The following is a 53,929-nucleotide window of genomic DNA, read 5'->3' on the forward strand; positions in this document are numbered from 1 at the left end:
TGAGTGGAAATTAATACAGTTTTTCCACTTTTAACCATTAATATTGATAAGTCACATGAGGATCAACCCACCTTAAATCCACATATGAGACTCCCTGTTTATGTATGGGCTTTGTTCCCCAGGTGACCGTTAAGGTCTGTGGGTCTGTTGTTAACTGACGATATTGGAGAAAAGGGTGAATAGAAAAATTGCAAAAATATGTATAGTACATTTGAAATTCAATAAACATCCAGATTTTGAGTAGGTCAATATTATCATACCTCTGTTTTTCTTAAAACAATGGACCTCTGCCTGCATTACTGTTATGGAATGGATATGTACTCGGACATTAACCTATACAGTCATCTATTATTTCATGAAGAACACATTCCAATTTTTAGGGTTTCAGGAAGTGTCTCGTCAAAACTTTCAATTTGATTTAAATAGACATTGTGTTCAAAAACAATTCTATAAAGTACATCATAAGTTTTAAATATGGTGTCATTTTGGTTTATCCAGAGTGGGACCTTGCATCTTTGGTTAATTTTTTTAATATGTAGTTTTGTCTTCTCATAGTTACTATGTTAACCTCAGTTTTTGTATTATTTTATGACCTTTTTGATGTACAGTGGAGCCTCGTTAATCCGGACACTTTGGTTCCCAGCAAAATCGTCCGGATAAATGAAGTGTCCGGATAATTGAATCGCATATTTTCTATCTTTACATAAGTAACCAATATGTCTACTTTATTGATGCATAGTCAATTAAACACATTCTATCATTGGATTTGACCATTTGCATTAGTCAATAAATTATGATAATGTTAACATTTACATGTATTTCAAAGCACTAAAATCTAATGTACGTGTTCAGTGTATTTGCCCGTGCTTACATTGTGCATATGAGCCCTACAAATAAATATACAAAACTGTGTACCGTATGCACTAAAACAAATAATGAAGCACTTTATGTAACTATAAGTAAATAAATCATTACATTAGTAACTAACATAATCATTCACACTTCAAACATTTCATCACACTTTTACTTCTTAAAGAGGCCGGTAATTTCCATATGTCACGATTCACGGGTTCGGCGGTCTGTTAAAACAATCTTCATCGTCCAAAGTTGATATAAGAATTTCGTGATTATCATGTCAGTTAACAACATTCTTTAACCAAAATTCAATCTGCCAGAGTTTATATTTCTTACTCTATAATTATCCAAGCCAATATCGGGAGAACAAAATCATTTAAGCTCGTAATATCAAGGCCTACTACTGCTTTGATCTAACCACGCGCACCTATTATTTTCATGATGCGATAATAACGGAACAAAACTCGGGTGAAACTAACATTACGGGTACATACAAAATTTAATTGTCATTTTCCTTAAAATGGTAATTTTCTCACTTCTACCCATAGTTTAAAAATTCGAAAGCAATAAAGCTCTACAACATCGTAACAAGAATTAATCGTACACAGGTACATTCTACATGCGTGACATTCTAAACGTTTAAAACTTACTACGTATACATGTGCATTAACATACATGTATATTTCACGCCAATCAACAGTATAAAATCCAGAATCTAGAAGTATAATCTACACTTTTTAGATTTGAATAAGCCGATAATCAATTTACGAATCAATACAACTGATATGTGTAGCAGTTAAAAAGATTATCATTACAGCATGATGTTTAATTTATTAATACTATTAGGCTATTGATCAAGACTATAAAATAATATGCTACAGATTTATTTACAAAATTCAACCCTACACACAATAAAAATCTTATGTGCGAAAATTGGCAATACCATGTCTCGATCGGCACGTGCTATCTAATTGACATATCACCACACACCACCTAATTATAGGTAGGTGTTGACAGGGTACAGGTAATCGCTTCAATTAGACAGTTTGGCTTGTTTTCTTTATAATTTGCGCCTTGCTGAAATTGTCCAACACAGACCTTCCCTAAACAAAAATTACCATCCGGATTAACGGTACAATTTTAAATGCATTATAACGTTTTGTAGTAAAAAGTGACCATCCGGATCCGGAACGCGAATTTCCGGATTAATGATGCAAAATAATGTATAAAAATTCCGTTCCCTAGAAAAATCGTCCGGAAGGTGAAGCGTCCGGATTAATGGCGTCCGGATTACCGAGGCTCCACTGTATTTATGTTCTTTGTTTTAGTTTCTTTTTATTCTTTTACATGTAGAGTGCTTTAGGGTCATTGTCTTGTTTAGAAAAAGCGCAATATAAATGTACAATAATTCATAATATTGATAATAATTTTGGATGACATATTCATGTTTTTGGTCAATGCGATTTGCCTGTGACGGTGCCATAACATTGTAGGTCACCTGAGTAAACTCAGATGACCTATTGCAATCGGTATTCGTCCGTCGTGTGTTGTCCGTCGTGCGTTAACAATTGAACATTTTTAACTTCTTCTTGATAACTACCAGTCCAATTCTTTTCAAGTTCGGTATGAAGCATCATTGGGACAAGGGAGACATAACTTGTAAATTTCAGGACTCTAGCACCCCTGGGGCCCTAGGGGCGGGGCAAAAACTGTCTAAAATTGACCAATTTTCAAATATCTTCTTCTCAAGAATCGCACACGTGTAAGAAAAACTAAATGCATGGTGATGTAGAGCAGGAAGGCCTCTACCAAATTGTAAATTTCATGATCCCCGGGGTAGGGGTTCTGACCCCAGGGCGGGGTCAAACTTTTTATATATTGTTTATGTGTAAAACACTTGAATAACAACTTCTTTAGTGCTATTTATACTAAATTGAAACTAAATGGATAGAACAGGTAGTCTTTTACCAAAATTGTTAATTTGATGATCCCCAGAGTAAGGGTTCTGACTCCAGGGTAGGGCCAAACTTAGTATGTGTAAGTTTGTTGATACTGTATAAAATCTAAATACATGCTTGCAGATGGTTTAGTGTTAATACACCTATTCTTTAAACCCTTTCATCAGTGTATGCACTTTTGAGGGCAGTGAAGTTTTAAGAACACATCTTGTTTTATACTGTTGCTGAACATTAGAATTTAGCTTAGATATTCAGAACAGGAATTTTTTTTCTAGATTTCATAGCCCATGGAAGTAGTGATACTTTTTCACTAGTATTCAGGTGACCGATAAGGCCTGTGGGCCTCTTGTTGAGTATATGGTGTCATATATTGGTACGTCTTTGGACATTGATGATTGGAACATTCGTATGTTTGCTTGGAACATCCGTCTTTTCTCTTTGAGTTGCTGGAAGCTGGACCATACTTCTTCTCAAGAGCTGTGATATATTTGTAATATATTTCATTTTTCCAAAATTTTCGGCAGTTAAGAAGCTGCCCATTATGTTTATTAATCATCGTACACAGGTCAAAGGTTATCTGCTGTCATTGTTTTCTTGGGGGGGGGGGTCAGAAGTTGTGTGTTGTCATTTTTGTTTCTTTGGTTATAAGTCTGATATTATAGACAGGCCAGAAGTCGTCTACTGTTATTGGTTATTCCGACAATTTCATTATTAAGACATCTTTGACTTCCCAGCTTACTTTTAGCTCACCTGAGCCAAGGGCTCAATTGAGCTTTTCTGATCGAAATTTTTCTGTTGTCCGTCGTCGTTGTCGTCATCGTAAACTTTTCTTCTTATCCAGAACCATTGAGCCAATTTCGACCAAACTTGGCACAAAGCATTCTTGGATAAAGGGAATTCATGTTTATTTAAATGAAGGGTCACACCCTTCTCCAAGGGGAGATAATAGCGAAATAGGGAAAATACATTGACGACTTTTAAAATTCTCCTTTTCCAGATCCACTGGACCATTTTCAACCAAACTTGGCACAACACATTCTTAGGTAACGGGAATTTAATTTTGTTCAAATGAAAGGGGAAATATTAAATCACAAAAATGCAAGAATAGTGTTGGGTCATTTAAACATTTTCTTCTCAAGAACCACTGGACCAGAAAAGTTTACATTTATGTAAGCTTCTTAACATAATGCAGATTCACGATTCCTAAAAATCATAGCCCCCAGAGGTAAGGTGGGTCCACAATGGGAGATCCAAATTTTACATACAAATATATCGAGAAATTCCTTTAAAATCTTCTCGGAAGTCACTGGACCAGAAAGGTTTACATTTACATGAAAGCTTCCTGACACAGTGCAGATTCGGGTTTGCTAATATTATGCCCCCAGGGAAACGGTGGGACCATGATAAGGGATCGAAGTTTTACATTCAAATGTATTGGGGAAATCTTTTAAAATCTTCTTATGAACCATTGGGCCAAAGAATTTTACATTTACATAAAATCTTGACATAGTGCAGATTCAGGTTTGTAAAAATCATGGCACAATGGGGTAGGTTTGGACCAGAATAGGGATAAAAATTTTGCATGTGATTATATAAGGAAAATCTTAAAATATGGTCCAAGGTGAGCGATGTGGTCCGTGGGCCTCTTGTTGGTTAAGAAGTCGTCTGTTGTCTTCATATATTCTATGAACTATATATCTTATAGGTAAACAGATCAGAATTGGGTCTGTTACCCGCTTTGTTCTGTGTAATTTGTTTGCTTGTTGTCTTATTATGTTTGAAAGTCTTGGTGTGGGTAGTGACTTTGCGGGACACAATGATACACCAGATTCATGTTATATATTGTGTTAAAAAAAGTTTGTTTAGTTATTTCCAGTTCGTGTTGAGTTTTGCCAGCCTCAAACAAAAACGCAGCAAATTCTATATTCGATCAATGTTATAAATAGTTAAGTTTTAAGACAGTCAATTCATATTCCATCAACTTTATTCAATCAATACAAGATTTAGATGTGTCTTTAGTGCCGAAGACGGCGTCTACGTATCGAGTTCATTGTGACATGTCCGTGAACACTTCATTCTGTCCCATGTTACGTATCCAGTTCACTCTGTCCCATGTTACGTATCCAGTTCACTCTGTCCCATGTTACGTATCCAGTTCACTCTGTCCCATGTTACGTATCCAGTTCACTCTGTCCCATGTTACGTATCCAGTTCACTGTGACATATCCGTGAACACCTCATTCTGTCCCATGTTACGTATCCAGTTCACTCTGTCCCATGTTACGTATCCAGTTCACTGTGACATGTCCATGAACACTTCACTTTGTCCCATGTTACGTATCCAGGCAAAAGTCATTTTATTGAAAAAATAGCAAACACAAAACAACTAGACAAAATTTTGCACACACAATGTAAACTCATGTTTCATAGGTTTTACAACAGCTTAACAAGTACGTGTAGTAGTTATTGTCCTCTTATATGAGTACCTGTAAAGTGCGAAGCGAAATCTAACGAAACGAAACCCACCGAAACGAAACGAAACCTACCGAAACAAAACGAAACAGATTGTATGACCGAACTCTTTTAAATACAATAATTAAAAATGGTATCTTAGGCCCCAGTGAAAGTTACCACATATAAATAAAATTCGCCTCCCCTTTGATGTAGGATTTCGGCTTGACTGATACAAAGTTTTAAAAGTTGGAAAGGGGGAGGGGGGAGTCAGCACAAAGTACATATCGGAAGTTGATTAAATACCATGTGCAAGTAGTTTCGGAACCATAAATTTCAGAACGGAGGGTTACAATTTCAGAGGTCTGCGGAAACACACTAAACGAGGGGTGGGGTCGCCGGCGTTGGATCCGCCTTTGGGTATAGATACATTATTTGAAGAAGCTGGTGTCTGAGAAAGTTGAAAGCAGGAAGAACTCTTAACCCCTTATTTTATCTCTAACTTCTTTCAATAATGGAAAAACATTAAATAGTATACCATATTATATGAATGCAATTTGTTAAGATATATATACATGTATTATTAAAAATTATTATTAATATGTAGTGAGTCTAAAGACTCTATACATTTTAGGATGTTGCTAAGACGGGGAATTGAAAATGGGACGGAAAACGGAAATGTGTTATGCAGTCAAGCCGAAATCCTACATCAAAGGGGAGGCGAATTTTATTTATATGTGGTAACTTTCACTGGGCCTAAGATACCGTTTTTAATTATTAAAATCAAAAGAGTTTGGTTATATAATCTGTTTCGTTTCGTTTCGGTAGGTTTCGTTTCGTTTCGGTGGGTTTCGTTTGATTTGGTTTGGTTTCGTTTCGGTAGATTTCGTTTCGTTTCGATTTCGTTTCGCACTTTCCAGGTACCCCTCTTATATGGAGAATGGAGATCTCTATTCCATCAATTTCATTCAATTAAAACAAGACATGTTTTTATTACTTTAGCGCTACAGGCTGCAGCCTAAATGTTCACATCACTATCGCATCACCCATCATGAAATGCTAAATGTGGCCCACAATTCAAGAAAAACAGTCGTTTGGTTACAAATTTAACAAAGACAATAAGACTAAATAAAATATCACAAGCACAATAGTTCACTCGTATTTAAAACAATGTTTTACAACAATGTAACAAAATTTTCGTTTTTTTCCCCCATTAAATTTTCCAAATACAACCAGCAATACACGACAACTACACACCATAGTGACAATAATTCAGCTAGAACTTGGACAACTTCCATCTGAATATTACAACGACTGAAATGTGAAGCGGTACATGCCATCTTTGAGCACTGCAAAATCTCTTGACAGTGCATACAAACAAATACATGTACAAACGTGGGCGTGTCCACAAAGGCAGACCCAAAAGGGAATGGAGTTGTAAACCCCTCCCCGTTTCGTTCGGACTTGTAAATTTGATTATCTATTACAGAATTACAGAATCGGAATGTTTTCTTTCTACTTTCAAATCATCAAAATATAACTGGCATTTGAAGTAACTCACAGTGACTCCTTCTCCATCTTTAAAAAAAAAATCCTTGGATCCACCCTTCGAAACTATCTGCTGCAATTTTGTAGCGAGATAATCTTTTAGCTTGACAATAAAGTTACCCAACAATATAATATAAAAGTATAGTTCATCCTTTGTATATATGTTGATAATCTCTGTAATAGAGGAAATAAAAAGATGAATGAATGGATGAATGATACTCTGCAACAACATGCTTGTTATCATAACACAAAGAATGAATTCTATACATTACCTCATCATCACACAAAGAATGAATTCTATACATTACGTCATCCTCATACATAGGATGAATTCTATACATTACGTCATCATCACACAAAGAATGAATTCTATACATTACGTCATCATCACACAAAGAATGAATTCTATACATTACGTCATCCTCACACAAAGAATGAATTCTATACATTACGTCATCCTCATACATAGGATGAATTCTATACATTACGTCATCCTCACACAAAGAATGAATTCTATACATTACGTCATCCTCACACAAAGAATGAATTCTATACATTACGTCATCCTCACACAAAGGATGAATTCTATACATTACGTCATCCTCACACAAAGAATGAATTCTATACATTACGTCATCCTCACACAAAGGATGAATTCTATACATTACGTCATTCTCACACAAAGGATGAATTCTATACATTACGTCATCATAACACAATGAAATCTATACATTGCGTCATCCTCACACAAAGAATGAATTCTATACATTACGTCATCATCACACAAAGAATGAATCAATATAGATTATCGCACAAAAAATTAATTATATACATTAGCTGATCATTCTATTCATTAGGTGATCATCGCAAAAAATGAACATCTATACATGTACACACTCTAATGAAGGATTATGAAATATCCCTAAAAACAGTTTGACGCCACCTTATCAATTAGACAATGTCATGCTTAATATATAAAGGATGATGATCAAAGGAAATTACAAAGCATTGGGATAAATAATATTCCACCTGCAATTACAATTGGATTTAGAGAATTGGTCGTTTCTTCCTTTCAAATAATGAAACTTATTATCTAAACAAAGAGTCTATCCATATCAATTGACTGTGTTCGCTTTAACACTTGAAAGCAATGTTATCATTCTCTTCACACAGTACCTGATTTAATCTGACACAGTACCTGATTTAATCTGAATCATCACGGCGAAATATAGTGTGGAATCATTGAGTCAACATTAATGTAACTAATTTAATTTAACTGTTCACCCAATCGCTGTAAGTTATCCTAACTGAATGAAAGTAACGCTTTTTATCTACATAGCAATCAAATATTGTTTACCTATTTTCATACATAACGTGTAATTAATCATACCAAACAGAACGGAAGGTGTCCAGCACTTCCCCGAGGTGTGTGCAATATGGCTCGCTAATATAACTAAATAATTTAGGAATGAAACAAACATTGGATTTGATTATACTAAAATGGTTTCGTAACCAAAACAATCAAGATCGAAGGTGTGCAATTAATTCTCTCAATTGATATCAAATATGAACATACATGACAATGCATATTTTTAATATATAAACGAGATTAATGCATATGAGGTGTAAACAAGGTGTAAATAGCTTACAGGAATTACACCCCTCTACATGATTAATGTGTGATTTACTTTGGAATACTTCTAACAACAAACAGTTAAAGTTGAAAGTAACCCACGTGCTACCTTGAGTCAAACCAAACGGATGCTGATCATCAAGATTTCAAAGCAGAACATTTTATATAATTATGATGTCTGTGTACTTCGCTTACGAATTTACCTTCAGTTGCAAATTTTACATAAAATCCATTAGCGTTTCTTGCGGTGTTTAACAAAGAATTCTAAGTGTATTTAATTTTATTTATTTACTGTATTATTTCTGTGGTCAGTTAAAATGTATTATCTAATCCCCCTCGATTACATAATTATCCATTAAATTTTATATGAATAATTAAATGATTAATTCGGATTTGTTTATTTGGAATTAACAGAATACGATATAGATTGACACTGCGTTCACAAGGCAAACAAGTACGACGTAGACTAACTCGAAATTTTAAAAAAAAAATCGTCTTTCTCATTAGGTTGGTTGGTTGTTTTTACGTACCGTCGAAATTTTCTGTCATATTGAAAGGTTACCAATTCACACCACGATTGAATGTAAATATGATTTGCAACGTTTTAAATTTAAATAGCATCAGTTCTTCTCCTTCTCCACATTCTGAATAGGTTTTAATTCGCATCATAATCTGATTGAATGTAAATATGATTTGCAAAGTTTTAAATTTAAATAGCATCAGTCTTCTCCTTCTCCACATTCTGAATAGGTTTTAATTCGCATCATAATCTGATTGAATGTAAATATGATTTGCAAAGTTTTAAATTTAAATAGCATCAGTCTTCTCCTTCTCCACATTCTGAATAGGTTTTAATTCGCATCATAATCTGATTGAATGTAAATATGATTTGCAAAGTTTTAAATTTAAATAGCATCAGTCTTCTCCTTCTCCACATTCTGAATAGGTTTTAATTCGCATCATAATCTGACTGTGATCGACGCATTAGTGATTTCTGTCGAGGACTTGGGAGTTTTACGTCGGCATCTGATTCTAAGGGGGGTAATCCAATATATAAAAGGGTTGCTGGCATAGTTAATCAGAAACACAATGATGCTGACATGGAGAAGGATGTCGAGGTATTCATAGGGCCAAGTGATTAATTCGAAGTGCTCAAAAATAGAAATTACGTCAAACATGAGGTAGGGGATCTGAGACACGATGAAGATGATGACTATGACGTAGACGATCGTCGTCATGTGTGGAAACTGCTGTTCGTTTCGGGTATGTCGTCCTTTAAAGCGTGTAGAATTTCTGAGCTTCGACACCTTGGAACAGTGAAAGAAAATCAGCGAAAACAAAGAGGCAGAGATCATAGGGAGAGTTACAAACCCATAATGCAAAGGCATCAGAACGAAATCTGGACATTTTGATATACCGGTCATAACGACTGTTATGAGCGCATAGGCAACGTTAACAACAATGACGAGAATAAAGGCCACAAGCGCTCTTATGACCACGACTTTCGGAGTATGGTTGTTGATATAAACCAACGGGTTGGTGACTAAAACATACCTCTCATATGCCAGAAAAACGACATTCCAGCACGAACTCAAATATGGCGTGTTGTTGAAAACGAAGAATGTGATACAAAAGGTGTTAGAAAAGCCAAATTTTTCCACGAAGTAAAATTCGTTTGGAAAGTATATACACTCTCTAGTAATAATCACAAACAGACACAGGACGTCGATGACGGCTAAAACCAGGATGGACATGTGTGACGTCTTCCTGTAAAGCTTCTCTTTGACCATTGACGCTATGACTGCTATGTTTCCGATGATTCCAAGAGTTGATATGACTATGGCGATGATGGCCACTGGACAAAGGTATGGAAAGTCTGGGGAACATGGAAACACAAAAGAGGAGGGGAAATTTCCTTCGTCCGTCCAGTAGTTATCCAAGGAGGCACCATATTCACTTCCATTGTCAGAGGAATTTGCCATGATTAGCCAGAAGCTTTTGACTGGTCTAGATGAGAACGGCAACTGAAGTAAAGTAATGACACTTATCCTTTATATATTGAGTGTTGGTCAAAACATGGGCGTGTCTCCATTATTCTAAATGGCTAACCACGCAAACATGTTTATACAAACAAGATAGGTACCAATAATTACTCTGTTTCAGACTAATAATGACTATCATAATGATAATAATATTACTTTATTCCAAGTAGGTGACCTCGTTATTCTTCCCCAGTGCCTTCCATTTCATACATGACAATATATATACAAACAACCATTTAAAAGAAATTCTTAAAAGCATTAACGCAAGATCATGTAACATAATTCAGTTTATATCACTTATAATCATTAAACATCAATACCAAGCAATCAAACAATCCATTATACCTCAAATTATTTATTTCAAAACATCCTAAATTCTGATAATCCCGGTCTTTCAATTGTCAATCTTCATACATTATCAAAATGGATAAAAAGTAAAAGAGGATTATTAAAATCATGTATTAGACACATCAAAACAAAAGTGTGTACCATCTATCTTTCGCATATTTTTGTATACATTTCTTATTGTATTTCATGTCATACCATGACATTATATACCCTTGTGTCTTTGACTTTCTATAAAAATAAAAGCCATGCGATGATGCGAGTCATATTTATTTGAGGCATCCTCATGTCGCGTGAATGCCTGTTCGGTTGTGTTTTAATCCTTCTAGGCTAGTTTGGAGCAACAATATGGGAACAACATTTTTCACAGGAATGAAGGTTGAAAAACAAACATTCTAAAAATAACAGGTGAACAACAACAACGTTAAGGCGACTCGGGTGAGCGGTGTGGCCCATGGGCCTCTTACGAATCATTGTACTCCTATGACATCATCAACTCCAAATGATAATCTTTTGAAAGTTTCATAAAAAAGTCACCTGACTTCAATTGGAAGAGAATGTCACAGTTCTTTCAAAAAGAGACAAACTCACAATACATATAACGAATAGAAGAAATTGTCGTTTCTAAAATGGCAGTGTGCCACGCATCGCTGGGTGGAAATAGTAAATGAGGAATAAAGATGGGGGATCGAGAGGGAGAAAACGGACGAAGGTCACAAAAAAGTGGATTTAGGGTGGATTTATCTAGACGGGTAAATTTCAGACCACCTTCCATAGCACTATATGTTTGTGGCATCTCACCTAGAGAGGATAATATCAGTTTATACATGAGTGAACTGTTTTAGAGTAACGTAAAACCCATGTCATCAATAAATCAATATTGTATTGCTGTTACTACCGCCGATTTTATAAATAGTTGGGTGGGGTTTTTTTGGGTTTTTTTTTTTTTTTTTTTTTGTTGTTGTTTTTTTTTTTACATGTAGGCTACTGAAAAACAAATTGATGTAATAGGGGTTTCAACAGACTCATTTAAAGTCAGCATTGTAATGCTGCTACTCCGCTGATTCCATAAATAGTCATTGTTTACAGGTAACAACTGCAAGACCCCATATGGACATGTGATCAATGTCGGGAAAGCGTGTCATATGAATTCCCACATGACCAGTCATTCTGACAAACACGAGCGGGGTCTGTTTCCTCATGGCCATACATTTATTTCCTGTTGTAGATACTGTCACGCAAATTATCAAGTATAGGGCTGGTTTTCATTTATTATTTTGATACAGAAATAAAGATTGATGAAACTGTATGATATACGAATCCCTGCCATGTAAAAGGAGAAGGTTTTAAAATGGTAATGTTTTTCTACTAGGATTAAACTATATATGGGCTCTTATATTTTCAAATGAAAGAGCACGTCCAACTAGAACGGGAGATAATTAAGAGATACTGATAAAATACAGAACTAATAAGAGCACGAGGGATGTACCACCTTAAAAAGCTTCCCTACATAAAGGATATATACACATTATGATAATTATATACCTGTCTTTTCACGGACCGTACTGGTGTAAAAGTAATTATTTGTGCGTGTTGGGAAATTTACACTAATTACGTAGTCACGTAATAAGCGTGTATTTCCATGCATATAATTATATTTGATATAATCGTTTTAACGATTTAGTTTGCAAAAACAACCTCTCATTGGGTCAAATGCTGTCTGACGTGTTTCATACCGATTGTTAAGCTGTTCTTGGCACACTGATTTTGACTGCGGATAACTCCATTGACCTCAAGATATGGAGCACATGGCAGGTGTGACCGGTCGACATGGGAATCTTACTCCTTCTAAACACCTTTTCCCATCTCTGGTGTTTGTCCAACTCTCTAGTCCCATGGGGATCCGGAATAGAATAGGTCTTCAGGACCCCCTTGCTTGTATTAAGATGCGACTAGATGGGATGGTCTTCCGGATGAAACCGCAAAAAACCCCAAAAAGAGCTACCTTGTCACAGCAAGTGTGGCACAATAAACATCCCTCCCCTGCTTAAAGGCTGTATGGGCTTTTCATTCCGTCCATCCGTTTGCCATATGTGCGCCTAGCTATTTTCTGTCCGGATCATATCTTTCACACCAGGATTATCACACCTGGTAAGCTGAGATATCTTTTAAAAAAGGTGCCTCGCGAACAATAATGGATCACTGTGGCTTCCATCTATAATTGTATGGCTATACATTTTCAAATCTTGCCCGGAACATCTTGTAATCCGCAAGGCTTAAGACCATCAAACTTGTTAAATTGATACATTTTGGATGCGTGGGTGAACTGACTTAGGTCACTATGGCTTCATAGTTTGAATATTAGGGTTATATATCATCAACTCTGTTCTCTGTTATGTCATGGTCACTACTAGATCTACGACCATCTAACTTGGTCAGTTGATGCAATCCATGGGGTTATCGTGACCCAAACATCGGTTACTGGTCTGATTTTTGTATTATTATGGATATACATAGTTAAATCGTATCTGAATCATATCGTGCGCATTGTAAGACGACTTCCATCAAAATTCGAATGCAAATGAATCATGCATGTTCTTTACCTCCTCCTTGACGCTTTCAATAGAAAACAAAAAATCACTTCTGTTTTTCTGTCTGTTATAGACAACTTCAGGTAAGTTGCCTTCATTTCATTCCAATGTACCTGTAGTTGCAAAAGTTCGTGTCACGGCTTGTGACTTTGAATATGCAAAACATAATTACAATGATGTACATGTCTTACCACCTAACTAAACATATAATTACAATGATGTACATGTCTTACCACCTAACTAAACATATAATTACAATGATGTACATATCTTATCACCTAACTAAACATATAATTACAATGATGTACATATCTTATCACCTAATTAAACATATAATTACAATGATGTACATATCTTATCACCTAACTAAACTTATAATTACAATGATGTACATATCTTATCACCTAACTAAACATATAATTACAATGATGTACATGTCTTATCACCTAACTAAACATATAATTACAATGATGTACATGTCTTATCACCTAACTAAACATATAATTACAATGATGTACATATCTTATCACCTAACTAAACATATAATTACAATGATGTACATATCTTATCACCTAACTAAACATATGATTATAATGATGTACATGTCTTATCACCTAACAAAATATATAATTACAATGATGTACATGTCTGATCACCTAACAAAACATATAATTATAATGATGTACATGTCTTATCACCTAACTAAACTTATAATTACAATGATGTACATATCTTATCACCTAACTAAACATATAATTACAATGATGTACATGTCTTACCACCTAACTAATGCTGCATTTTATTGATATTTATTTCTACTCATTCAAATATTCCTTTAGAGGACTGGTTTTGTTAGAATCCCGAACGCTTCTGAGTCGTTGAAACAGGTAGCGATTGTTCCTTTCCTACGTGCTTGATATTGGAAATGAAGGTCACAGGTCGTGGAGAAGAGACGTTCGAAAACTTGAGGCGCCTCGTTACTGTTGATGTTTTCACGATAAGGAACAGCCACAGCTTTACTCTGAGCATCTACTACTGACCTGAACATGTAGCACTTCATATGACGTAACTACTCTGAACATCTACTACTGACCTGAACATGTAGCACTTCATATGACGTAACTACTCTGAACATCTACTACTGACCTGAACATGTAGCACTTCATATAACGTAACTACTCTGAACATCTACTACTGACCTGAACATGTAGCACTTCTTATGACGTAACTACTCTGAGCATCTACTACAGGCCTGAACATGTAGCACTTCATATGACGTAACTACTCTGAGCATCTACTACAAGTCTGAACATGTAGCACTTCATATGACGTATCTACTCTGAACATCTACTACAGGCCTGAACATGTAGCACTTCATATGACGTAACTACTCTGAACATCTACTACAGGCCTGAACATGCAGCACTTCATATGACGTAACTACTCTGAACATCTGCTACAAGTCTGAACATGTAGCACTTCATATGACGTAACTACTCTGAGTATCTACTACAAGTCTGAACATGTAGCACTTCATATGACGTAACTACTCTGAGCATCTACTACAGGCCTGAACATGTAGCACTTCATATGCCGTAACTACTCTGAGCATCTACTACAGGCCTGAACATGTAGCACTTCATATGACGTATCTACTCTGAACATCTACTACAGGCCTGAACATGTAGCACTTCATATGACGTAACTACTCTGAGTATCTACTACAAGTCTGACCATGTAGCACTTCATATGACGTAACTACTCTGAACATCTACTACAGGCCTGAACATGTAGCACTTCATATGACGTAACTACTCTGAGTATCTACTACAAGTCTGACCATGTAGCACTTCATATGACGTAACTACTCTGAACATCTACTACAGGCCTGACCATGTAGCACTTCATATGACGTAACTACTCTGAACATCTACTACAGGCCTGAACATGTAGCACTTCATATGCCGTAACTACTCTGAGCATCTACTACAGGCCTGAACATGTAGCACTTCATATGACATAACTACTCTGAACATCTACTACTGGCCTGAACATGCAGCACTTCATATGACGTATCACTCCATATGACGTATCTACACGAGTGTCAAGTTCCTAGAGATATATAGAACTCCAAATAAAGGACAAGCTATTGTTCTGTCCGAAGAAGATAGTCCTTAGACTACAAACAACTGATAAATTAAACGTGACTAAACGAATATTAATCGAGAGTCCGTGATATAATGATAATGTATACATACATGTATGTATAACTATCCTACCAATACGATAAGAAATTGACCACTACAATCTGTTGTCTTGCAAGTCGGAATGATTTGGTTTGCATTGTTGGCTTTTGTTGTTAGCTGTGTTCAAGCTGATCTGCTTCCATTGGAACTGACAACATCGGTCGGATGCTACTACCAAGGATCTTATTATCCCGTGGGTTCCTTTGACCCGTCACCATGCGAATATTGCCAGTGTTCCACCAGTGGGAAGGCGATGTGCGCCATTGCGGACTGCTTTATCACTCCGTGTGTTGACGCCGTCCACGAGAAGGACAAATGTTGTCCCACTTGTCCAAACGGTATATAAATTCATAAAACTTTATTCTACTTGTTTTAAAATATTAGATAACATTTATTCCAATAACTTTGAAATTTCATAAGGTAATGTACATTGATGTTTATGATTAATCTCTATATATCTAAACATATAAATATATAAAATGTTATGACATACCTATTTACACATGCAGTATGCTAGGTGCTCAGGGACATTTAGCTGTATGAGTTCTAGGGCGCATTTTACAAAATTACTTACGACCGACATTACAGACTGGAGATCCCCGTATATTTTAAGATCATTCCCTTCAATGGAAATAGTGAAATGTAATGTTAATAATTAAGCCTTAGAAAAGTTGTAATTAACAACTGTGTAATGCAATTTAAGATTTGTGTCGTTGTCATAAGTTGTTTTGTACAATGGGACCATGTATCGTAGCAACAGATTCTGTGACACGTGACATATGCTGTTATATTTTCTCGTAATGCGGAGAAGGAACAGTTTCCCACTCTATCCCGCTGTGGATGCAGGCACTGTACCGACTGAGGTATACCACAAAGCTGTCTAAAAGTTTGAAACAAGCAATTACAAATGCATTTGGGTCAACCAAAACAATATAATTTATCCTTTAACTTAGATGGTTAACCGTAATTTCACCAACAATTAATTAGAGAGGCATGAAGATGGTTTTTGATTGATTGGGATTGACAGTTTTTTGTTATAGAAATAAGGACCTTTTTATAAATAAATGAATTGAAAATACTTTTACACAGGACACAATTTGTTTTTAATTAAAAACCGCTTACTTAATCACGGTGTTAATCTATATGTAATGTAATGCGTGCGCATTTCATAGAACTGTAAACATGAATCACGTGCGGAAGTGAGAACACTATGATTTCTAAAACGTAATCAATAGCATGCAGCATTTCGACATAGATCATTATTAAATTGATTTATGGAGCAAGCATGTAAACACTTTTTTTTTAGTCAAGCCGTCAACTTCGGCGCCATGTTGATAGCCGAGTCACGTAACAAGTATACATAAATAGAGTTCCTGTTTTGTTTTGAAAAGGAAATTGTTTTAGATATCTTAAATATAGAGTTGTGTCAGTTTTTGAAATTTAGGTTTGTTGCTATGTTTACACATCAAACATTGCCATATTGCTAATTATAGTTCAAATATTTTTTATCAAAGTCACGTTCATACCCCGTTCAGTTTCGAAAAGTGTGTAATGTTTTATGGTATTTTGAGAAATGAACATACAAAAATTTACGTTTCTCGCAAACGACAGTAAATTAGCAAGGTCTGCGATTGGTTTTGGTCATCAACACGATACTGCGATAGCAACACTTGAGTTCTGTGGGCTTTTTCACTTAACATTTTCAGATTATACAATAGTATTCTGATCCCATTAATGTATGCTTTTTTATTTCTTTTCTAGGTCATAATTGCAAGGCCCCGGATGGACATATAATTAAGGTCGGGGAGACGTATCACATGGATTCCTACACGATCTGTCATTGCGATGGACACCAGTGGGGCTCTAACCTCGCGTCTTGCGCTATCAGACACGTTGATCCAGTTATTCATCATTTGCATGGATAAATGTATAATTTTTGATAGGCAATTATAAAGAATATATTAGCTTTCCTGGTTGTGATTTTTAAGTATAAAGATCCTCCACTTTGACCTCAAAGGGTGGTGTGTTGCTTTATCCAAAGGTATATGTATGTGATTTCCCTATATTTAATGTATTTTGTTATTCGTACTGTTCAATTTAGTCAGTGATCGATCGCATAACTCCTATCAGGAATACAAAATTTTGAGATGGGCAAACAATGATCTCTGATCCATATGCTAGAGGCAGGATCAGGTGCCTAGGAGGAGGAAGCATCCCCTGTTAACCCGCCGTGAACCCTCTATCTTGATCAGGTATTCGGAGTAATCGTAGTCAAAATCGTCGTGTATATAACGGTCTAACAAGTGGTATGAAACAGATTAGACAGCATTTGAACTAAATGACAGGTTGTATTGGCAAACTAGATCGTTATATAACCATAGAATTTGCGGAACGTTGACTTTACATCAACTTGTTTGTCAGTAGCCTGTCTCGATTTAAAGACCGCAGTACAAGCTCTTGCGTATCGATTCAGTTAAGAGACATAAACACCATATGCAGGTGATAATGGAATAATACTACATCACTATGGGAAGGTGATGGTGAAACTGAAATCATTGCGTTTGTCGAGGCATCTTGTCACTTATCTTGTCACTTTAGATGTTAGCACGATAAAGAACATTCACGGTCAATTCACTCTGAGAATCTAAAATTGACCTGAACATGTAGCACCTCATATGAGGTATCTACATGATGGGCAAGTTCATGAAGATTTGTAGAAATCCAAACAAAGACAAGCAATAGCTATGTCAATGGAAGCCATCAATTTTTATATACACGGTTAGTAGACTAGTCACTTCCCCTGTTACGCTTACTTTGGTTTCAAGATAATCCCAAGTCTGTAAACAGCTGATGAGTTGAACGTGACTAAATAAATGACAATGAGAGTGATATAATGACAATGTATTATATGAATATGCATTATGTATTATAACTATCCTACCAATAAGATAAGAAATTCGCTACTACCATCTGTTCTCTTGCAAGTCGGAATGATTTGGTTTGCATTGTTGGCTTTTGTTGTTAGTTGTGTTCATGGCGATCTACGGCCTTTGGAACTGACAACAACGGCAGGATGTTACTACCAAGGATCTTATCATCCCGTGGGTCCCTTTAGCCCGTCACCGTGCGAAGACTGTCATTGTCCCACGAGTGGGAAAGTGATCTGCGCCATCACGGACTGCTTTATCACTCCGTGTGTTGACGCAGTCCACGAGAAGGACAAATGTTGTCCCACTTGTCCAAACGGTATATAACTTCATAAAACTTTATTCTACTAGTTGTGAAATAATATCAGTTAACATTTATTCCAATAACGTTGAAAAAGTAGATTAAATATGTATCTACATTGATTGACTGTTATGATAGATGCCTAGATATTTAAACATATATAGGAAGAGTTGTGACATACATATTTACACCTACAGTATGTTAGGCGCTCAGGGAGATAACGTTATCCTTTAAAGTTAACGGTCAAGCATAATTGAACCCAAAGTTTTGATGGATTGAAATTGACAATTTTATATATTTAGTTTGGGTTTTTTGTTATGGTATCTCAATAGCATGCAGCATTTTGACGTAGATCATTGCTAAATCAATTTATCGACTAAGTACAAAGAAGTAAGAACTGACGATTTTTGTTTTAAACGCTATAATTTGTTTACAAAGTTGTCAGCTCTGGCCTGGCGCGTTGTTTAGCTGAGTCACGTAACAGGTAACCATAAAGATAAGCAGGGATCCTGTCTGTTGAAAATGATAAGTTTTAGATGTCTCCTTCGGATGAGACCGCAAAAACCGAGGTCCCGTGTCGCAGCAGGTGTGGCACGATAAAGATCCCTCCCTGCTCAATGACCATAAGCGTGGAGCATAGGCCTAAATCTTACAGCCCGTGAAGGCAGTGGTGACGGCTCCATATGAGTGAAATATTCTCGAGAGGGACGTAAAACAATATTCAATTCAATTATACATGTATCTTTGCGTCAGTTTTTGTGGGTTTCTTGTTCTGATTTACACATCTCAAACACTACTACATTGCTAATTATTATTCCTGTAAGTCAGTTTTTGTGGGTTTCTTGTTCTGATTTACACAAACACTACTACATTGCTAATTATTATTCCTACATAATCATGTTCATGTCCCATTGAGTTTTGAAAATTTTATGAAATTTTATATTCCCAAGTATTGTGTGCAAGGAATACACCAAAATTTACACTTCATCTTGTGAATGACTGTTACTTTTAATTGAAAGCAATAACATTTTACTTTCGTTACATACGATCTACTAATTGCAGTAAAGTAGCAATGAATAAAACAGCGCTTAAGTTCCGTTTTTCACTGCACAGCATTTTCAGATTACACAGTATTGTTTTGATTTTGACCCCTTTTAGATAAATGTTTTGATTTCTTTTACAGGTCCTAACTGCAAGGCCCCGGATGGACATATAATCAAAATTGGGGAGACATATCACATGAATTCCTACACGATCTGTCATTGTGATGGACACCATTTGGGCTCTAACCTCGCAGCCTGCGCTATCAGACACGTTGATCCCGTTGTTGACCCAATTCATTTACATAGTTAAATATATACCCCTTGATAATCAATTATAAAGCATATGTTAGCTTTCGTGGGTTGTGATTTTTAAACATGATTCGAGTGTGTGCAAATGAAGGACTACACCCTTTTTGAAGTGGATACAAGTAAAAATGACGAAATATATGCATTTTGTGGCATCTTTCAAAACTCTTCTCAGAAACCACTAGGCCAATTTCATTCAAACTTGGCACAAATTATTCGTTTGGTAAAGGGGATTCAAGAGCATTCAAGTGAAGAACTGTAATCCCTCCAAATGTGGATATAACCAAGAAAGGTAAAAATGGGGTAGAGTCCTTTAAACATCTTCTAAAAGATCACTAGGCCAGAAGTTGAAAGTTACATCAAAGCTTCCTGACATAGTGTAGATTAAAGTTTGTGCAAATCATGATCCCCAGGGCTATGGAGCAAGATATCGTATAAAATGTTTATATGGGATATATTGGAAAAATCTCCCCAATGAGAGGGTTTTGTTTACTCATATCAATATACAAGCATCCCTAGGTTATGCATATTCAGATTCGGGGATAGGGTTGGGCCACAATAAGGGATCAAAGTCGTACATGGGAATAAAATGTCAAACCCTTTAAAAATCTTCTCAACAGTAGCAGGGCTATGAATATTCATATCAGTATGCAAGCATCTGTAGCGCAGATTGAAGTTTATTCAAATCATGACCACAGGGATTAGTTTGGGGCCATAGTTGGGAATCAAAGATTTATAAACATTTTGTGATGAACAGCTGGATCATGATTAGTCATATCAATATGTAAGCATCTCCAAGTAGTGCAAAGTCACGTCTGTTCAATCCAGGGACCCGAGGGTAGGGTAGGGCTATAATAGGAGATCAAAGTTTTACATGAAAATTTACAGGAAATTAGATATGGAACGAATTCTTTTTCAAGATTACTAGGGCCATACTAAATCATATCCAAACGCAAATGTTCCCAAGCTGTGTGAATTCAAGTTGTTTTATGGCCACGTCACTATAGTTGGATGTAGTAGTTTTGTTTTTGTCCTGTCTGTATGAAACTTTAGCCTTGATCCTAACTTTTGAATGGTGCTGTATTTCAAATGTGTATTCCTTGTGAGTGGTAGGGTTCTCATTGGACATCTGTACTTTCCTTGTGACAAGCCCTTTTGCTCCATTTTAACCTTGCTAATTTGTCCTGAACTGTGTCAGGGAGTGCTTTCATATTTTGTATAAGGATTCGTTATAGCAAGACATTACACTTCATATCATAATTGTTCACCTTGGGACCTTGTATCATGCTCAAGTCATGACCCTTTGGGATTAGGTTGGACCCAAAGTCGCATTTTTCATGAGGGTAAAGATTGCAAAAAAATCTTTTAGATTATAACAGCCGGCCCAAGGTGAGCAATGTGGCTAATGTTGACTATTTTTCTTTGATAAGCCAGTGTAGTCATCTCTGACTAATTTATTAATTGCCGATTTACAGTATGCATTCACGAACTTTAGTTATTCCTAGGTATCCTATTGGCATTTCTCACTAACGATATACAATGGAGATTATTTGATTTCTATATCTAAATAATCCTGTTACTTCGATAGGCCAGTGTAGTCATCTCTGACTAATTTATTAATTGCCGATTTACAGTATGCATTCACGAACTGTAGTTATTCCTAGGTATCCTATTGGCATTTCTCACTAACGATATACAATGGAGATTATTTGATTTCTATATCTAAATAATCCTGTTTAATTGACAAGGATTTACCTAGTCTTAACCCATAGCTTAGCAGGTCTGTAAACCTATCTGCATGTCAACCGGCGGTAGCCCAATCACCTCGGGTTCAACCTTCAATATATGCGCAACTTCCGCTTCCTTTTGGAGACCGACCTGAACTATACAGACAGAATTCTTGGAGCTACTCAGGACGTCTCTTCAGTCCTGGTATCCCTCTCTCCCTCTTGGCAATGGAGGGGATACCTCATCTGGAGTACCAGGGGGAGGACTGGTACGCCTCACCAGGGAGGCAATCTTATGAAACAGGGTAAGCAGATCGGGCGGGCACTTTCGGTCCCAGAGAAAGTTTGCAGGCTGGGATGCCCTTATACCCCTCTCTCCGGATACCCCTCTGGACCTGCAAATATTTGTATCTTTCGTAACAATGTGGCCATAACGCCAATTCACCTCTAAGTTCAATTCTATGTTAATCCGTATCTTGTATATACTTGTGGAATTTCTTGCAATAAATGGTAAACTCAGACTTGACTTTTCCTTGAGATTTCAGGCAGGCAGGAGGCATCATGCCATGTGTATGTTTTTGGCACCACCACATGGTGGTGCCACCCAATACTTCCTATTGTTCAATTAATGTACATATATTTAAAACTTACTAATTCTTAGTTATTTTCTTAAGGTTGTCCAAGAGTGACGTATTTCCTACGAAGAAAGAGCAGAATGTTAAAAAGGATAGACATACTTCAAAGAACAATCCAGAAACAGAATTGAACAGTTTATTTCGTCTATTTTAGTTCTGATCCGAACTCTAAATCTAACTCTCTCTCAAGTTTAGATCGGAAACCCTCACCTTTCCAAAATGGAGTAATAAGGGGAATGTTAGTTTGTAAGATTTCTCGCGTTCTATCAAAAATCCCTATTGTTACATTATATGTAGAATTTAGATATGATCACATCACTCAATCATTAAATTAATTATTGTATCTAAACGTCCAACAGATCTATGAATAAAAATACATACGTGTACACAAAAGGCATCATAGGTTTTCTCTATACAATTTTGAAGTCTTTATGATAGCAATTTGCTAAAAATGTTCATAAATTATAACATCACAATCTGCAAATTATAACGATACTCTCTATAAATATTTTTACACAAAAGTGAAATCATCCCCATTGAGACTTAAAGGTCCCATTTGAATCTAGTCCTTTTGACGGAAGTTTCGGACTCTAGGTCATTATTCTATAAAGGTTCTTTATCCTGCCTATTCCTATCATGGCGCGGTGACGGCCACTTACTGATTATGAAAATTTAATATAGCTACCAGGGGATTACGTCATATAGCCTGTCTGTCGGTATAGATGAATTACGTCATCTAGCCTGTCTGTCGGTATAGATGAATTACGTCATCTAGCCTGTCTGTCGGTATAGATGTGAAGCGGAAAGCTGTATTTCTTATGTTATTGCGAGAGTTATCACCTTTGTCATTTTTAATTGCTTATTAGACATACTCAAATAAATATTTCATGATGGTTAGTTTTGAATTAAAGTACATACAATTATAACCATTGTGTGTTTCTATAGTAGATTCTATAAAGATTAGCCAGTTTGGGTATGATTAGTATTTTGTTTTAATTTATAAGTAATTATACACTACGGATCATTATGGTACTGCGGATATATAGGATTCTTCTATACGATGGGTAAAGAAACGGTTCTAGAGGTTAAACTCGACAAACCCTGTAAGGTACGTATAAGTGTGCGGACTTCCATACTTATATTGTACGTCTTAATAGTAAGTGTGCGGTCATCCCTGCCTATTACTGCCAGAGTGTGTGGTCAAACCCTGCTCTGGATTTGGCATCTCTTAGCTACAAGTGTGCGGACATCCCTGCTTGTTGCTGCGCAAGATCAGGTGTGAGGACATCCCTGCCTGTCTTGTGGTAGAGCTCTGGTGTGCGGAAATCCCTGCCAGTGTCTCTGATTAGAACCGGTATTTACATAGTGATAGGTGTGCGGTCATCCCTACCTATCACTGCGCAAGGGCAGGTGTGCGGACATCCCTGCTTGTCCTTGTGGAAGTGCGCTGGTGTGTGGAATTCCATGCCAATGCACTTGTTCGCTACCAGTCAATAGATCCTATATAGGCGCAGTACAACTGATTAAGTCTGCGCATTGTACATATTTGCAGCATCTCAGGGCTATCCGTTTCTATCACGGGTACGAGCCCGCGGAGGTTCACAGGCAGTGACCTCCCTTGCACGTTACATAAAATTTGGTGGCAGCGGTGGGATCGCTTGAGATAGCTGCATGATGGACGACATAGACAAGGAGCTTTCCATGATAGAAGAGAAGCTCGCGGAGCTGAAAGAGGAGAGCATAAGGAATAAGAGTTTCCAGTCGTCAACGCCTGTCACAACGCGCATGAAAGACAAAGTGAGAGACTCTGGCGTTGGTGCGTCCCGTTTCTCAGGAGTAATTCAACAGACAGAAGAAAAGTCACCAACCCTTGACAGTGCGCCAGCCAAGCATGCGCACACCCTTACAGAAAAGTCTGCTGAGCAAACTCTCATGGACATGTATAGAGACGCTGGAGCACGATCCCGCGTTTACAGTGGTCGAGAATCTACTCCCAAAGTTGATCTGTACCAGGAAAAAGGAGAGGCTGCGCGTAACGATAAACCTAGACTTAGATTTCCTCCCGTAGAACCTTACAGAGACGACCAAGACGATTCTCTTCTCCCTGGGATAACTAGAAGGAGATCCAGAGTAAGATTCACCAGTCCCCATAGTGATGACCATGCGTTGGCAGATTTTCCAGTATCGAAGCAAACGATCAAGCCAGCAACGTATGATGGCAGTGGTCCTTGGTTAGATTACCATGCGCATTTTGAAGCCTGTGCAGAGATAAGTGGATGGAAATACAACCAGAAGGGATTGTATTTAGCAATTTCCCTTCGAGGAAGTGCACAGGGTGTATTGGGTAACATGCCAAAGGGGGCAAAGCCCGATTATCAGACACTTGTAAAAACCCTGGAAGACCGATTTGCACCTCCAAGTCAAACAGAGCTATACAGGGTGCAGATGCGTGAACGTCGCCAGAGGGCAGGGGAGTCTCTTCCGGAGTTGGGACAAGCCATTCGTCGACTTGCCAATTTAGCCTACCCTACTGCGTCAGCTGAGATCAGGGAGACAGTGTCCAAAGACCAATTTGTCGACGCACTAGTTGACTCGGAAATGCGCATCCGCATTAAACAGGCACGTCCTATAAACCTTAATGACGCTATTCAGTTGGCTGTCGAATTAGAAGCTTACAACAGAACTGAGAAAAAGAACTATGCGCGTCCCACCACCGGTGAACCCGTGGATGGGAAAACAGCCTCGATGTTTGAAGAATTATGTGCAAAGTTTGAGACATTACAGAGAGAGCTGAGGGAACTAAAAGCACAACGAAATGAAGGTTCTCCCCAATCAAAGCAAATGGAATCAAATCCAACATTTGGAACACAGAAAATATGCTACTTTTGTCGAAAGCCAGGACATATGCGCAAAGATTGTAGAGCGTATCAGGCGCAAAGGAAAGCTAAGAATCCATTTAAGTCCCCTACTACGGAACGCCAACAAAATCATGGTGGGAGAACTAAGGACTTCGACACCAAGGCTTCTAGCAGAAGTATCAAGACCGGAGAGAACGCTTCCATAGGAACGAGTCCAGTCGGATTAGAAGCTAGTCTGTTCATTGAAATGGACATCTGTGGTGTGAAGGCGAAGCTATTAGTGGATACGGGTGCAACAGTGAATCTAATCTCCACTGAACTGCTGCGTAGAATTCCAGAGGAAGACCGACCTAGATTGAGCTCGTTCAGTCAAGATATACTGGATGCTGGTGGCAATTGTCTCCAGATAAGTGGCACGGGAACCTTTCCAGCACAGATAGGTGCCTTCTCATTGGCCTTGATTTCATGGAAGAAAATGGATGTACGATTGATGTGACAAAGAAGAAAATGTGCATCAGTGGAAAACAATATAACCTTATAAAAGAAGGGAGCTATGGGTGCTACCGAATTGTAGCGCTAAACACTGTGACAATACTAACAAATCAAGAGGTAGTCATAAAGGGGAGAGTGTGTGCACCAGAGGGTGAAAGCATCCCGCTGATTCATGGTCTGGTGGAGCCGAATGAAAAGTTTGTGTCCACAGGTACACTGGTAGGAAGGACCTTAGTCAAAGCAGATAGTGTGGTACCAATTCGAGTATTAAATATGGGGCCAGAAAGTCGAACCATTTACAGTGGCACTCATATTGCCGAAATGTCGTCTGTCTGCGCAGTCCAGGCAGAGAGAAAGACAAAGAATAGTTCTTTGTTGCATGAAAAACTTGAAGATCTCTTAAGGCGCAGTAGCACTGACCTCACATAGGATCAGAAATCCAAAGTGCGGGAGAAACAATATTCTCATGCGTTTGCACTAATTAACTCTGATCTGGATGCGACGAACGTGGTTGAGCATGAGATAGATGTTGGCAACGCACACCCCATTAAGGAACCCTTGCGGCGAGGAAATAGATAAACATGTAAATGATATGCTGAAGGATGGAGTCATAGAGCGTTCTTCTAGCCCATGGGCAGCAGGGGTGGTCTTGGTACGAAAAAAAGATGGCAGTACTCGTTTCTGTGTTGATTACCGGAAATTGAATGGATTGACCATTACCCATTGCCGCGTATCGATGATTCACTGGACAGTCTTTCCGGTAATGCATGGTTTTCAACACTGGACTTATGTTCGGGATACTGGCAAGTGTCCGTGAAGGAAAAAGACCGACCCAAGACAGCATTTGTTACGCGCAAAGGCCTTTTTCAGTTCCGTAAGATGCCATTTGGACTGAGCTGCGCACCGGCTACTTTCCAAAGGTTAATGGAGATCGTCATGGCTGGTCTTCAATGGTAGATTTGTCTAATCTATCTAGACGATGTAATTGTTGTAGGGAAAACATTTGAAGGCATGATTGAAAACCTATCGAAGGTGTTTGACCGCATTGTTGATGCCGGACTAAAATTGCAACCAAAGAAATGTGTCCTCTTTTCACGCAGAGTACTTTACTTGGGCCATGTTATCACTGAAGACGGAATCTCAACCGATCCTGAGAAGGTAGAAGCTGTCAGGAATTGGCCAGAGCCCTGTCATGTATCTGAGGTCCGCTCGTTCCTTGGTATCTGCGGGTACTACAGGAGGTTTATAGAAAAATTTGCCGAAAAAGCAAAACCCTTAAGTAAACTGACGGAAAAGGGCAACGCACTAGTCTGGACGCAAGAGTGTCAAGATGCTTTCACCAGCCTCAAAACGCATTTGTGTAATGCGCCGATTTTAACCATGCCAGATTTCAAACAGCCTTTTATTCTGGACACAGACGCCAGCAATTTCGCAACAGGAGCTGTCTTGTCACAGTGCATAGATGGAAAAGAACGCCCTATTGCATATGCCAGTCGAACTTTAACTAAAGCTGAGAGACAGTATTGTGTTACCAGAAAGGAACTTCTCGCAGTTGTGCACTTTTGTAAATACTTCAAACACTACCTATACGGTAAACGTTTTACAGTGCGCACTGACCATGGATCCTTAAGCTGTCTATTAAACTTCAAAAGCCCAGAGGGTCAAGTTGCACGCTGGATAGAGACTCTAAGTATGTTTGACATGATGATTGAACATCGCCCGGGTACCCAACATCGTAACGCAGATGCTCTGAGTCGCATTCCATGCAAGCAATGTGGGTTTACGACGGACTGGGACAAACAAAGCCCTGGTGAGGTTGTTGCGCAGGTTACCAAGGATGACTTGGGATCTTTACGCAGTCTTCAGGATGCTGATGCACAGATCAAGCGGGTGAAAGACTGGGTATTGGCGAACAAGCGACCGGAGTTCTCCGAAATAAGTAGCGAGGACAGAGTAATGAAATCCTTGTGGTCACAATTCAATTCTTTGGAAATGATGGAAGGCATACTATACCGAAGATGGGAAAGTCCAGAAAAGTTAAAGAAATGCAGGCCATACTTCCAATGTCGGAAAGGCGAACAGTACTTATGATGAGCCACTACAACAAGTCATCAGGACACCTCGGTGTGCGCAAGACCCTTGCAAAGATTCGACAGAGGTACTACTGGCCTGGGCTTCAAGATGATGTGAGGACGTACATTGCTGGTTGTGATAAGTGCAGTCGAAGTAAAGCTCCACTGAGAAACAAGAGAGCCCCAATGAAGATTACTATATCTGGCGCTCCGATGGAGCGCATTGCCACAGACATTCTTGGAGAATTACCTGTAACAGCAAGAGGCAACAAATATATTTTAGTTGTCGCAGATTACTTTTCTAAATGGACGGAGTGCTTCCCAATGCGGAACTTGGAGGCAGCAACTGTGGCGCGCATTATCGTGGAACAAGTCATCACACGCTTTGGCGTCCCATATACTATCCATTCAGACCAGGGGACTCAATATGAGAGCCAGTTGTTCGCCGATATGTGCAAGTTACTTGGTATAAAGAAAACTCGGACCACACCATACCATCCCAAGTCAGATGGTATGGTTGAAAGATTTAACAAGACACTCGCCAGTATGCTGCGCGCATACGTTGATGATCATCATCGGGACTGGGATACACATTTACCGTACCTGATGATGGCGTACCGCTCTGCTGAACATGAAATCACGGGCTGTACTCCTAATGCATTAATGTTGGGTCGAGAGGTGGCTACTCCTTTAGACATCATGTATCAAATGCCCAGCGACCTCGACCAAGTTCTTCAAAACCAATGGGCCTGGGAATTGAATTAGAAACTTCAAGATGCACACAACGCTGTTCGGGAGCATATTCATGGCGAAATGCATAGACAGAAACGTTACCATGATGCCAAGCTAAATTGGGAAAAGTTTGGCAACGGTGATAAAGTGTATGTATTTTTCCCAACGAGAAAAATTGGTAACTCGTCGAAGCTGACTAGCTACTGGAGGGGCCCGTTTGAAATACTGCGTCAGATCTCTGACCTTCTGTACGAAATAAACTGTGGTAGCCGTGGTAAGCCGCAGGTAGTTCACGTTGATAGACTTCGTCTGCAAAAACCACAAGTTCTGTTCGGGGAGACTGAGAAAGAAGATGACGCAGTTTGTACAGAGGAGGCGGATGATACCAAATCAGAGTGCCCAAAGAATGAAAACTCAGGTCATACTGTCGATGAATATGAAGGTGGTCGTCGACGCAATCCTCCCCGCTGGCATGAAGATTATGTCTTATGATACACGTTTAACATGTTTGGCTCCATTTACCATTGTGTTAAATAAAATATAGCATTTTGTTTTGCGCAATGGTAAAGACAGACTTGTTAAAAGAAAATGCGGCATTTGCGCTCGTAATGACACACACAAGCATATGCAGACGCGTGCGCAATTCTTTATTTAGGAAGCAAAATAGCTTGTTTAAAAGATCTTTAATTTTTTTGTACATGTGAATTGTGTTTGCCATATACTGTTGTATGTTCTTTTATGCGAGGACGCATAAAGCTGGGGTGGGGGTGATGAAGCGGAAAGCTGTATTTCTTATGTTATCTTTATTGCGAGAGTTATCGCCCTTGTCATTTTTAATTACTTATTAGACATACTCAAATAAATATTTCATGATGGTTAGTTTTGAATTAAAGTACATACAATTATAACCATTGTGTGTTTCTATAGTAGATTCTATAAAGATTAGCCAGTTTGGGTATGATTAGTATTTTGTTTTAATTTATAACTACGGATCATTATGGTACTGCGGATATATAGGATTCTTCTATACGATGGGTAAAGAAACGGTTCTAGAGGTTAAACTCGACAAACCCTGTAAGGTACGTATAAGTGTGCGGACTTCCATACTTATATTGTACGTCTTAGTAGTAAGTGTGCGGTCATCCCTGCTTATTACTGCCAGAGTGTGTGGTCAAACCCTGCTCTGGATTTGGCATCTCTTAGCTACAAGTGTGCGGACATCCCTGCTTGTTGCTGCGCAAGATCAGGTGTGAGGACATCCCTGCCTGTCTTGTGGTAGAGCTCTGGTGTGCGGAAATCCCTGCCAGTGTCTCTGATTAGAACCGGTATTTACATAGTGATAGGTGTGCGGTCATCCCTACCTATCACTGCGCAAGGGCAGGTGTGCGGACATCCCTGCTTGTCCTTGTGGAAGTGCGCTGGTGTGTGGAATTCCATGCCAATGCACTTGTTCGCTACCAGTCAATAGATCCTATATAGGCGCAGTACAACTGATTAAGTCTGCTCATTGTACATATTTGCAGCATCTCAGGGCTATCCGTTTCTATCACGGGTACGAGCCCGCGGGGGTTCACAGGCAGTGACCTCCCTTGCACGTTACAGATGAATTACGTCATCTAGCCTGTCTGTCGGTATAGATGAATGGATTGAGATACTCTGATGTAAAACATTGAACTAGTGCTGAAACATGCCAAACTTTTTTATAATGATATCTGTTAATGCTTCATGGAGGGATTAGTGTATTAAATCACAAACTGGATGACATAAACTACAGGGCAATGTTTGTACACGGACCCTCATTTCCCAGGTGGTGATATTGCCTTAGTAAGGCCAATTGAATCGTTTTATAAACACATGAATTACACTACGTTTTCTATTTCTTATATTTTTGAGTGATGGCTGTATATCGAGTCAAAATCATTCAAATGCGCATGTTTGTCGTAATGTCGACCATGTCGATACGTCAAAACTATAACTATCAATGTATAGTAGGATTTCCAAAGCAATTCATGAAAATCTAAAGGAAGTTATGGATGTAGAAGTACCATCCAAACAAAATAAAGCGTACGTGAATGAACGTCAATATCAGCGAATTTACCTATGCCAATCAATTGTACTTAGGGACCTTTAGCGCTCCATAAATATCTAAGTCTGATCTTATTTGTATTTCATCAAAACCTGATAACTTTCTGATAACAATGTACTGAAAATGTCCGTGCAAATAAACATTGAAAAGAGTTGTATACTTTTGATAGCATAAAAGCTATAGCGTCTTTCTTAACTTTCCACTAAGTCTTGAACAATAGATATAAACAAATAGGCCTGCCATTGAATGGTGTCGGGTAAGGTCTAGTAGAAGCTTTTCATTTTGTAAATGTTTCAATCATAAACTACACAGAAAGCTAGAGAATATATTCTATCCCGGATCCGAGGATGGGGGGGGTTACTGAGGACCTATTCTATCGCGGATCCCAAACGGGATCAGAAAAGGATGAGCAAGGTTACATTAGGTGTTTTCGCACTTGTTTAATTTATCATAGCATTTTCTTTAAAATAGGTGAATACCTAGGCCCTTACTTACAAAATATCTTACGATTACGATAAAAATTTACGAGCACTGTAATTTTCCTATTTTTCATTTCTTGTAAAAAAAAAATTTTTAATTAATATGCAAAGTACATCCATGGTTTATAAAACTTGAATACATACTTATGACCTTGTGATTGGTATTTGATTATCAGACAGAATTATTTTTTCAGATTAATCGTAAGATGTTTTGTGAATAAGGGCCTTGGATTTCTGAGGGAAGGCCTCGGGGTATGCAGTTCTCTTCCTATCGTGAATATACGAGAGCAAAGCGTCAATTTCGTAATGCTCTTGACACAGAACACGAGAAATATACTTGCAAGGTATATAGTGATATCAATCAAGCTGCTGAAGTTGATGCTCGGTTGTTCTGGAAGTTGACTAAACCCAGAAAGCCTAGATCATCAAGAGTATATCCTGAGATCTGCGATGAAGATGGAGTGATTCACACGGATTCACATGGTGTAGCGAAAACATTTGCTACATTCTACAAGAAACTTTACACTCCATTGGATCAAGAGAATTTTGACAACGAATTCCAAATGAAGATCGAGGAGAAGTTTCAACATTTAAAAAACGAAAGTGAGCTAGACTTCGGTTATATTCCAGGAGGCAAGATTACATTAAAAGAATCACCGCTATTGAGTCCTTAAAACTACGGAAATCACCTGGAGATGACTTGTTGACAAATGAACACATAATACATGGTGGTAAACTACTTATCTCCTGTCTTCTAAAGTTATTCAACGCAATTGTAAATTGTGGTCATGTCCCCGTCTACTGGAAACACGGTCTGATAGTTCCGTTATTTAAAGATGGCAAACCTGTAACAGTTACATGCCTGTAGCCTTATTGCTTTGCGTTTTTAAGCTTTTTCAAAAAGTTATCTATGATCATAATACTAAGTATGTTTTACACAAGAAAGATTTTCCCAACACTCAACAACAAGGTTTCCAGAAAGAATTAGGTTGTCTGACAGATGTTCAATCTACATGAAACAATTTTTCATAACTTGGAACAAGATAGTAATGTTTACGTGGGTTTTCTTAATATTAGCAAAGCGTTTGACACGGTATGGAGGCCTGGTCTTATGTTTAAGATATACGAGCTTGGCATTATGGGTAAATTATGGTCACTTATTGACCAATGTCACCAAAATACAGTGAGTTCAATTATTGTAAACCAAACCCAATCAGATTGGTTTCTTGTTAACCAAGGTGTTAGACAGGACGGTGTGCTTTCTACCTTTTTATACCTTGTTTTTATTAATGATCTTATTCATGAACTACAGTCGGGTACTCTAAATACTGGTGTACTAGATATTCCTAGCAACTGCCCCTCTTTTGCTGACGACTTAACATTAATTGGCATTTCTCCACTATCGCTCCAAACAATGTTGGATATCGCATACAACTACCCAAGTAAATGGCGATTTGCAATCCTGCGTCTTGCAATTTCATGGCACTTAGGTCTTTCTAAAGTGGCATGCGAACAGTCCTATAACCATCTAGGAATTGTAAACTCTCGGACAGAATACAGGAATCTTGCAACAAGGGGCGTAAATCTTACTTCGCACTATCCGATCTTGGTACACAGTTTCTTAGCCCAATGACAATGTCTCATTTGTACAAAACGATCTTTATGGATGTGAACTCTGGAGCAACATGCCATCTGTTGATAAAGTTCGACTTAACACATTCCAACTTTTTATTTGCAAAAGCTCCCTTAATTTACCAAAATTATGCAGGTCAGATATGTGCGAATCTTTTTTCAATGTTGTACCCATATGTGCTGAAATTGACGTGCGGAAACTTTTATTCTGTAGTAATTAGAACTATACAGACCGTGGATATCGGCTTGGATAGCTCAGTAGTTAGAGCACCTGACAAGTAATGCAGGGTTCCTGGGTTCGATTTCCGGTCCAGCCAAAGATTTTCTCCTCTCTCCTATACTGCAATTCTTTAGAAGATTATGTCGTCTGAATCCAAAAGCATTAACGAAGTCAATATTTCTCGCAAGACATTTTCCTATATTTACATATGATTTTGTTTTCCATTTATGGAAATTTCTGGAGGATGGATCTTTCCCTTCGAAACTCAACTGGAAGAATATGGTACGTGGCAGAGTCATGATCTCGCATATATCTCAGCGTCAAATACGAATGTCGCACGACCGTGAATTTCTTTCCTTCTTACAAATTTTCTCGGACTCAAAACCGTCATCTATCTGGTTTTTAGCGAAAAACTACTAGGAAATTGAACTCTGCAAGTTCATATGCAAACTGTGTACGAATTACGTGCTCAACGGACCAATTCCAAAATTGCTCTCTTTGTGGAAGGTCTTTCTCTGATGTGTTTCAACTTTCATCTTGCGCATGTCCAGCAACTGTAATTATTAGGAACAATTGGTGGAACGTGATCACGAACTATTTCGGCATACGCCTATGAAATGTTTCTTGTTCTTCTGGGGCGGTATACAATACACGAAACAGATAATCAAACCTTCCGCTTACTGAACTTCAATCTCATTACCGGAGAGCTCTGGCTCAGTTACAGGTATCGCCTCCCTAGCTGTCAGACACACCATGCCGTTATCTGCCCCTATCCATCACATACTTTAAGGGCATTGTATATATTTTTATTATTCTATATTATTTTTGTTTGTATATATATGTCCGTTCAAAATGTAATATTCGTGTATATGTAATTGTATATTAACTTATATTGCAATATCTCCACATGGAGGAAATAAAGAATGAATAAACGTAATCATATATGACTAGTTCTTGCACTCTGACTGATGGTCGACCAGAAATTGTTTTAGTGGCCGTTTTCAATCTTTGAAATTACTGAATCTTACATATACATCCAAATTAAAACAATCTCTGATATTTACACGGTCAATACAATGATTTAACAGCCCTCAAAGTACAATATTCACTTCGGTCTTGGAGTTCGATACTTCGAGGGTAGCAAAAGAATCGTGATGGCCAAGAAAATTACAATAATTCTATATTGTGGCATAAAAATCGCTTTAAAATCATGTGAATACATTAACTTGTGTAAAAAAAAATCCACCAGATTATGGTATGCCATACGCAAGATTTTCATATGTATATGTGTATATCGCATGAATAAATCGAGAAATAGATCTTACAGAAATTTCATTTTTTTATTACGTGATGTTCATTCAACAAGTATAAATATCATTCGATCTGAATAGCACAATAGTTCTAACGTAACAAGCTGAGGTATAAAAAAAGCATCACAATATTTGATTTCTCCTCCTTCACTCTTACGAATGCCTGTGGATTTTCTGCCTCCTCATCACGATATACCACAGAACACGCGTGACCACCATAATACCAAGCAGAACGCCGATATATTTCCATACAGGCCACGTGATTTTCTGAACCATCAGTATGACCTCAGAGTCAAATTCCTCCGCTGTGCTGTTAGTGGCTGGGTTTACCATATTACAAACCGGAAGTGTGCTGTTAGGTAGACATCTGTAACAAGAGGCATGGAGTTTAATTACTATTAAGTAAAGATAATGAACAGTGATCAAACTTATAAATCCTATAAAGTATACGCAATTGAGATGGGGAAAATACGGACCCCTGGACACACCAGGGGTGGGATCAGGTGCCTGTGGTAAAAACATGGACCCCTGGACACACCAGGGGTGGGATCAGGTGCCTAGGAGAAGACCGGTCACACCTGTCATGAACCCTCTATCTTGATTAGGTAAATGGAGTAATCCATAATCAAAATCTGTATGTAAGGAACAGTCTAACAATTGGTGTAAAACACGTCAAACAGTGTTCACCCTTACGACAGATAGAAGTAGAAATACACTAGAATGATATCATTAAGCGTCAGAAATATACCACAGCCCTAACGCTTAATGAAACAAGTAAATATCTACATAATCAATCAATTATAATACAAATCGTAATTTTGAAGAATTTCGTCTTTTGAAATGGAACTTCGATTATAAGTTGAATAAGTTGGATTGCCAAATCTGGAATTAAATCCAAGCTCGTTTAAATACAGTTGTAATAATTGGCCTTACAATCAAGGACAATGGTGTTACAAGCTTTACTAGTGGGAACCAATGCTAATTCCTCATGTAATTTGTTTCAGTTCTAAATCACAAAACACAGAAGATTATACTCGTAGATAATACGCACACTTGCTTTGATGTGTTCTTAATTGAGATTTTAATATATCTTATAAAAAAGGTGAAGATTGTTCTAAAGAATACGACATAGGAGATGGTCAAACACGAACTACTGGACATACCAGGGGTGCATCAGGTGGCTAAGAGGAGAATTGCCAATGTTTTATTGTTCGTGGGTCTTAGAGTTGTCCGTTTTATTGTTTCTGTTTTGTCCGTCTTATAGTAGTTTATCTTCTCTGGTTATTTTTGTTTTTCGATTTATAGTAGATTACTTTCTCTGTTTGTAAGGGGGGGGGGGTATTTCTTCTTTAAATTCAGTTACTTTGTTAGATATACCACAAAAACAACAATCATAAAGCTTCCATGAATTTGGATTTGCTTTTGTCATTTTCATTTACTTTTCATTAACATTTATTCAACTGCATTTAACGATGACATTAATATGTATGATTGATTTTAACATCACAAATTAAAACATTCCTTTTTGTGGATTTATAATTTCTGAGCTGCGATTACACTACTTACTTAATTGGAGGTGCATCTTTAAATTCCAAGACAATCAGAGCTTGCAATCCATAAAAAAAGAAAGATGCGTATTTTCCCCAACTCAGCCATGATGGTGGAGTATTAAAAGCGCCACCTACAAATTGGAACTCCATTACTAACCTCAGTTGATTGTAAGCCATGTAATACCACAATACATGAAATACACTGTTACATGAACATTTCTTATACTGTCATTTGTTATCCTTCGTTTCCATATTTTGAAAATAAATTGGCCTATACTGAATGTTAATTATTTGTATTCGTGCAAAAAGATATTAGCAGATTTATTTGTAATCTGCATCAGTTTCTTACTTCACTTTCAAAATCAAAATGTCGAGAGCAGACTGTCAAAATAGAAAGGTAAATAAAAGATAATATCAAAAGTATTTTGTACCCCACAACATCATTGACAAGAGTCCCAGAGAGACGATCGTCACTGTCCATGGTGGCTGAAGGGCGGATCCAATAAACACCCCGATGCTCTATAGGAGATTAAAAAAAATAATAAACGAAAAACTTTATCTGCTCTGTAGAACGTAAATGATAATTGAAGTTCCAAAGATTTCTAAATTGATCGATAATTCAAAAAATAAATAACTGTTATAGTGGCATAGCAGAAAAGGGTTATTTTGATTTGTTGATTTTATATTGTTTAACGTCCCTCTTGAAAATTTCTCACTCACATGGAGACGTCACCATTGCCGGTGAAGGGCTGCAAAATGCAGGCCTAATGCTCGGCGCTTACGGCCTATGAGCAGGGAGGGATCTTCATCGTGTCACACCTGCTGTGACACAGCACTTCGATTTTGCGGTTTCATCCCCCATTTAGTCGCCTCATAAGACAAGCATGGGGTAGAGAGGATTTATTCTATCCCGGATCCCCACGGGATCAGAAAAGGATGTGCAAGGTTACGAGTTACTAAGTGTAAATTGTTTTCGGACTTGTTTAATTTATCATCACATTTTGTTAATAGATGAATACCTGAGCCGCAAGAACATCTATGATAAGAACTCCGGTGGACGCCAAAAAGGCCGAGACGCCATTGAGGTTAGCGACCCAGTATATAACCACCATGAACAAACATGGCTGAAGAATGGCTAGAGGAATTTCACTGAGAAACTTGGACAAGCAAAATGCTGACAGTCTGTATTGGCGGAACTTCCGTTCACGGTTTATAACTTTAAGTTCTTTTGGAACTGCAAAAAACACAAAGACCAACATAACTATATGGATTTTGTAACATGTATACACATTTCAGGTTGTAATTATAATGGAGATTATTTGATGTATTGGTGATACAGCTACAAACTTACAAGTAAGGATGGCGTCCAACAAAGCAAAGAATGCCCACTGTACAACCGTGAAGAAAAACTGGAAACAAAATTAGGAAGATGAAATAAAGAGAAGTGGATATATGTAATCATTTCCATGCCTTTCAAATTGTCATTTCGAATAGTATTACTCAAAATTCAAGTATGTTTGTTACAGCGACAGGAAGTGACGTACCAGTCCCATTCGGTCCATGACTTCGTTCTCCACTCTTTCTGGCCGCCACCAGATAAGCACACAAATGACTAGGATGTAAAAGTTCTGAATAAGACTAATTGGGTTCAATATTCTTCGTCGAGCATTGTGAAAATTTCGGCATAACAGAACTCTGAATTGATGACAAAATGTGGTGTCGAACACAGAAGAGTCGGGTGCCGAATTCTCCAACAAAATTTCTACTTCCTCTAGGCAAGGCAAAAAGAAATAATAGCAAATGTGTTATTACAATGCTAAAGTCACAAAATATCATGTTTTTGGACAAGTTAATGATCGAATCAAAAGTAATAGATATGATATGGTCATCAAGCTTTGATAGTTCTTACCGTTCTCCACGTGAAGCGACGTTTCGAATTTCTTGGTGCCATTTCCATTCTTAGCAGCATGTTTGTGATGACATGTGATTGGATATTTGTTAAGGAATGACTTGCACTCCCATCCGGGTTCTTGTCTACAATACATAATACACGAAGTGATTCATTGTGGTTTCTTCATTTTCGCTGAACACCAATTTTCTATTTTTGAACAAATCAACGAGATCAAGTAATTAATCAATTATGCTGTTATGAGAGAGAAAACTTCCGTGACTGACGAAAAATATATGCGTAGATAAAACTACTAAATTATATGCATACGAAAGCATTGAAACCATGATATACTGATACATATATTACAGTGCAGGTAAGGGTAAGGAGGAACTATTCGTTTCAAAAATGATATTGAAAAGGACAAAATAATTACTGGTCTTATCACACATTGGTTTATCCAAATACATATATTCAGCCTCAAGAGACTACAATCAGAACTTTGCAACATAATTTTGAACTTTGATATACAGTGTACATGTATATATATTTGTACTTTGTTTGAAACTCTTGACATTTCACTTCACTTTCTCACTATGACACCATGAAAGGTGAAAATAACGAACAATGATCAATCTCATAACTCCTATAAGGAATACAGAATAGAGAGTTGGACAAACACGGACCCCTGGACACACCAGAGGTGGGATCAGGTGCCTAGGAGGAGTAAGCATCCCCTGTTGACCGGTCACACCCGCCGTGAGCTCTATATCTTGATCAGGTAAACGGAGTTACTCGCTATTAGAAGGAAGATGCTGAAGTGGCTCGGCAGAGGTGAGACTCTTATTTTTATTCCATTATTATCCTATACAGCGACATGATCGAATATACAAATCAGATATATGTTAGTTCTTCCATATAATATACTATGGATAAAATTCAGTTTCCAAGGAACGTGCTTACCTCCTTTTGTACATCTCTTGTACAATTTTTTCTTGAATTGGAGATCGATCATCTAAGGTGTCTTCATTCAACAACTCCACTACAATGAAATTATTGGTCCGATTCAAAATTACTATTCTGTAATGGAACAATCGTTTTACATTATGTAACATTTTCTTCATTATACGATTAACACCTATACTAACACAAAGTGAAACTTGGTATTGTAGCTTAAACAGGGAAAATTTGATAGTGACACAGCTGAGACAGGGAAAATTTGATAGTGACACAGCTGAGAGAGAGAGAGAGAGAGAGAGAGAGAGAGAGAGAGAGAGAGAGAGAGTCCTATAAAGAGTACATATTCGAGAAAATGGCAAACACGATACTGGAAACACCAGAAGTGGTATCTTTCCAGGTGTATCAAATTTCCAGGTGGAATAAACATTCCCTGTTGACCGGTCACATCCTCCACGAGCCGTCTGTTTTGATCAGGCGGAATGCGTAGTCAAAATCAGAATATTACAAGAACAGTTTATCGATTGGTGTGAAAAACTCCAGACAATACTGGTTCTAACGAAAGGCTGTATTTACAAATAAGAACAATATGACGACCATGTAATTTGCAAAATCATTTTATTGTAGACTTTAATTGAGGCTGTTGAAACCCCTGTGACCTCAATTTGTCAGTAGCTTGTCGTCGTGACTTACTACTGTTAATCAGGAAGACATATGATTAGCAATAGTACTGAAGTCAGAAAGTGGTGTGTCTTACTGTTGTTACCAGTAATAAATGTGCTTCACGGCTTTACTGTGATTAGGTGTCGTCATTTGCTGTTGTAATCAGGAAGTATTAAGATTTACAACGGTATTATGAATAACCGCAGTACATGTAACCCGGAAGTGAAGTGCCGTGATTTACAATAACATTGTGATCAGGTGATGCCGTGATTTACAATAACATTGTGATCAGGAGGTGCCATGATTTACAATAGTATTGTGATCAGGAGATGTCATGATTTACAATAACGTTGTGATCAGGATTTGTCATGATTTACAATAAAATTGTGATCAGGAGGTGCCATGATTTACAATAACATTGTGATCAGGTGATGCCGTGATTTACAATAACATTGTGATCAGGTGCCATGATTTACAATAACATTGTGATCAGGAGGTGCCATGATTTACAATAACATTGTGATCAGGTGATGCCGTGATTTACAATAACATTGTGATCAGGTGCCATGATTTACAATAACATTGTGATCAGGATTTGTCATGATTTACATTAACGTTGTGATCAAGAGGAGTCGTGACTTATTCTTGAGATCAGAAAGATACAGAATACATGTGACTATGAATGGCATCAGCTGTGAATGGTTAAAACTTACACATATAATCTGCAGGGTTGTATCCTTCTGGCGTAAATAGCTCCAGCTCCTTCAGGAAGGTTGGGAGCTTATCAGCTGTTCCATAGTAAGCTATCTTTTAAATAAGATAATCAAATACTAAAATGAATAATGTCGAAATTCTCAAAAATGTCAGCTTTTCCATAGTAAGCTGTCTTTTAAATAAAATAATAAAATACTACAATGAATAATGTCGAAATTCTCATGAATGCATAAAGGATATTTCTTCTGACGTATTACATATTGTTCAATGTCATGTTAAAGATAACCTCACCATTTCTTAATTGTTGTACATCCTTATTTTTCTTTAAATATATCTAAAACAACCTTACATGACCACTGTACAAGAAGAGCTGGTTGTGACAGACGCTGTAGAAGGCACTCGGAGCTGCAGGGAGTGATGCTATGACGACTTTGTCAAACTTTTCGGCATAGTGACGTAATAACTTCAGGAAACCTATAGCATCCTTATAGTCCATTGATGTAACAGGATCCTGTTAGGGAGTAGTAAAACGGTGTTTTAGAGAGAGAGAGAGAGAGAGAGAGAGAGAGAGAGAGAGAGAGAGAGAGAGAGCATGGCGCTCTGAATGCAATATCTCACCTATGTTTTTTTTAGATAACCATTCTGCGGTACACTTTTCATATAATTTGGGATGAGAAGTAACATCATGCAACTATTAAATCAAATTTGTGACGAATGACTTCAACTTCCCATAACTATGTAGCAACATTCCATTACAACGTATCACCTGCATAAGATGGTATTTGAATGTCTCTCAACTCATTCGGTCTGCCAAAGCTTGTTCTGCGTATGGTTAGTTTTTTTTTAACTGAGGTAGGCTACTGCCTAGTACGTTTATCATACTAGGGTTTCAAAAGTCTTTAAAGTCAACATTTCGGAAATTACATGATCATTATAACGATATAATTTACCAATTGGGTAAAATGCTGTCTGATATGTTTCATACCAATTGAGGCCGTTCTTTGCACATTGATTTTGACTACGGATTACTCCGTTTACCTTATCAAGATATAGGGCTCCCGGTGGGTGTGAGCGGTCAACGAAGGATGCTTACTCCTCCTAGGTACCTGATCCCATTTCTGACATGTCAAGGGGCCCGTGTTTGCCCTACTTTTAACCTTGTATTCTTTTTAGGAGTTATAACATCGATCGGTATCTTCACTTTTTACCAGATCCCTACGTATTATTTTCCACGAAATGTTAAACCTATGGACGTTTATTAGATTTTCTATCAGGTAATAATGGAATATTGTTGGATAAATATGGGAAGTTGACGATGGAGAAGCTGAAATCATCCCGTTAGTCATAAAGTTAAATCATTATTGTGCCGTTAACATCTATGTGCAATACAATATCCAAGTATGGAACAGATGTGGAAGACTGCGGTGTCTTTTATTCCGAGTTGACTGGGACATATCAAATTGACGTGAATAAAAATGATTACTCTTAATAAATAAAACGTCATCATATATCTAAATGTCGAGTTTAAGGTCTATTTTGTGAGATTCGGACTCAAATACAGTAATAGATAGTATGCATTGATCGTATACATCAACACACGATGTATTTAAACTGATTAGTACTGCTTACATCTATTATAAGTACCGATGGGTTCAGAACGAAATATCTAAAGTGGTTACTACTGCTTACGTCTATGATGAGCACCGATGGGTTCAGAAGTAATTCACAGGCCAGACTTGTCCTTTTTCGCGCAGGAACAGGAAGGAATTGGATCACTGTAGAAGAGAAAAATAATGTTATTACATTCTTATTTATTTTATACATTAATTGACGAGGAGACGCTGTCTGGTGTAACTGACCAGTAAAGACTTTATTTATAGCATACTATCCACCAATTCGGATACAAATAAGTTACATCAAAATTCGGTGCCTAATAGTGTGTTCCTTCCTTGTCATTGATTTCATTTTTAAAATGGGGCTGCATTCTAAAAGTACTGTCAGAACAGACAAATTTTGGGTTTTTGGGGTGGGGGGTGAGTGGTCTTTTGGGTGTTTTTTTTTTCGATATAGTATATATAAGTGTAAAGGTGAAGCATGAATATTCTGATACATGTAATTATCTTTTAATGCGTTTCTCAACTAATTCCCGTTGAAAAATAATAAAATTTTCTCAGTATTGGAGACATTTAATCAATTACCTGAAGATCAGCAAATATAATTTTCCTTGCCAATTGATTTATGAAAAATATAACTTTTTCTGAAATGCAATAATCAAACCTATGTATAATTCTATTAGAATTTACCATTCGTGTTAAAGTATGAAATAAAAAGACGTATCTTTATAGGGTTAAAAGTGTAAATAACACACACACAAAATAAAAATAAAATGTGATAATATATTTATATATAATATTGGGGGTGAGTTGTCTCAAGAGAAGGGGACGACTTGTCCTGAGAGAGGGCGAGTTGTCCTAAGAGGGGGCGAGTTGTCCAGCATTCGAATTATATACTTAACTTACTCAGGTCTTTGAAAGCATCGAGTTGACACAGATCGATCACGTGACGCAGTCTAAACTCTATATCCTTTGTGGGATTGGTGTGGAGTCGGAGTATCGCTGAATACTAGAAATAATGATAATAATTAAATGGATAGCAATATTGTATTTCTAATTCACTGTGCTTTATACTCGTGTTCAAGATGCTTGTTAAGGTATAAAAGAAAAAAGATTCATCTAATGTCAGACTTTTCGCAACGGTCTGCAGAAAGGAGAAAACCCTATAATTAAATAAGGGATACCAAAAATAAAGAAGTCAAACTATGAAAAATAAATAAGCAAAAACAAACACCAAATACTAACAGAGAAAAAAATTCAAAAAGGTTTTTTGTAAGTCTTTTAAAAATGCCCCCTCCCCTTTCCCACGGGCAACGTTTGTGTTAACGTTTGGAGGTATAACTGCAGATATGTCTAGTATTCTATATTGCCCTACACATGTCTCATAGCATGGTGCATCAACATACAACTATTATTGTTACTTTTTGCCAACGGCCAAACTTTTTGGCTGGCGAAGCACTGTCCTGTTTATAACCATATTCTCACTTTAACACTTTCTGGTGTACGCATTCACCAGAAGCTTGGTATTCCTGTTGACAAGAAATGAATGTACAAATAACTTTAATGACGATCAAAAATTCACTCGCTATCTCAATGTCGTGATATAATCTACAAAAGTGAAAAATAAATCACGCTACCGTGATAGAGTTTAGAAATTTTGTCTTAAAAGCTTGATATCTAAACACAAAACAATATTATTTATAAAATCTTATGAAACAGAGTTCAAACTCCAGAGCATTTCAAGCATACCCATGCCCCACGGAACGAAACACGGAAACAGGTTGAACTTTCTCAATTAGAGTAGGGAACTGCCCCATGTATCACAGGAGCGGCCGAATAGAAAGCGTGAACGGCCGAATAGAAAGAATAGAAAGCGTGAACGGCCGAATAGAAAGAATTGAAAGCGTGAACGGTCGAATAGAAAGAATAGAAAGCGTGAACGGCCGAATATAAGCGTGAACGGCCGAATAGAAAGAGTGAACGGCCGAATAGAAAGAATAGAAAGCGTGAACGGCCGAATAGAAAGCGTGAACGGCCGAATAGAAAGAGTGAACGGCCGAATATAAGCGTGAACGGCCGAATAGAAAGAGTGAACGGCCGAATAGAAAGCGTGAACGGCCGAATAGAAAGAATAGAAAGCGTGAACGGCCGAATAGAAAGAATAGAAAGCGTGAACGGCGGACTAATATATATATTTAGTTAAGACATCTTTGTCGGTGTTGATTTTTATACGATTTGACCGCACCTTGTAAATCTAATGTACTCAAGTGCCATTTCCTAACTGTCAGACAACCTTGAGTGGGTACGATCCACTGTTATAACGTATATACATCTTTGTAACGTCCTACATTTTGTTCTCGTCCATGCAGTTGCCGTTTTGCTGTACGCACTTGGTTTGAGTGCTACATAGTTTAGGGCTCATAATCCTGTCAGCAAACATATTCTGTTTGTGTATTATCTCCTTAACAATACTTGAATACTTCGAAGGATCTCTAAAAACGTAACCTCTTTTTCGTGAAAATATGGCAATCCCTATTCAGCTTGCGAAATGTTGATAAGATATCTATGTATTGTAGTATAGGAGAGAGAAAATCTTTGGCTGGACCGGGAATCGAACCCGGAACCCCTGCATTACTATTCAGGTGCTCTCACCACTGAGCTATCCAGGTGGATATCCACGGTCCGTATAGCCCTAATTACTACATTCCTCCCTCCTTAAGATCAATTATAATTTTATAATTGTCTTTCAATATCAACCCAGGCTCTTTTCGCCCCTGGTAGGCCAACCTGCACCACCAGGGGTGGTCAACGGCACCAAATGTAGTATAGGAGAGAGGAGAAAATCTTTGGCTGGACCGGGAATCGAACCCGGGACCCCTGCATTACTATTCAGGTGCTCTAACCACTGAGCTATCCAGGCAGATATCCACGGTCCGTATAGCCCTAATTACTACAGTATTAACGTTGTGTAACATACGTTATTCTAGGAGTGCGACCTAACAAGGAACTTATATGATTCTTAATAACGGTATTCGGAAGACGTTAGATCTGTAAGTCTGCATGATAAGGTGACAGGGGACAATCTTTTTTACGCCAAGTACTGTGCTGAAGGTGTGTGTTGATTTAAAACTATTCACCAATGTCCTCGATTTCTGTTCTGTTATTCCTCAGACACGATTGTAATTGTCATTTCTTAAAAGAGTTAAGATACAAAAATATATTAACAGACTGTGCTTACGATTTTCTGAAAACCTATACCCGTCATTATATACATTTTACACCGTGCTGTATCCGTTTACCCCTCCCCTATCTAATTTCTTGCCGAGTGTCAATGTACATACTATAGCACTAATCCCTTAAAGAGGTGGACAGGCATGGCCTATATCCAGGCCCTGTCTGACCACTTTTCTAGATGAGAAATACAGCACATGTAACTACCTGTCAGTGTATATCCCCCATTCATCTCTTTTCCAAATATACTGCACTTGCAGTATGAAAGATGAAGATAACGAACAGTGATCAATCTCATAATTCCTACAAGCAATACAAAATAGATACCGTAAATCTGGATATTTTTGCGTCGACTTATTTTGCGAATTTGAGTAAAAAGGCTAGATATCTATTTTTGTGTTTCTTATTTTTTGCGAATTTATGTAAAAAGATATTAAAAAATGTGTGAAACATTATTATATTGAGAAAAATATTTTTGCGAATCCAACTGACTTGCAAAATTGCTAAAAATTATTTGACAGCAAAAATAACCAGATTTACGGTAGTTGGGCAAACACCAGAGGTAGGATCAGGTGCCTAAGAGGAGTAAGTATCCCCTGTCGACCGGTATGTGACTTTCAGTTTCACAATGGACGACTTCGATTCACACCCGTTAATCGAGTTGCATTACAATGGAACGGAGAGTTTCAGCTCTTGTATGACGTATTGTGACATCGGAACTCTACCCAAGTAACCCTGCCTTTCACGGAGTTATTGTGGTAACTACGGGTCGGTATTACAAGGATACTGCGCATGTGTCAGTATTCAAACAAAGGATGTGATTGGTTGCAATATCATACATGTGAGTAAGATATATCTATACTCTTGGTTATTAACTCGAGTATGGACCAAAGTCGCTCATAGTATAGATTTAGTTATAGAGCTAGCATCGAGTTCCGTATTTGACCGCTGATACACTCTAATTTCCTATGGAAACTTACATATTGCACATACTATTATACCTTGAGTGTTTCCAACACTGTCAGTGTAGGTAGGTGTAGATCGGTAGCCTGCACTAAACTAACTTCCGCTCGGGTGTGTTCGACTGGTGTTCCACATAACAATACATCTCCAACATATGGCTTCAGTTGTCCAGCCAAAGTCTCTACTAATGTTGTTTTTCCAGCACCTCCGAAGAAACAGTAAAACGTTAGTTGTTAGAAATCAGATTAAATTACATAATAATCTTTAAATAGCAATTTTGTGTTCCTGTTGAATGATTCCTGTCTTAGAACTATCAGTGTTTTTATGCCTCCGTCGCGAAGTGGTCGGAGCATTTAGTTCTACCCTTGCCCGTCCTTCCGCGACACCCAGTTTTTCGGACTTATTTTCTAAACGTCTTGAGATATTGAATTCATTTTTGAATGCATGTATAAAATTAATGAGTTACAAACCGAGTTTGCGTTTTATTCTGGTTCGTTGATTGATGATGAAGTGCTCCTTAAACGTAGAAAAATACTGTTACGATCAGTTTTCCATTGAACTCATTTTTTGTATGCCAAGTGTATATTGAAAAGTTACAGATCGAATTGAGTTTTCTTCCGGTTCGTTGATTTTTAATGGAGTTATGTCCCTTTTATAAAGTACATGTATCAATTTTATGGCTGTTAAAAAATAAAGGATTGTTGTTGAGTTCTTCATTGTACTAAATGCGTGTAACATACAATCTGAATATCACATTCAATGCTATACTTGGATGGATTTCCTACATTTGACTTTACTGTATGCGGAGACATTCTTACTGTAGGCGGAGACATTCTTACTGTAGGCGGAAACATTCTTACTGTAGGCGGAAACATTCTTACTGTAGGCGTAGGCATTCTTAGTGTAGGCGGAGGCATTCTTAATGTAGGTGGAGACATTCGCGTTGTGCCTACACATCTAGTTTCCTTACTGAAACAAAATATTGGAAATACTAGGACATTCTGTAGGCGGAGATTCGATGGATTTCCTACATTTTACTTTACTGTAGGCGGAGACATTCTTACTGTAGGCGGAGATATTCTTACTGTAGGCGGAGACAATCTTACTGTAGGCGGAGATATTCTTACTGTAGGCGGAGACAATCTTACTGTAGGCGGAGATATTCTTACTGTAGGCGGAGACATTCGCGTCGTGCCTACACATCTAGTTTCCTTACTGAAACAAAATATTTAAAATACTAGGACATTGGGGGAAATACTAGGACATTGGGGGAAATACTAGGACATTGAGGGAAATGCCAATTGCTTTGATATGTATATACAAAAATATCAATTAACAAATGAATACGTGTTTTCATAGCCATTATTCTTAATATTCAAGTAGAACGGGGTCAAAGGGCATTGCCTCTATTACCAGAAAGATATTAATGATAAGAAAAATAATCACTAAAATGACCCTTAATTTTGTGTTCACGGACTTATTTCTTACATTTATATTACTATTGATTATTTTGGTTTTTATCATTATTATTTACTACTATTGATTGTTATTTTGGTTTGTATCATTATTATTTACTACTATTGATTGTCATTTGGTTTTTATCATTATTATTTACTACTATTGATTGTCATTTTGGTGCCTTGATCACCCGCTCCTTACATTTGCTGTCTGTACTTTATTTCATTCACAGAATGTTAACTTTATTTCATTCACAGAATGTTAACTGCATTTCATTCACAGAATGTTAACTGCATTTCATTCACAGAATGTTAACTGCATTTCATTCACAGAATGTTATCTTTATTTCATTTACAGAATGTTAACTTTATTTCATTCACAGAATGTTAACTTTATTTCATTCACAGAATGTTAACTGCATTTCATTCACAGAATGTTAACTGCATTTCATTCACAGAATGTTAACTGCATTTCATTCACAGAATGTTAACTTTATTTCATTCACAGAATGTTAACTTTATTTCATTCACAGAATGTTAACTTTATTTCATTTACAGAATGTTAACTTTATTTCATTCAGAGAATGTTAACTTTATTTCATTCACAGAATGTTAACTTTATTTCATTCACAGAATGTTAACTGCATTTTATTCACAGAGTGTTAACTGCATTTCATTCACAGAATGTTAACTGCATTTCATTCATTGGACGGAAAGTATTTATGATTAGCATGTATACCGAGTTTACAGTCAATCTTACCTTTTGGACCGAACACTCCTAAAATTTCCTTGGACCTCGCCACGCCACTGATGTTTTTAAGCACATGCTTTTGTTGCAGACTTATATTCAAATTCCGAAAAACAAGTTCTTTCTCCATTTCTTCATATTTCTCCATTACCATGCACCGTCCAATTATTATTTTTAAAATGCGGACCCTACACGGTCTAAGCTAAACATTGAATTAAATTGCCTTCATTATCAGTCATGAATATTGTCGGTGACATAAAGCACTTGAAATTAAACGAGAGTGATTCTTGAAAATAAAAGTAGACTTTTACGATACTCAATAAATCATCTTCAATGATCCATCCTCACCCCGTTTTACTGGAGAGTGGGAAATTCTCTGTTTACTGTAAATTCGGGTACAATTCAAATTATATTTACCAACTGTTCGTTAATTCTTATTCTAAATAAACTTCATAAGCTGTTTGAGTCACTCCGACCGCGGGACCGTCGTTGACGTTATATCTTTCCACATATTTATTAAGATTTTTGGACAGTGATTGATCTGTCTAACAACGCTACAATCAGGCATCTATAGTGTACACACAAAATACACTCTCAACTGCACAATGACGGATTGTATTAAAGTCTCTTTCGATGGAGAACAATAGATTAAGGTAGATCACCCTCATATACCTTTGCCTTATTATGCGTTCGTACTGGGAAAATAGTGGTTGCTATCAGTCGCTACCTTAATATAATATCCTACTTTAATTCAATTAATTATTTTTTGTATATGTTTCCACTTTTTTAAAGATGTCAGACAGGCACAAACTGAAGTATATTTCAACATCAGAAATATACTTCAGTTTATGTATATTTCATCATCAGAAATATGCTTCAGTTTATGTATATTTCATCATCAGATTTATGCTTCAGTTTATGTATATTTCATCATCAGAAATATGCTTCACTTTGTTTCATACATGAGTCCCCCCTCCTTAATAATTAAGGAGGGGGACTCATGCATGAAACAAGTGCCTGTGATTTCAACATCAAATTCGGTCGTAGTAGTTCAGTGGTAGAGCTCTCGCTCCATAACCGGGAGGTCACGAGTTCGATCTTAAATTGACAAATCCAGACTATCTCCATAATCAACGGATACCACTTGATATTCCTTGAGTGTTGGCTTAAATCTGCCTGACGATACTGTGGAAATTAAAGGTTATGATAGTCTTATTTTCCCAAGAAAATTGATAAAAGGTGGCGGTATTGTTGTGTATTATAAGACTCATCTTTCTCCAAATATTTTCATTGTCAAAAATGTTCATGATAGTATTATATGGTGTAGAGTTAAAACTGGTATCGAGGCAAAGGTTATATATTTTGCTTTAAGTTATTTTCAACCTGAACACAGTGTTTTTACGACCATTACGATATTGATACTTGTATTTTCCAATTACTAGAAGATTCCATCAGTAAATATAAAGATATGGGTTCTGTATATGTTTTAGGGGATTTAAATGCCAGGACAGGCGAAAGAGACGATTTTATAAGTGATGACTGTTTAAAATTTATTGTTACTGGTCAAAAGTTGCCTTTTGTTTATGAAAATGACAAAGAGCTTCGTAAACGATGTAATTCTGATACTAGTATAAATAATCACGGTAGAAAGTTGCTAGATTTGTGCAGATCTTCAGATTGTTTACGGTAGGCATCCCGATGATTTGGCTGGTTAGACAAGGAAATTACGAACGGTGAAATTAAGAAAGCTATACATAAATTGAAATATAATAAGAGCTGTAGTGAAGATCGGATTTTGAATGAGTTGTTTATCAAATGTGAGGATATACTGATGCCACTATTACACAAATTATTTAACAAAAGTTTGATTTCAGGCATATACCCAGAACTTTGGACAAAGAATTATACCTTTACACAAAACAGGAGATATTGATGACGTAAATAACTAGAGGTATTTTTATTGTTAGTTGCTTTGGAAAACTATTCACTAGTGTCTTGAATAATATAATTTTGGAGTGGGATAGTAAACACAATATTTTGACTGAAGCACAGTTTGGTTTCCGACCAGGATTATCTACGGTAGATGCAATATTTGTTTTGCAATCATTAATTAACAAAACTCTGGGGAAAAAAGAACTTTTATATTGTTTGTTTTGCAGATTTTCAAAAGGCGTTTGACTGTATCAAATGCTGCTTGACGTGTTTCATACCGATTGTTAAGCCGTTCTTGGCACACTGATTTTGACTGCGGATTACTCCGTTTACCTGTTCAGGATATAGGGCACGGCGGGTGTGACCGGTCAACAGGAGATGATTACTCCTCCTAGGCACCTGATCCCACCTCTGGTGTGTCCAGGGGTCCGTGTTTGCCCAACTATCTATTTTGTATTGCTTGTAAGAGTTATGAGATTGATCACTGTTCGTTATCTTCACCTTTCATCAATATCTATAAGTTATGGTTCAAATTGTTTAATATTGGTATTCGAGGGAAAGTGCTTCAAGTTATCCAATATCTGTACAGTAGTGTGAAATCATGTGTAAAATTTGATAGGGTCTTAAGTGAATATTTTAGCAATGAAATGGGTCTTATGCAGGGCGAATTGTTATCGCCATTACTCTTTATGTTAATGATTTTGAGATAAATTTCATTAGTAACAATTTTCCATCTGTTGAATTACAATTGATTAATATTTCCTTACTAATGTATGCTGACGACATGGTAATTATATTGGAGACTCCGTCAGGGTTACATAATATGTTAAATGCTTTCCATAATTATTCTAATGATTGGGATTTGATTGTAAATGTGTCAAAAACCAAGGTTGTTATTTTTAGAAATAGTGGGGAAATTATGGAAACTGAGAAATGGATGTATAATAATCAATGTCTTGAAGTTGTAAATACATTTAAGTATTTAGGAATGTTGTTTAATTATAATGGCAATTTTTTCCAAACACAAAAACATGTTGCCAAACAAGGACATAAAGCACTTTTTGCAATACCTAATACTTTGAGAAATCATTATTTTAAAGTTGATACATATTGTTCAATTTTTGATACTTATGTACACAGTATTCTTCATATGCATGTGAAATTTGGGGTTTTCATAAAGCACTGGACATTGAAAAGGTGCATCTTTCTTTTTGTAAAAAAGTGTTAAGAGTAAACAAAAGAACCAACAATAGTATGGTATATTGTGAACTTGGCAGATTTCCACTTTACGTTAAAAGAAAATTGAGAATTTTTAAATTCTGGTTAAAAATTAAAACCACGAATAACTGTATTTTGAAAGATTGTTATGAAAATATGATTGCAAACAATGACAGTTGGATTGTTAATGTGAAACATGATCTGTCAAGCATTGGTTTAGAATATTTATTTGAAAAGTCGTGTGTGAATCAGCTAAAAGATTATAAAATAATAGAATTCAGAATATTGGATATTTACAAACAAAACCTAATGTCTTCTCTTTCAAGTTCACCAAAAAGTGTTCTTTATCAACATTTAATAGATAACTTTTGTTTACAATCATATCTCAAAAGACCAACCAACTTACAAGGGGAAAAAATTATCATTAAATTCAGAACGTCTTCACATTCTTTGAATATTGAAAAGGGCTAACAATGTTTTAAGGACTGCGAGGCTTTGTAAATTATTTGATTATAATGATATAGAAGATGAGTTTCATTTTATCCTGAAATGTACATTTCACAACGATTTGATAAAGAAATATATTAAGGGTTTTTATTACACAAAACCACCAGTGTCGGTACAAAACGGTACTGACTAAAACCCGGTCTCGGCCCCGGTCTTCGGTCTCGGTCCCGCGACTAAAACCCGGTCTTCGGTCCCGGTCCCAGATACGATAAAAACAGAATATATCAGGATATTTGAGCCCCATTTCTCAATAACTTAGGTATGACATCTCATGCCTGCATTCTGATAGTAAATTGATCATATTATTTTCTTCTTTCGTAAAATAATATGTGAAAACTCCGGGACCGGTGGGACCGAGAAATAAAAACAATGCTAAAAGCCGGTCCTGGTCTCGACGTTTTCCTCCAATAGCCGCTTTAATCTACCTTTTCATAAAAAAAGATAAGGACGTGATACTCAATGCCATCCCTTTGGTTACATATTATGTTTCTGATTTATTGTGTGTGTAGGTTTTTTTATTCCAATATTCTTTATACATGTACTTATGTCAGAATCGAACTCAACTACATGTACGTGACATTTTGTCCCAAATGATCGCGTTACACTACATTTTCATAAGAAGATAAGGATGTAGAAGGGAAATAATATATATGTACTTATCCTGGTGTATTTGTTTGTAAGTTACAGTTAGTTTATTTGTTCATTTATTTAATTTCTTCTATTCCTGTCAAAATCAGTTTTCAAAGATTTATGTTTTGTATTCCGAACCAGATCTCTTTATATGGGTATATATTTTACATATATTTGTATATAACCAGTGAATAATAACTATAAAATATTTCTTCCTTTCTTATTTGATATTTAGTTGTCTTTTTTCAGTTGTCGTTCTTTTAGATACAATGCTTTAAAACAATTCACCTAATATATTTATATAGTATCTATAAAAGTGTGTCATACATCTAGAGCACATGCTCACCAAAAATGTTAGATTCTGTATACTTATACAGAAGATACCCTCTGACTTTAGATGATCTTCAAATAATCTATGGTATGTTTTTACTGTAATATTATGTGGTAACTATATTTATTGTGAATAGTTATATACATATATGTACAAACATACATGTATTAATTATACTGCACAAAAACTGTTTGTTTCCTATTTTCAAAATATCTTATATTTCAAAGTGCATAAATTTGACATAAACTGACAAATTTACAAACAATGAAATCTACATTTATAAATATACAAGACATACATGTAAAGTCATTTTTAAAAGAAATAAATTTCAGTTTTGAAAATACCTATAGGACTACTGTTAGAGCTTCATGGAAAGTATGCCTGCGTGAAGCATTTTATACCCTCGTGTATTTTTACTAACCATTCACAAGTTATGGCTAAGGTTAAAGATTTTCAAAAGTAGGTCAAATTTGAAAGACGAAGAATTGCATGTAAAGAAAGGTCTTGTCACAAGGAATACACATACACATGTGAAATATGAAAACCCTATCAACATGCATTCCAAAGTTATGCCGAAGGTTCAAGTTTTTGTTGACAAACAGACGGACGGACCAAAAACTATATAAATGCGCCCCGAATATCCGATTACGGGGGTATAACATTTGCTTTTCAAAAGCATCATTCTTGTATTCAGAATCTTTCTGGAAAGGGACGGGGGGAGGGGGTTGTTGACAAGAGTCTACATTGATTTTGTCAACAATTATTCATCATGTTTCAATAATTATAATAAGATTTAAGGACAATATTTGTTTTGTTTTTTTCCATTTCACTTATGAACATAATTTTTAAAGTACTTCATACATCGTACATTCTGGACTCATATTTCGTTGCACGTGCACTCTACTTTGTATTATTCTAATATTTACATAGAGGCTTTTCTTCCCTGTCAAGTGACATCATAATTTAACAAATTAATGCGATTCTCATGATACACTCGTAAATGAGAGAGAGAGAGAGAGAGAGAGAGAGAGAGAGAGA

General features: G+C 37.1%; 4 protein-coding genes across 4 annotated transcripts; 2 read left to right on the plus strand and 2 right to left on the minus strand.

Annotated features, from left to right (window-relative positions):
- Positions 1–9,404: 9,404 nt before the first annotated feature.
- Positions 9,405–10,512, minus strand: LOC130050701 (neuropeptide Y receptor type 6-like). The gene has a single exon (XM_056150936.1). It carries the CDS (start codon positions 10,425–10,427, stop codon positions 9,405–9,407), a length of 1,023 nt encoding a protein of 340 aa, XP_056006911.1. The 5' UTR covers positions 10,428–10,512.
- A 5,190-nt stretch (positions 10,513–15,702) lies between these two features.
- On the plus strand, positions 15,703–17,638 carry LOC125665897 (von Willebrand factor C domain-containing protein 2-like). Its single transcript, XM_048898858.2, has 2 exons — positions 15,703–16,007; positions 17,431–17,638. The coding sequence occupies exons 1-2, from the start codon at positions 15,752–15,754 to the stop codon at positions 17,592–17,594; spliced, it is 420 nt and encodes a 139-aa protein (XP_048754815.2). The 5' UTR covers positions 15,703–15,751; the 3' UTR covers positions 17,595–17,638.
- A 955-nt stretch (positions 17,639–18,593) lies between these two features.
- LOC125665896 (brorin-like) lies at positions 18,594–20,294 on the plus strand. The gene is made up of 2 exons (XM_048898856.2): positions 18,594–18,915; positions 20,081–20,294. Exons 1-2 carry the CDS (start codon positions 18,660–18,662, stop codon positions 20,248–20,250), a joined length of 426 nt encoding a protein of 141 aa, XP_048754813.2. The 5' UTR covers positions 18,594–18,659; the 3' UTR covers positions 20,251–20,294.
- Positions 20,295–34,514: 14,220 nt separating this feature from the next.
- LOC125666450 (uncharacterized) lies at positions 34,515–48,645 on the minus strand. The gene is made up of 14 exons (XM_056151124.1): positions 48,286–48,645; positions 46,107–46,273; positions 42,781–42,883; positions 41,951–42,036; positions 40,611–40,772; positions 40,261–40,354; positions 38,891–38,969; positions 37,949–38,073; positions 37,584–37,810; positions 37,391–37,448; positions 37,059–37,273; positions 36,471–36,558; positions 36,056–36,170; positions 34,515–34,856 (listed from the first exon to the last, which is right to left on the minus strand). The coding sequence occupies exons 1-14, from the start codon at positions 48,425–48,427 to the stop codon at positions 34,643–34,645; spliced, it is 1,875 nt and encodes a 624-aa protein (XP_056007099.1). The 5' UTR covers positions 48,428–48,645; the 3' UTR covers positions 34,515–34,642.
- Between the last annotated feature and the right edge of the window lie 5,284 nt (positions 48,646–53,929).

This window comes from Ostrea edulis, chromosome 10, assembly GCF_947568905.1.
Source record: "Ostrea edulis chromosome 10, xbOstEdul1.1, whole genome shotgun sequence".
In the NCBI taxonomy this organism is placed as follows: Eukaryota; Metazoa; Mollusca; class Bivalvia; order Ostreida; family Ostreidae; genus Ostrea; species Ostrea edulis.

Coding starts and splice junctions, on each gene's coding strand:
- LOC130050701 (XM_056150936.1), bottom strand. CDS start 10,427: ATGGCAAATTCCTCTGACAATGGAAGTGAATATGGTGCCTCCTTGGAT.
- LOC125665897 (XM_048898858.2), top strand. CDS start 15,752: ATGATTTGGTTTGCATTGTTGGCTTTTGTTGTTAGCTGTGTTCAAGCT. Junction 16,008..17,430: donor TTGTCCCACTTGTCCAAACG/GTATATAAATTC, acceptor TTTCTTTTCTAG/GTCATAATTGCAAGGCCCCG.
- LOC125665896 (XM_048898856.2), top strand. CDS start 18,660: ATGATTTGGTTTGCATTGTTGGCTTTTGTTGTTAGTTGTGTTCATGGC. Junction 18,916..20,080: donor TTGTCCCACTTGTCCAAACG/GTATATAACTTC, acceptor TTTCTTTTACAG/GTCCTAACTGCAAGGCCCCG.
- LOC125666450 (XM_056151124.1), bottom strand. CDS start 48,427: ATGGTAATGGAGAAATATGAAGAAATGGAGAAAGAACTTGTTTTTCGG. Junction 46,274..48,285: donor AGGAGTGTTCGGTCCAAAAG/GTAAGATTGACT, acceptor GTTTCTTCGGAG/GTGCTGGAAAAACAACATTA. Junction 42,884..46,106: donor CAGTGTTGGAAACACTCAAG/GTATAATAGTAT, acceptor CATTATTTCTAG/TATTCAGCGATACTCCGACT.